Source organism: Prenolepis imparis, unplaced genomic scaffold (genome assembly GCF_030444845.1).
Source record: "Prenolepis imparis isolate NDT839.2.m4 unplaced genomic scaffold, iyPreImpa1.0 SCAF_47, whole genome shotgun sequence".
Classification (NCBI taxonomy): Eukaryota; Metazoa; Arthropoda; class Insecta; order Hymenoptera; family Formicidae; genus Prenolepis; species Prenolepis imparis.
In genome coordinates this window covers 136172-208260 of record NW_028141205.1, presented here as the reverse complement: position 1 = coordinate 208260, position 72089 = coordinate 136172, and the positions used below count along the sequence as shown (strand labels likewise).

At 27.1% G+C, this 72089-nt stretch overlaps 4 protein-coding genes and 1 pseudogene across 9 annotated transcripts; 4 read left to right on the top strand and 1 right to left on the bottom strand.

The window, feature by feature from the left end:
* Positions 1-1243: 1243 nt before the first annotated feature.
* On the bottom strand, positions 1244-2977 carry LOC145947141 (uncharacterized). Its single transcript, XM_083056920.1, has one exon. The coding sequence runs from the start codon at positions 2975-2977 to the stop codon at positions 1244-1246; it is 1734 nt and encodes a 577-aa protein (XP_082913046.1).
* An 11428-nt stretch (positions 2978-14405) lies between these two features.
* LOC145947134 (proto-oncogene tyrosine-protein kinase ROS-like) lies at positions 14406-22344 on the top strand. 4 transcript variants are annotated; one of them, XM_083056909.1, is made up of 8 exons: positions 14455-14539; positions 14666-15316; positions 15552-16978; positions 19531-19632; positions 19784-19977; positions 20240-20710; positions 20983-21103; positions 22139-22344. In XM_083056909.1, the coding sequence occupies exons 2-8, from the start codon at positions 14727-14729 to the stop codon at positions 22270-22272; spliced, it is 3039 nt and encodes a 1012-aa protein (XP_082913035.1). In that variant the 5' UTR covers positions 14455-14539; positions 14666-14726; the 3' UTR covers positions 22273-22344. The 4 variants fall into 4 exon arrangements, with proteins under 4 accessions (XP_082913034.1, XP_082913035.1, XP_082913037.1 ...); XM_083056911.1 differs by having other exon boundaries at positions 14456-14539; positions 20240-20474; positions 22139-22262; XM_083056908.1 differs by lacking the exon at positions 22139-22344 and having other exon boundaries at positions 14406-14539; positions 20983-21642.
* A 9186-nt stretch (positions 22345-31530) lies between these two features.
* LOC145947135 (uncharacterized) lies at positions 31531-39776 on the top strand. Its single transcript, XM_083056912.1, has 9 exons — positions 31531-32012; positions 33544-33694; positions 34066-34147; positions 34269-34925; positions 35161-36015; positions 36774-36859; positions 37562-37755; positions 38561-39031; positions 39349-39776. The coding sequence occupies exons 1-9, from the start codon at positions 31914-31916 to the stop codon at positions 39679-39681; spliced, it is 2928 nt and encodes a 975-aa protein (XP_082913038.1). The 5' UTR covers positions 31531-31913; the 3' UTR covers positions 39682-39776.
* A 4394-nt stretch (positions 39777-44170) lies between these two features.
* Positions 44171-51978, top strand: LOC145947144 (uncharacterized). 3 transcript variants are annotated; one of them, XM_083056923.1, is made up of 9 exons: positions 44171-44374; positions 44881-44979; positions 46224-46532; positions 46793-47058; positions 47199-47351; positions 47533-47779; positions 47861-47929; positions 48038-48127; positions 51774-51978. In XM_083056923.1, exons 2-9 carry the CDS (start codon positions 44911-44913, stop codon positions 51876-51878), a joined length of 1308 nt encoding a protein of 435 aa, XP_082913049.1. In that variant the 5' UTR covers positions 44171-44374; positions 44881-44910; the 3' UTR covers positions 51879-51978. The 3 variants fall into 3 exon arrangements, with proteins under 3 accessions (XP_082913049.1, XP_082913048.1, XP_082913050.1); XM_083056922.1 differs by having other exon boundaries at positions 44171-44979; positions 51774-51974; XM_083056924.1 differs by lacking the exon at positions 51774-51978 and adding an exon at positions 48388-48480 and having other exon boundaries at positions 44171-44979.
* Positions 51979-52931: 953 nt separating this feature from the next.
* LOC145947143 (uncharacterized) lies at positions 52932-56573 on the top strand (annotated as a pseudogene).
* The last annotated feature ends 15516 nt before the right edge of the window (positions 56574-72089 follow it).

Genomic DNA, 72089 nt, shown 5'->3' with positions numbered 1-72089 from the left:
TTTATTGACCAACACTGGCTAAAGCAATAATTCTTTTATTACGACGTTTCGACCCTAAATTGGGTCCTCTTCAGGCTACAAAAATTGATCACAATACAGAGTCGTTAATACATTTAGATAACACTTTTGATTTATAGTAGTAATATTGTAATTAGTAATACCTATTCTTTAATGTAACGTGGTAAACCCTATACGCACATGATGTTATGTTAAAATGTGAGTTAAAATTGACAGAATCATAGTCAGTATCAAACTGAGATATGGTGTTTATTTTTGACGTGTATAACTAACAGTAAGTCAGAGACATTGTTTTGAGAGCATTAAAAGTCAAATAATTAAAATAGAAATAAACACAATTACAATAATAAAGCTAAAGGACTCTATAAACCCATAATAGGATATGTATCGAAAGAATTATAAGTAATATTAAAATTGAATAATTAAAGGTAATTTGAATTAAAAATATAATTAAAAAATGCGTTGGATGGGACTAAAATAATTTGAGAATAGTGTCATAAATTGAATTTAAATTTTCCGTGTCCCTTTGCGAATTTATAGAATTCTTTTGCTTTTTAATAAAAATCATTTCGCTTATTTCTCTCTTTTTCAAGTTAGCTTCATTATGTAGGATCGATACATTAGACCAATCGAAATCATGATTAAGCGACGATCTATGTTTACTAATCACCGAATAATTACTTTCATGTTTTTTGATGTTAGAGTTATGTTCTTTTATGCGCGTTTCCAAATGACGTTTGGTCTGCCCAATATAACAGGAAGTGCAATTCTTACAAGAGATCCCATATACGACATTAGTTCTCTTATAGGGATGAAGTTGGTCTTTCCCTTTCTTAATTAATTTGTCTAGTCTGTTAGGAACAGTATATACGACTTCAAGGCCACACTTTCCCAATAATCGCTGTATATCTTCACTTAATCCCTTGACATATGGAAAAATGATTACATTAGATGTGTCAAAAGATTTTTTTCCCCCGGATGGATAATTATCATATGACTTAGATTGTAAAAACTTAAGTCTTCTATTAATGATTGAGTTAATTAAAGTAATTGGATAGCAATTATTGGAAAGAATCCGTTTGACCAACGAAATATTCTGTGAATGAAACTTCCTGTCCAAAAGAATAATAGCCCTATCAGTGAGGCTAAGAATAGTACTGATTTTGTATTTATGAGGATGGTTAGAATAAAAGTTAATATATCTTCCCGAAAATGTAGATTTCCGTTACCAATTAGTTGTTAATTTCTGATTTTGCCTTATAATGGATGTGTCCAGAAAATTAATACAATCATTTGATTCTATCTCGCAAGTAAATTGTAGTCTAGGATGATAGCCATTAAATTGCGATAAAATATTGTCTATCTGATTTCTCGGAACAATAGCGAAGATATCATCAACATATCTGCAATAAACCGACAGTGAAAAAGATAGTGCATTCCGGCAGTATGACTCCAAATCATCCATAACCAGGTCTGATAGAATCGGAGAAAGAGGGGACCCCATAGGCATTCCGAAAATTTGTTCGTAATAACCATTTTCAAAGGAAAAACTCGTGGAGTCAATAACAAATTCCAACGCGTACAAAAATTGATTCAGGTTAATGATCATATTTTGAGAGATATCTTTCCATCTATCTTTGATTGCCGAAACAACCAAGGATTTAGGAACATTTGTGTATAAAGACTTAACATCCAAGGATATCATGCATTCATTATCTTTAATATTAGCGCTCTTAATGCCTCTTCCAAACGACCAGCTATCCCTTACATGTGAAACAGGCCTCTTAACAGACCGAGATATAATGTCCCTCAAGTATACCGCTAGATTGTACGTAGGACTGCCAATAGAGGATACAATAAGTCGCAATGGAAAGTCTTTTTTATGCACCTTTGGTAGGCCATATATTCTAGGAAGATTCCCATTACTGCAAGCCAAACGCTTGAAGGTCATTTCATCAATTATATCGTTTTGTCGCCATGATCGCATTAAAGAGTTTAAGTTATTAGTCAATTTTTTTAAAGGATCTTTATCAAGCTTCTTATAAGTACTAGTGTCCGCAAGTAAAGATGTCATATTATTTATATAATCAATTCTGTTCAAAACGACCGTGATCTGACCCTTGTCGGCCTTTGTGACAAATAAGTCTTTGTTATTTTTAAGGAATCTATCACATTGTTGGTATTGAAAGCGAATTACGTTATCAATATATTTTGGATGTTTTTTGCTATGCAAAAATTTTTTAATAGAGTTTACAAATCCATTTTTTATAGTTTCCTTAGATTCATCAGATATCTTGTTATTATTCGTTTCAAAATTTTTTATATGTTCTATAGCTACGAAGGCACGATCTTTAGGATTCTGACAATTAAGATTAAGACTAAATTTTTCACCCAAGCACAGTATATTTTGAACAGAATTGGGAAGAGTTTTATCGCTCAGATTTATAAGCCATTTAGATTTGTCAATGTTTTCCAGAAAATTATCCTTAACTATATGTTTGTCTAAAATATTATTGAATTTATCGACAAGTCTGTTTTTCTGAGTATTCATTAGCTGAGATAAACCTTCATAGTTATAAGAGTAAAATTCATCAAGAAAAGAATCAGATAACAAGGATGACAATTCACATTCGATATTATATCGTTTATTTTTTAAAAATCTAATGTTAAGATGTAGATCTTTTATTTCAAAATTTAATAAAGTTTTCTTGTTCTTTTCCATCAGATTATGATTTAATCTAGAGACCCAGTTACTATGAAACGTGAGATTAAACCGTAAATTGCTGATATGCGCCGGAAGAACATCATAACTGCGACATTTTAGTAGGAATTTAAGTTGTTGTTCTGATTCCATGATCTTCCTGTTCGTGTTCATCCAATTTTTTAAACAGATAGTATGTTCCTTTCCATATTTTCTCGAGATTTCATCGAAAAAACTTCTTATTTCAATCAACACCATTATTAGGTCCAGGTGTGTAAATAACAAAATGTAAGATGTGATTGCCAGTCGAATTTTAAAAACAAGGTTAAGAGTATTTTATTGACCAACACTGGCTAAAGCAATAATTCTTTTATTACGACGTTTCGACCCTAAATTGGGTCCTCTTCAGGCTACAAAAATTGATCACAATACAGAGTCGTTAATACATTTAGATAACACTTTTGATTTATAGTAGTAATATTGTAATTAGTAATACCTATTCTTTAATGAGAACATAACTCTAACATCAAAAAACATGAAAGTAATTATTCGGTGATTAGTAAACATAGATCGTCGCTTAATCATGATTTCGATTGGTCTAATGTATCGATCCTACATAATGAAGCTAACTTGAAAAAGAGAGAAATAAGCGAAATGATTTTTATTAAAAAGCAAAAGAATTCTATAAATTCGCAAAGGGACACGGAAAATTTAAATTCAATTTATGACACTATTCTCAAATTATTTTAGTCCCATCCAACGCATTTTTTAATTATATTTTTAATTCAAATTACCTTTAATTATTCAATTTTAATATTACTTATAATTCTTTCGATACATATCCTATTATGGGTTTATAGAGTCCTTTAGCTTTATTATTGTAATTGTGTTTATTTCTATTTTAATTATTTGACTTTTAATGCTCTCAAAACAATGTCTCTGACTTACTGTTAGTTATACACGTCAAAAATAAACACCATATCTCAGTTTGATACTGACTATGATTCTGTCAATTTTAACTCACATTTTAACATAACATCATGTGCGTATAGGGTTTACCACGTTACATTAAAGAATAGGTATTACTAATTACAATATTACTACTATAAATCAAAAGTGTTATCTAAATGTATTAACGACTCTGTATTGTGATCAATTTTTGTAGCCTGAAGAGGACCCAATTTAGGGTCGAAACGTCGTAATAAAAGAATTATTGCTTTAGCCAGTGTTGGTCAATAAAATACTCTTAACCTTGTTTTTAAAATTCGACTGGCAATCACATCTTACATTTTGTTATTAATATTTGATTTATTATTAATATTTACTTAGTACAGTCAACGTAATAGTTAATATTAATATTAGCAATACTATTTTATATTAATGTTTACAATAATTAGTATTTTATTATTAATATCTTTATAATATTATATATTAATGGTGTTTATTTTTCTTGTAAAATAACGAAAATTTTAATAACGAACTTTAATGTAATTATAATTTCAACATGCCAAAATATATAATTTTACATATATGTTTATTTCGTATTTTCTAAAAAATTTTTCTACAACTCCTTAAATATATCTATGACATTGTGCAATAATATTAACTCCTTTTTCACATTACAATTTTTTAATCATGGAGAAAGATAAATAAAGTAAAATAAGAATGTATAAATGAATAAAATATGTATATGTATATTAATTACCATTAGTGATTTTCTTTTATTTTTTCTAAAGAGGAAGGTAAAATACAAGAAGATAATGAAAAATAAAATTCACACCTTGAAATTATTTTTTATTTATAATTAGGTATATTATTTACTATGCGCGTTTTAATAAGATAATTATAGAAAATAGGAAAAAATCAAGATAATATAAAATAAAAAAATAAATCAAATTGTGTGAGTTACTAATTTAACTACAAATTAAATTTCACACATTAAATTTCAAAATTAAAATTGTTTAAGGCTTTAAGAACTAAATGATACTGATTAAATTAAAAAAAAGCTATTATTTTTTTTTAAGAAATTAAATAATTATGTACAAGTGCACAATTTCTAAAAATTCATTGTATAAACATCTCTATTTATGTACATTAATAGAATTGTGAAAAAAATGTTTTATGTTGAAGAAAAAAAAAATCTTTTTTAAAAAAGTATTGTGTTTCAAAATATGAATACGATGTTTAAATAGATGTGTTTTTACTATAAAACTTTTGTACTGCGTAAAAAGGTAATTAAATTGTGTTTCTCATATGAAAGCCACATGGATTTTACTTTACTTGTAAAAAGTTGAATTTTGCATTACTGATTCCGTATCATTAAAACAAAATTTTTAATTCTTCTCACATTACAGTAGAATAAAAATTCAGTAAAAAGATAGAAAAAATGTAAAATAATGTACTTATTTCATACATTATCCAATAAGTTGAAATTCATTGTTAAATATAAATTTTTATTTTTATGTAATTGCTCGTCTACAAAGTTGCAGTTTCCCGAAATAAAATCCTGAATATGCCGCTGCTCCTAAGATAATTTATTTTGATGCAAAACTTCGTATTGCTAAATAATTAATTATAATTTCAGACAAAAATTATCTCACAAAAAAGTCGTTTTTAATTAAGTTGGTAATCATCGATATTTTCTTGTCAATATGAAAACGGATTTTTTAGATACTTAATTATACAAACAAAGATTTAAAAAAATTAGTATTTTAAAAATATGTTTCAATTTTAAAATAGAAATCGTTGAATTTGTAGAAAATCATTCATGCAATATTGCTCGATTGCTATAACTATGAAAGTAACACTAGCTGTTTATTTCGTTTTTTCTATTTGTATTTTGTCTCTATGTGATCTAATTATTAATTTTGTCTTATAAATTCCGTATTGCGACTTGTCTGATTTGAAATTTCTGTGAATTCCAGATTATTTTGACATACGGTATAATACGAGGGTGGTTTGAAAAGTCCGTGCAAAAATGAAAACTACTTAATTTTTCGGGATAAACTTTTTTTATTTTTCAACGTAGTCTCCTTTTAGGCTTATACACTTCGTCCAACGCTGCTCCAGTTTGTTGATCCCTTCCAAATAATAAGATTGGTCCAACTCTGCAAAATAGGCATTCGTTTCCGCAATCACCTCCTCGTTTGAATAAAATCTCTTTCCCCCCAGCCATTTCTTCATATTGGGGAACAAGTAGTAGTCCGAGGGAGCCAAATCTGGAGAATAGGGGGGATGCGGAACGAGTTGGAACCTTAATTCCATCAATTTTGCGGCTACAACTACAGATGAGTGAGCTGGTGCGTTGTCGTGATGGAAAAGGACTTTTTTGTGGGCCAATCGTGGACGTTTTTCTTGCAGCTCGGTTTTCAAACGGTCCAATAACGATGAATAATATGCACCTGTAATAGTTTTGCCCTTTTCCAAATAGTCGATGAGGATTATTCCTTGCGAATCCCAAAAGACAGTCGCCATAACTTTCCCGGCCGAAAGAACGGTCTTCGCCTTCTTTGGTGCAGACTCCCCGCTGGCAACCCATTGTTTGGACTGTTCCTTGGTCTCAGGCGTGTAGTGGTGTATCCATGTTTCGTCCACAGTGACGAAACGACGCTTAAAGTCCTGTGGATTCCGCCGAAACAGCTGCAAACCGTCCTTGGAACACCTCACACGATTTCGTTTTTGGTCAACTGTGAGCAATCGCGGCACCCATCTTGCGGATAGCTTTTTCATGCCCAAATGTTGATGCAAAATATTATGTACCCGTTCACTCGAGATGCCCACAGCACTAGCAATCTCGCGCACCTTCACTCTTCTATCATCCATCATCATATCATGGATTTTATCAATGATTTCTGGAGTAGTGACCTCAATAGGGCGTCCAGAACGTTCAGCGTCATTTGTGCTCATATGGCCACTCCGAAAATTTTGAAACTACTTATAAACTGTTCTAATCGAAGGTGCAGATTCACCATAATGTTTATCAAGCTTCTCCTTAGTCTTCTGAGGCGATTTGCCTTTCATAAAGTAATGTTTTATCAACACACGAAATTCTCTTTCATCCATTTTTTGGAAATCACTCGACTTTCTCGATTCAAACGAACGCCAAACACAGAGAAATAGACCGATCTGGCTGAAACTTGGTGTGTGTTCTTCCAAGAGATGCTACTAACTAAAAATAACCCCGATACGCACCAGTGGTGCCATCTCTCTGACTTTGCACGGACTTTTCAAACCACCCTCGTATACAAATAAGTTGTTAAAAGCGTTCAAATCAGCTGATTAAAGCGTTAATTTGCTAATTAAATTTTAAAATAATAATCTGTTATAAAAACTAAAATAAAAATGTTGTAAATAATATGTTATAATATTTTAAACTCGATTAATATTTCTTTGACAGTTATCAATTAATTTCTGTAAATTATTAATTTCAATTTAATTAGCAAATTAATGCTTGAATCAGCTGATTTCTGTCAAAAGATACACTCGGCCAAAAAAAACGGTACATTTAAAAAGTAGTAAAAAATTGTATTGTGATCTGTTACAAAAGGAAATATTTAAAAATGAAAGATAATAACTTGCGATTCGTAGATTAACTTTAAAGAATTTACCGAATATATATAAAGATTTAATTTTTTGGATATTCAAGTTTTAATTATTGTCGTATTAATTCAGTATACATATTAAAATCACGAGCGCTTTTTAATTATGTAAGGGCTAGTCAATGCTTTATTAGAAAATGATTATGTGTTACCTCAGGAAAGATTCAAATGACTATGAAAAACGATTCCAATTTATCTTATAATGGCATGGCATGCACGTATAATATATAACTAAAAGTATTAATATTAATGGACTGTCACGTACTTCTCTGAAATAATCCAAAATATATTGCAGTTCCGGTCAGCTTCCAGAAAGCCATTTCACTGTGTTCGGATCTAAACTTTATATTTAAGTAGAAGATTTCTTTATTAAAAAAATTAAATTGCGTAAATCAGTTGACGTTTATTTATCACAATAAAAAATAACAATATTTATTACAATAAAATATAAAATATGTTTGATTAATTTTACTAAAAGTATAGTAAAATTAATCAAACATATTTTAAAAATTTTTTTATACCATATTGTCTCACGATTACTAAATGTGTTTCTGGCGTAAATTCTAAAGTAAATAAATTCTAAAAGAAAATTCTCTCTGTGTTAGAAAAAGTAACTGTTGGAAATAACATTGATTGTGAGTATCATCGATCAGGCAGAGCGAAATGAATCATACAGAGCGCAGCAAATAAAGCACGATCAGTCTAATCTGCGAAGTCAGTTACGATTGTGATTGCCACGAAAAAAGACAACGTTCCGCATCATTTGATTCAAATACTGTCATATAAACGTCACACAACAATATGCACATATAGTGGATCCTAATAACATGCGTAGTATACAATATGCATAAAAGAAGTAATCATAATTTTTTATATTTTAGTGAAACAAAAAATATAGCAAATATCAACGTGGATAATATTTTATGCTTGAATAGCGGTGAAAGTGACAGAAAATTTATAATTCTATAATTTTCGGATTGCTTATATAAATTGTGTGATTATATTTTTATTGATTATCTATTCACGAAATATTAAAAGAAATTACAACAAAGATAAATTATTATCTTGGATACAATCAAGTGAATACGTGTCGCTTCGTATTTATTTTTGTTATTGGTTCCCATCGAATAATTATAAAAGTTACTATTTACCAGAATATTGTGATTAATCATAAAAAGATATATTAAAATGTATTGGAAGATAATAACGCTATTCGCAAACTAGATTTTAAAAAATTCATCGAGCACATAATAAAGTATCGAGTCGATTAGATCAAATCTGAATTATCCATAGAATAAGAAATAATCAATACTGGTGATTAAAAATTGAACGCCAACATTCACCGAAATTATTATGTTTAAGTTGAGATTATACGTTTTATTGAACAGTTTAATGCTGGTGAAAGCAGCTATCTCGATTTTGACAAAGAAACATACCGTTCCAGACAACCTTTTCACGCAGGTAAGAGATTTTTTTCGCTTCATTAAAAAACAATTAAATGTTATTACAAGTAATAGTGCAGTTTATTTGAATAACTAAAACGTGTAATATAATAATATTTCATACTGTATAATAAAATAAAACTATACAAAAAACTATAAAGTATGATGCAATGAGAAAGGATGTATAAAGCTTGAAAATTTTTTTTGTTTATAAATAGATGTATAATATAGTCAAAAATTAAACTAAATTAAGACAAAATATTAAAATTTGACTGTATTATGTTTGTGTTTCTATTGCTATTTTTAAGATTAATAATTATTAATATTAATAAGATTTTCTGTTAATTTTTAACTATTTTGATACATACTTACATACATACATATATTTATAACACTTGAATTGAATTTTATGTGATCAATTTCATCAATTTGCAAAAAGATCTTATTTATTTTATTAAATATTTATAATTATTTAATAATATAAGACTTTTGTAAATTAATTTTTATTTAATTAAATTAATTCAAAGAGTTCGCGTCATTTTGATGTGTCAAGGATGGTTGCATTTGTGTCATATACATATAAAGTAATGTCGACTATATTGGTATAATAAAATTCAAATTGTATCAATTAACTTTATATGGCCAATAGTTAAATGAACAACATACGTAACAGCAATCTAATCCAATCTAACTAATAAAAATTTATAAATGTATATATATAATATTCATAGTATATCCATTTATATAGCCATATGAATATAGATATCCATTTGAACAGTTATATGTAGAATATGCACATATTCTTATATATCGTGGTAATGTCAATCGAAGTTTATGGTATTTTGTTTTCCAGAATTCTTTTGCGTTAAAAGATATAACCATAATCAAAAAAAATTTCGACAAGATTTTAAGTACAAAAATTTATATAATTTCTATAATCACACACAAACACATATAAAAGAGAATATTTTAAACATTTTGATTCTTGAAATACAAACATTATTATTAAAATTTTAATAATAACGGACGGATTATTAAAAAGTAAACACGCTTATTTAAAAAAGTTAACTAACAATCGCAAAAAAACTAAATCATTAGCTATAATTATCAGCAAAATCACTTCAGGAATCGAAGCGAGTAACATTTTCATATATTATTTATTAAAAAAGAAACAATTATGAATTCTTATTAAATAATTCTTATTCTGCCTATTCTGCGTGAGTTTTTTTTTTAATATAAGAATCATGTTTGATATTTCGCAAGAAAATATGTTGAATAATAAGAATAAATATTTTAGAAATGAAATTACATAATATTTAACACATTATAAATGAGGAATGGAATTATAAATAAAAATATCTAGCTAATATTATTACAAAACAAAAAATTTTATGCTCCTTTTAGTTATTTCGACATATATGTTATTATTTATGGTAATCTTGTTCATATATATCTCTATATATACTATTTTATTTATCATTAAAAATACCGTGGAATTACTGACTTAGCTGCATTACTAATTTTTGTTATATGTTATATTTTATTAAGGATATTTCAGAGACCGAAAACAACAATCGTCTCATTTTACAAAATCTCCAGCCGGATCAGAATTTTTCTGATAGCGTAACTATAAAAAATAAAATCAAACAATCAATAATAGGCCAACTTGCGAGCCGAATAATCAAGATGTTAAACAGATTCTTTATTAAGGAATAAATTAAGTTATTAAAAAAACATGTAAACGTTTCGACAGTACAACTCTTTTTCAATACAAAAACTTAAGACATATTATTACCTTGAAAATGACAAATTAAAATTTGTTTATAAAGAGACTATATCTAACTGCTAGATTAATTAACAAATTACTATAAATGTTGAATATATCGCAATGTGACACATACATGGTTATATTAGGTAACAAATATTCAACTGAAACCGGACGCTGATAGATCTAATTTTATCGCTGGTAAACGCATAAAACCGACAATCAGGTTTTTCTCGATGTCACATTTTGAACAACGTCTAATTTTATGATCCGATATTCGTCAGTGTGTTAAACATGTGAAGAGTGTCAAGTCAAGAGAAACTCGCGATTATTATCCTCATTATAATTGTTCTTGTGTAACGTAACTGTTATAGAGCATGATAATAAGTCTAAGGGACAACGCCAACTAATATTTATTTAGTTATTACAAGGTTATTATATATATTTCTATGTTATGAAGACTCAGACAATTTAGATAAAACATCAAAATAAGAACTGTCAAGAAGTTCGGTGTCTTTTTTTAAATTAATACTGTTCTTTTGCTCTTTAATGTATAACATTTCTGAAATTAATCTTTTATGATAATTTCTTTCATGGTCTAGAATTTTGGTATTGCCCCAATCGAATGTATGTGTTAAATTTACAATGTGTTCCGAGACAACCGAATGTCTCGCAGAATCCAATTTTATGTTATTCTTATGTTCATTTAATCTTGTGTGTAATTGTCGTTTTGTCTGTCCTATGTAAGTTGCATCACAATTATTGCAACTTATTTTGTAAATAACGCCAGCATTATTCTGAATTTCATCCTTGTCTTTCTGCGTCTTAATGATTCCGTCCAATTTTTTTAAAATTCTGTATCCCACTTTTACATTGGATTTTTTAAGTTCGGAGGCTATTAGATCAGAAATTCTTTCCACGTACGGAATAGCAATAAATTTTTGGTCTCTATCATTACAGATGTTGTCACCCCTCGCTGTGTTGTTTTTTGCTATTGTATTAGATTCATTAGCAATGATATATTTAATTCTACGGTTGATTTCTGAGAATGTTAGATCGAGAGGATAGCCGTTGTTTATTAAAATATTTATGACTAATTCTAAATTCTTTTTGTGAAACATCGGATGAGATAATAACAGAGCTCGGTCTACTAAGTTATAAATAATGCCTGTCTTATGACATCTAGGATGGTTAGAATGAAACGAGAGAAGTCTCCCCGAAAACGTCTTTTTTTGAAACCAATCAATATGTATCACGTTATTAATTATTTTGATTGATAAATCTAAGAAACTTATGCATCGGTTATCCTCTCGCTCCAGCGTAAATTTTAATCTATTGTGATAACAATTGAATCTATCTAAAATGAGTGAGACATAATCTTCCGGAATACACAACAGAATATCATCAACGTAATGGTAATAAAACGGAACCCCGACATTCAGTGTGTTAAGTATTGATGTCTCCAAATCCTGCATGACGATATCAGCCAAGATGGGAGATAACGGAGATCCCATAGGCATACCATGGATTTGCTTATAAACTGTGTTATTAAATGTAAAAAACGTTGAGGATAAAATGAATTTGATAGTCAAGATAAACTCATTTTTGTTAATGTGTTTTTCTATGTGTTCCCATCTTCTGCTGATACCCTCAATTACAAGATCCATAGGTACATTTGTGAACAGCGACATTACATCTAAAGATATTATAGTCTCAGAATCATTTAAACAAAAATCTGACAATGCGTTGCACAATTCAAAACTATTATTTATATAACTCATAGCCTTGGGTAAACTGCCTATTAAAATATTATGCAAATGAGATGCCAAACGATAGAGTGCTGTATTAACAGAAGATACTATTAATCTGAAAGGAACGTTGTCTTTATGTATTTTTGGCAAACCGTATGCTTTAGGAAGGTGAGAGTCGCTCGAGTGCAAAAAATAATATTCTTGCTTCGTGATAATGTCGTTTTTCAACCATTTTTTACAAATATTGTTGAGTTCTCTCTCTAACCTCTTTGAAGGATTATTGCTGACCTTTGTATAATTATCTCTATCATTTAATAATTCTTCGACTTTTTTAATATACATGTCCCTGCTCATAGCTACTGTAGCATTCCCCTTATCAGCATTTGTAAACATAATGTTTGGATTTTGACAGAATCTTTTAGTTTTTTTATACATACCCAGCAATTTATCATGTAACGTGTTCTTCTTATTGTTGTTATTTAGAAAAACAGAGAACTGAGGAATAGCGATGTTGCGTATTCTGGTAAGATTGATAATGCTGTTGGAATTACTTTCTATATCTTTAATGAATTCATGGACTGCTATTTTTTTGTCCAAATTAATAGGTAGACTGAAATTACTGCCTAATTGTAATAAGTTCCTCACCTCGATTGGAATGTCTATGTCTGATAAATTGATGAACCATTTTTTGTTGGTTTGTTCTAGTGGGTTAAAATTTCTATTTCTGAAATTATTGGCACTTATGTGATTGTTAAAGTGTGTATAGCTATTATTTCGTGAGCCATCTCCATTATTAAGAGAACAGAAAAATTCAATAGGTTTAATGTTGTTAAAATATTCTTTTTCTTTTAATTGTACTAACCAAAAAAACTTTTTTTTGTGAATATCATGTGACCTGAGGACATATTTATTGAAAAGTGTATTGTGATGTTTGGAAATCTCATGCCAAATTTTAACCGGAATGTTCTGTTTAAGTATCAGTGAATATTTTGTTATGTTCTTGTTAAATGTTTCTATGGATCTGTATAGATCAAATATCTCTATGTTTAGGATATCTAGTCTGAACTTGTGCATCACATTGCTTAATTTTTTCACCGATCTATGATGATAAACGCTGAACATATTATTACAACAATTTGCTAAATGTTTGGGTGTAATATACAAACTCCTGCATTGTTTTAAGAAAATTAATTTAGATATAGCTCTTATCTTACCATAGTTCGCATCTAACCAGAATTTTAAATCTTGGAACGTTTGTTGTCCGTAATTAAGATGTACGAAATTAAAATTAAAACGATGATATTTGTAATGTAGATGATAGCGACGCATTATAAGGCCAGCGTGAAATAAAATTAATAATATCAAAATTAAGATAAGGCTCGTGTATAATTAAAATCAAACAATCAATAATAGGCCAACTTGCGAGCCGAATAATCAAGATGTTAAACAGATTCTTTATTAAGGAATAAATTAAGTTATTAAAAAAACATGTAAACGTTTCGACAGTACAACTGTCTTTTTCAATACAAAAACTTAAGACATATTATTACCTTGAAAATGACAAATTAAAATTTGTTTATAAAGAGACTATATCTAACTGCTAGATTAATTAACAAATTATTATAAATGTTGAATATATCGCAACGTGACATGTACATGGTTATATTAGGTAACAAATATTCAACTGAAACCGGACGCTGATAGATCTAATTTTATCGCTGGTAAACGCATAAAACCGACAATCAGGTTTTTCTCGATGTCACATTTTGAACAACGTCTAATTTTAAAATCGTTAAAAGATTAAAAATTTTGTCTTATCGTTTATAAGATATGGTTTATAAAACGTTTGAAATTAATTAGGTATTAATATCGTTGCTTATAATAATCTTATTTAAAAAGTGTTAAAGCATTAATAATTTTTTAGTCAGCATAAATTTATTTGGATTATATTGCAACGCAGGACTGTATAGCGCATTATGCTGAAAGTTTCCGATAAGTACCTCATGTAGAATCCTAGTCAAAACTTGCTCGTTATCTTCTTTGCGTTGTCGGTATACTGTTATAAAGTTATAATATATTTAAATAATATTATGCAGTGCAAATTTTCAATTTTGCTCTTATAACAAATAAGTTAATGTGTTTTTGAAAAATCTCTCCACTTATTACACCTCAAAATCTCTAGGAATAATTCCGAGCGAACCAAGAGCATTCGTAGAGTTCAATGGATTTCTCAACGAAAAAATCAACATTTCTGTGACATTCAGGTGATGAATCAAAGTTTTCAGTCTATATCCTTTTTTTCTCTAAAATTTAACATAGACACATACAATGAAAATATTAAAACTTTTAAAAAATTATTGAATATGAAAAGGCTAAAATTTGTCTTACAGATGGAACCAACCTGAATTTGCAAACAAAGCGATACAAGGATATACAGTGCAATGTTGGTTCATGGAGAACCTAAAAAAGATTCAAATCTTTGACGACAAAACTATTTTAACTACAATGGAATGCACAGAACATAATCTAAAACCTAATACAACGTACTATTATCGAGTACGAGCGCATACTAAAGCTGGTGCTGGTCCTTATACAGATTTAATGAACGTATCAACGACGCACGAAAATCCGATACCTCAATTATTGATTGCAGTGAATAATACTATTGCAATATGGGATCTGGATTCAAGAACCTACGTCAATCTCTTTACCCTTAATAGCTATGTTAATGTAATAGAAGTGGTTTATTCTGTAGCAGAACATAAAATTTATTGGATCCAGGAGACTAATAATGACCATGAGTATATACGAGATTTAATGATAGGGGATATGAATACAAATAATATTACAAAAATTACTAGTTTAAAAGAAAATTCCCACAATCTCTGCATCGATTGGAAAGGAAGAAATCTATATTGGATGGGAGATCGGGAGTCAATTTTAAAGCTGGACTTAACAATGTGGCAAAATGGCATAATCAAATATGATAAAATTTTGAGGAGAGAAAATTATTTTTATTTTACTGTACAACCGTCTGTGGGGTACGTTAACTTTTATTCACTTGAAAAAATAAACACTTTTGTGTCTTTCACTTAAGAATTTATATTATTTTCTAATTTTGCAATAATATACTATGATTTTGTAATGAAGATATAAAGAATCATAAAATCAATAATTATCATAAAATTGTAAGAACTTAAGCTTATTATTTTTTTAACTTCACGTTTAAAATTATGTTTTATAATACACATTTAGAATAATATATATATTTTCCAGATTTTTCTATTGGATAGAAGTGTTATCAGATATGCAGTTTGTAATAATGAAATCGGATCTTGACGGAAGAAATGTGCAATCTTTTTTAAGAACCGATATGACCTGTAGTCCATACAAAACACCATTTTTTAAAACTTTTTATCAAATTAAGCTTGACATCACAAATACAGAGGAGCCGCTAATATTCTGGAGAAAAAACCTTGAATTAATTGTGGAGAACATTAAAACAAATAAATGCAATTCGATTTCAACTGCTGAAATGGGCGCAAACTTTGTGTCACATTTTATTAATGATAAAACAAACATTTATTTAAGTGAACCTTATGCAAATACATCAGATTTTTATCTTTATATTTTAAAAAAGAAGTATGCACTTGTCGACAGTGAAAAAAACGCATCTAAACACGTGCAAATAATAAACAGCACGGATTACTTTAATCCTCTAATATCGTTTGGTAAATCATCCTCCTTACAACCATATCCTCGGACGGAATGCCTTACGCCTGATGAAAAGAATTATAATATTACAATAGTAAAAATAACAGCGCACAGTATTGTTTTGAACTTTACAAAACCAAATCGCAAGCACAAATGCAAAAACAACATACCTACTATTAAATATATCATCTACGTAAGCTGTTTGTATAATAACCTTAATAACAAGTTCGATGAATTCTATATGCAGACATACGAGCGGCATTATGAAATTCAGAATTTAACACCGTTTACAAAATACAAGCTGAAGCTAGCTGTGAGCAATTTTTACTCTGATCAATTATCGATGGACCTGCAATTCCGATCGGAAGTCATACTAAGAACTAACGAAAGCAAACTCAATGCACCAGAAAATGTGAACGTTCAGGTTCTGACGCCGACTATAGCGGCAGTTTATTGGATGCTACCCGCGAAACTGAATTGTGCGACAGTAACTTATAGAGTATATTGGGAAACAATTAACTCGGTGAACAGCACGCAACCGATAGAAAAGCCATCTATTAATAATAAAGTAGACAACAAATTTTTTACTATAATCCAATCGTTGCTGCCAGAACAGAAATACTTTGTATATGTACGTGTGTATCCAGCCAACTTCACCAATCTCTATAATGACAGTTTGACCAAAACTGTGTACACGTACTCGGAACCGAACAATATAACTTTGAGCGGAGTTAGCATAAACAATATGAATATTTCGTGGATTCCTAGCGTTAATTTGACGGTCCATTACGTACTGGAATACAAAAATGATGTGATGCAAAAGTGGCAAATCGCAGATAATTTTGAGAAGAATAATGATGAGACAGTAATGTATTATATAGAAAACTTGCTACTGGCAACTTTATACAAGTTTCGTTTGATACTGACATATCCTGAGTACGAGAACTTTACATGGCCATCTGATGAAAGATTTATTTTTCAAACACTTGGTAAGCAAATATGATAATATGTAGATAATTTAATATGATCTGTTTACACTGCAAAAAATGGGCGTGTTCGATGTGTGTTCAACGTGTGTAGAAATAAGACATAACACACTTTGCTCACGTGTACTGAACGGCTGCTGTGTTGATACTACACACTTTGAATAGAATATTCGTTTTACAATACACGTAAATGTGTAGTTTTAATATGGTTAGGTGTTATACACACTTCTCGATTACAACTCATTAACAACACGTTAATTCAAACACACTTAAAGCGTGTTGATATAATACAGAAAGTACTATGTTACACATATTGTACGGTACAACACACGTTGATAATAACGCACGAGCGAAACTAACACGGAAAAAAGAAACACATTTATAAGTGTGTAAAAAAAAATAATTGAAAAAATACAAAGAACTAAAGAAAATATATAATGACTAACTCTGTAATGGGTGACTAACCATGTAATAAAAATGTATAATATATAAGCTAACTAATATATAGACCTACCTATATAACATGCTACCTAACTAAAATATATATATGTAAACACAACTCTATACAAATATATGTATAACAAAATATTATAATTTATAAAATCATTAATAATTGATCAGATCAGTATTAAAAGTTTGTATTTTGTGTTTAAATTCGTATAAAAGAAATAAAAATTTAATATAAACATATAAATAAATTAATCCTACGGTTGCCAAAACCGTCATGGGTTTGCTGGCTACATATTATATTTGGGACACAGCGTATCCATTGGCGTACGTTAATGTAATTTTATTGACCATAAGGTACTTGGAACCGACATTAAAAATCACACGATTCACAAATTAATACGAAAAATGAATCAAAAAAATTAGAAATCCCGCTGTAAAACAATTTTAGGGGTGTTCGACGGCTGTAGAAGTAACGTGCAAAATGTTGCATCATGTACATCGTATACACATAATGCAACATTTTGCGCGTTACTTCTACAGCTGTCGAACATCCCTAATTTTGGCGGCAAATATCGTGATAAAAAATTCAGGATTTAGATTAATAGGTGTAAAATATATATTTATCACATATTTCATCATATTATTCACATAACATATAACATCCACAGTGTATATATACATATATATATATATATATATATATATATATATATATACATATATTATTTATCATAGGTCGCTTCATATATGTATATTAATCATTGGCACACGCTAATGTAATAAAATATGTATTAATATAAAGTGTGTATATATATATATATATATATATATATATATATAAGACCCCAGATACACTACAAAAAATGGCCGTGTTCGATGTGTGTTCAACGTGTGTAGAAATAACACATAACACACTTTTCTCACGTGTACTGAACGGCTGCTGTGTTGATACTACCCACTTTGAATAGAATAATACGTGTACAATACACGTAAATGTGTAGTTTTAATATGGTTAGGTGTTATACACACTTCTCGATTACAACTCGTTAACAACACGTTAATTCAAACACACTTAAAGCGTGTTGATATAATACAGAAAGTACTATGTTACACATATCGTACGGTACAACACACGTTGATAATAACGCACGAGCGAAACTAACACGGAAAAAAGAAACACATTTATAAGTGTGTAAAAAAATTAATTGAAAAAAAATACAAAGAACTAAAGAAAATATATAATGACTAACCCTGTAATGGGTGACTAACCATGTAATAAAAATGTATAATATATAAGCTAACTAATATATAGACCTATCTATATAACATGCTACCTAACTAAAATATATATATGTAAACACAACTCTATACAAATATATGTATAACAAAATATTATAATTTATAAAATCATTAATAATTGATCAGATCAGTATTAAAAGTTTGTATTTTGTGTTTAAATTCGTATAAAAGAAATAAAAATTTAATATAAACATATAAATAAATTAATCCTACGGAAAATCCATACGAAAAATTAATCAAAAAAATTATAAATCCCGCTGTAAAACAATTTTAGGGGTGTTCGACGGCCGTAGAAGTAACGTGCAAAATGTTGCATCATGTACATCGTATACACATAATGCAACGAATACGCGTAAAACGTGTAAAAACAACACGCATAGATGCATACATACAACACACGTGTGTTCTTATTTTACACACGATGAAACGTGTAAAAAGTGTCTACAGAATAACACGCTTAAAATGTGTAAAAGTAACACACTTGTTTTTGCAGTGTAACACCCCTACAATTTTGGCGGCAATTATCCATCACGAACACGCGTAAAACGTGTAAAAACAACACGCATAGATGCATACATACAACACACGTGTGTTCTTATTTTACACACGATGAAACGTGTAAAAAGTGTCTACAGAATAACACGCTAAAAATATGTAAAAGTAACACACTTGTTTTTGCAGTGTATTTGACATGCATATAAATGTATTACAGAATTTTAAGAATTAAATATTTTTAATGATAAAATTATAAGTAGAAATATTCAAATAAGACAAGAAAATTAAAACTATATTTTTATGTAACAAAGGTGATGATTGGATAATTCGAGCTACGCAATATAATCTAACATTGATGTTAAGCCTTGCTGCTATCGTTATTGTAACCTGCATCTGCTATCTTATTTATTGTTGTAAGTATTTGATACACATTTTTTTAATTACAAATTATGATTAATGTAGTAAGTAGAGAGATTTTCTAAAAAAAAGTTAACTTGTTAAAAGAGCAATATTTAAAATTTGCAATGCATAATATTATTTAAATATATTATAACTTTATAATAGTATACCGACAACGCAAAGAAGGTAACGAGCAGGTTTTGACTAGGATTCAACATGAGGTGCCTATCGGAAACGTTCAGCTCAATGCGCTATACAGTCCTGCGTTGCAATTTAATCCAAATAAATGTATGCTGACTAAAATCAAACGTGAGCAAATCACACTAACGAAAATCATTGGCAGCGGCGCATTCGGAATGGTAAAATTTTTGTAACGTCATATTTTAAGCCATTAATGTTTAGATATAGAAATGAGAAATACACATTTCTTTGTAAAAGTTATATAAATCAACTTTTTAAAAGAGATAGTAATACAATAATTTTTATTAAACATACATATGCATTTTATTCTATTTCGTTGAATTACTTGAAATAAAACGAAATATATATGTTTAATGTTATATGAATTTAAATTATCTTTTTTTTTTAATATAAGTTACATTAATTTTCAACATTTCGCAGGTGTTTAAAGGGAACGTCAAGGATTTAGAAAAACCGAAATCAGAGACATCCGTTGCCATAAAAATGTTGGGAAAGTGTGCTTCCATGGAAGAAAAAAAGAAATTCTTGCAAGAGGCTAGGCTTATGAATCACTTTAGACATGAAAATGTGTTAAGACTGTTAGCTGTCTGCTTAGACGAGGATTTTCCATTACTCGTGTTGGAATTAATGGAAAGTGATCTGCAACAATATTTGAGTGAGTGTCGAATATTACAACCTTCTGATTTACACGCTTTGCGTCTACACGACTTGCTCGCCATTTGCGAAGATGTTGCGCGAGGCTGTTGTTATTTGGAAGAGCTGCGCTTTGTGCATAGAGATCTCGCGTGCCGAAATTGCTTAGTGTCTGCGAGAGATCGCGAGAATCGTATCGTCAAAATCGGTGATTTCGGACTTGCCAGAGATATTTACAGGGATGACTATTACCGCAAGGTAGATATAATTAATTAAAAAAGATAAAACTACATATTTGAAAGTATTTTTCTATTGTTGCGTCTTTATAATATTATTGTATATCTTTAAGTCAAATTGAATTTAAGAAAAATTAAAACTATTTATATATTTTCATATATATTTCTCCAATATTCATTTATGTATATAATGTATAATGCAAAATATTAGTAAACGTTTTTTGCTTAAGAATACTTATTTAAAAAATTGATAATTAGAATAGAAGATTTAACTTTATTGAAATTATATTTTAGGAAGGAGAAGATCTGCTTCCTGTTCGTTGGATGGCACAGGAATCCTTAGTGGACGGAATATTTACTTCTTATAGCGATGTTTGGTCATTCGGAGTACTAATGTGGGAGATTACATCGTTAGGTGAGCAACCTTACTCTACCAGTACTAATCTCGAAGTGATGGATTATGTACGCACGGGAGGCAGATTGCAGATGCCTCTCAACTGTCCATCCTTCACTGCAAAAAATGGCCGTGTTCGATGTGTGTTCAACGTGTGTAGAAATAAGACATAACACACTTTGCTCACGTGTACTGAACGACTGCTGTGTTGATACTACACACTTTGAATAGAATAATACGTGTACAATACACGTAAATGTGTAGTTTTAATATGGTTAGGTGTTATACACACTTCTCGATTACAACTCGTTAACAACACGTTAATTCAAACACACTTAAAGCGTGTTGATATAATACAGAAAGTACTATGTTACACATATCGTACGGTACAACACACGTTGATAACAACGCACGAGCGAAACTAACACGGAAAAAAGAAACACATTTATAAGTGTGTAAAAAAAATTAATTGAAAAAAAATACAAAGAACTAAAGAAAATATATAATGACTAACTCTGTAATGGGTGACTAACCATGTAATAAAAATGTATAATATATAAGCTAACTAATATATAGACCTATCTATATAACATGCTACCTAACTAAAATATATATATGTAAACACAACTCTATACAAATATATGTATAACAAAATATTATAATTTATAAAATCATTAATAATTGATCAGATCAGTATTAAAAGTTTGTATTTTGTGTTTAAATTCGTATAAAAGAAATAAAAATTTAATATAAACATATAAATAAATTAATCCTACGGAAAATCCATACGAAAAATTAATCAAAAAAATTATAAATCCCGCTGTAAAACAATTTTAGGGGTGTTCGACGGCCGTAGAAGTAACGTGCAAAATGTTGCATCATGTACATCGTATACACATAATGCAACGAATACGCGTAAAACGTGTAAAAACAACACGCATAGATGCATACATACAACACACGTGTGTTCTTATTTTACACACGATGAAACGTGTAAAAAGTGTCTACAGAATAACACGCTTAAAATGTGTAAAAGTAACACACTTGTTTTTGCAGTGTTGTTATACCAACTATTGCAGCGTTGCTGGTGTGCATCAAATGACAGACCAAACTTTAAATTTTGTCTGAACAATATTATAGCTTTAAGAAGCCACACAGAAGACGCAATATTGAATCCGACGCATCAATGAATATTATATAGCCGGCAATTAATTAATTATTTGTATATGTGTACTTTAAGAAGAAACGATGAGTTTTACATCTATGAGATTTTTATAATTATACTGTCTGTATTATACGTTTATTTATATACATATATATATATATATATATATATATATCTGTATGTGAACTGGTCATTGTCATTTCATAATATATTTTTCAAAGATACGTAATAGACTATATATTTATTAGAAGTTCTATAACTGCTCGAATGCAAATGCCTGATCTGTCACAAAGGGAAATCTTAATACGTAAGAGAAAGATATAACTTGCGATTCGTAAATTAGCTTTAAAGAATTTACCGAAAGATAAATAAAATGTATATCATTTTAGAGATTAAAGTTTTATTTATTATCATATTAATTCAATATCATAGCACGAAAATGACAAAGCTTTTTAATTAGGTCAAGTATATGCTTTATTAGAAAGTGGTAGAGAATTCCGTACTCTGTAAATTCGCTAGTTGCATAGATGTTATCTCAGAGAAGAATCAAATGACATCTTGAAAAACGATTCCAACTTATCTCATTATGGCATTGCATGTTTATTTCAAACTTTAAACAAGTAAGACATTTTTTCTCTATTTTTTCTCTAAGTAAGAACTATTTCTCTTAGTAAATAAATCATGGGAGCTTGACTTTCTTCGATTGTTGAAGGAATTTTGTCTCATAATTCAGTTTTTATATTAGTTTTAAATTAATTAATTAATATCATCTGATAAGTAACTCTATCTTAACTTGTCTTTCTTTTGCACGAGTGCGTTTGTTATCACTAAAATTTCAATAATGATTATATTTTAACATATATATATGATATATATATTTTTATTATCATTTTCTTCATGATCATAAAAATTTTATAAATTCCTGTATTTAAAAACATCTTATTGCGTATTTTTCGCGTATATATTGCGAAAAAAAAAATAGCGCGCGCTTGTGTTGTTCTAGTCCCTTTATAAAAAAAGACATGTTAAGTCGATTCTCGAAAGTCTCGAAGTATTGTTGCTTCTTTTCCGCAATGCTGGCTGTCTCAATTCGCGTTGTGCGTTATATTCGTAGCATCGAGATTATCAGCTGATAACTGTCAAAGATATTAACAGAGTTTTAAATACTGTAACATTATTTAAAACATATTTTATTATTATTTTATTTAATTTTATTTTGAACAAACTGTTAAACTATTAATCCTCGCGATGACAACCTTTCGATGCTATGGATATAACGTACAACGCAAATCGAGGCAGTTAATCAACATCGCAAAAAAAGGCAACAATACTTGCGAGAATCGACTTAACATGCCATTTTTAGAACGGGACTAGAACGACACAAGCGCGATTCCTCAATTTTATGTTAAAGAGAATGATACAGAAATCAGCTGATCAAAAAATATTAATCGAGTTTAAAGTACTATAACATTATATTTAAAACATACTATTATTTAAATTTTTACAACATAATATTATTTTAAAATTTAATTAGCAAATTAAGTTTCATCAGCTGATGTATGTCAAAAATATTAATAAAGCGTTAATTTGCTAATTAAATTTTAAAATAATAATATGTTAAAAAGATTAAAATAATAATATATTGTAAATAATACGTTATAATACTTTATCTTCGATTAATATTTTTTGACAGAAAACAGCTGATAATTGTCAAAAATATTAAAGTTTAAAGTAGCTGATTTCTATCAAAAAATATAAATAAATCCTTTCGTCAATAAAATCATAATTAATTTCGACGTTGTGATTATCTCGATTATCAATGGATTCTTATAGAAATCCTATTTCTTTGTTCGCACTTTCTGTTTCAGATTTAAATACTGAATTTTTCAAAATATCTGCGCTTCTATTATATTCGCGCGTCTGTACCGCGCGAGACTGACCGCAAGACTCTTAGCAGCGGTATGGTTAAACACAACCCATACATCCGCCACGCTGCGCGTCTCGCGCGAGACTGACGCTGACGATCAGTCTCGCAATCGCAATGTCTCGAGATCGAGAATCAGTCTCGCGCGAGACGCGCAGCGTGACGGACGTATAGCTGCGCTTGGCGATACCGCTGCTCTGAGTTTTGCGGCTTGCGGTCAGTCTTGCGCGAGATATGCAGCGAGATGGATGTGTACAGACGCGCGAATTAAATGGGAGCGCAGATATTTTGATCGAAAGTTTCTTGTAGAAAATTCTATTTTTTTGTTCTCTGTTAATGATTTAAATAATAAATTTGTATGCATTGCATAATTAAGTCACATATTTTTATGCATGTATTGCAATCAATGCTTAAAAAAATATATTAATTAATTATTAAATAATTATGCTGTACAATAAAAATTTAGTATTTATATCATGAACAGATAGTGTTAACAAAGAAATAGAATTTTCTACAAGAATCATTTGATAATCGAGACTAATTACGATTTTATTGACGAAAAGATTTATTAATATTTTTTGATAGAAATAAACTACTTTAAACTTGGTTATTATTTTTGACAGTTATTTGCTGATTTCTGTCAAAAAATATTAATCGAGGATAAAGTATTATCAACATTACTACTTTAATTTTTATAACATTATTACTTTGTAATTTAATTATCTAATTAACGCTTTAGTAATATATTTTGACAGAAATCAGCTGATTAAAGTTAATTTGCTAATTAAATTTTAAAATAATATTATGTTTTAAAAATTTAAATAATAGTATATTTTAAATATAATGTTATAGTACTTTGAACTCGATTAATATTTTTTGACACTTATCAGTTGATTCTGTCAAAAAATTATTATTATTTTAATAATTATTCTTTTTAATATAAAATCGAAGAATGTCGCGCTTGTGTTGTTCTAGTTTATAAAAAATTATATGTATCTATAGTATAATATAATTGAGAATATATGCATTCGCGAGTGTATGTATGCTTGTTTATATATATGTTAATTTTTATTTGCGAATTCTAAAAATTGTTCGACTTCCTTTGGAAATACGCAGTGCTTTTTAACATTTTTCTAATAACGCAATATATGAATCTGAGCTTAAAAGCTCTCTTTTAAAAAGATCTTCATTACTGTCCCGTTTACTGGATTTCTTCGTGTGATGCTCACGATAATATCTGATATCTTTATTGTAAGCAGCCTCAAGAGCCTCCTTTGAAAGTTGGTCAACGAATAATATATAATAAAAATTTTATTTTAGTCCCTGAACTAAGTTGTCAACATTTTTGCATTTATTGAGCAGTTTATAAAAGTCAATAAAACTATAGTCCATTGCTAAATTGTTAAATATGAATTTTTTTTATGTAATTGCTCGTCTACACCGTTTCAGTTTCCCGAAACAAAATTCAGAATATGCCACTGCTCCTAAGATAATTCCTTGTGATACAAAACTTCGTATTGCAAAATATATGTATAATTTCAGACAAAAATTATCTCATAAAAAAGTAGTTTTTAAATCAAGGTGGTAATCATCGATATTTTCTTGTCAATATGAAAACGGATTTTTTAGATACTTAATTATACAAAGATTTAAAATAATTAGTATTTTAAAAATATAATGTTTCAATTTTAAAATAGAAATCGTTGAATTTGTAGAAAATCATTCATGCAATATTGCTCGATTGCTATCAAACTATGAAAGTAACACTAGCTGTTTATTTTGTTTTTTCTATTTGTATTTTGTCTCTATGTGATCTAATTATTAATTTTGTCTTATAAATTCCGTATTGCGACTTGTCTGATTTGAAATTTCTGTGAATTCCAGATTATTTTGACATACGGTATAATATACAAATAAGTTGTTAAAAGCGTTCAAATCAGCTGATTAAAGCGTTAATTTGCTAATTAAATTTTAAAATAATAATCTGTTATAAAAACTAAAATAAAAATGTTGTAAATAATATGTTATAATATTTTAAATTCGATTAATATTTCTTTGACAGTTATCAATTAATTTCTGTAAATTATTAATTTCAATTTAATTAGCAAATTAATGCTTGAATCAGCTGATTTCTGTCAAAAGATACACTCGGCCAAAAAAAACGGTACATTTAAAAAGTAGTAAAAAATTGTATTGTGATCTGTTACAAAAGGAAATATTTAAAAATGAAAGATAAAAACTTCCAATTCGTAGATTAACTTTAAAGAATTTACCGAATATATATAAAGATTTAATTTTTTGGATATTCAAGTTTTAATTATTGTCGTATTAATTCAGTATACATATTAAAATCACGAGCGCTTTTTAATTATGTAAGGGCTAGTCAATGCTTTATTAGAAAATGATTATGTGTTACCTCAGGAAAGATTCAAATGACTATGAAAAACGATTCCAATTTATCTTATAATGGCATGGCACGTATAATATAGGTATAACTAAAAGTATTAATATTAATGGACTGTCACGTACTTCTCTGGAAGAATCCAAAATATATTACAGTTCCGGTCAGCTTCCAGAAAGCCATTTCACGGTGTTCGGATCTAAACTTTATTCAAGTAGAAGATTTCTTTATTAAAAAAATTTAATGTTTTTACATATGTTTATTTACATGTATAACTGTAAAACTGTACAAAAAAGACGTTAAAAAATTTTATTTAAATAATTAAAACTGCATAAGCAAAAAACTTGATATAAAAAAACAGATGTATGTACCTATAAAGTTTATTAATATTACATTTAAAATTGCCACATTTATAAATAGATATTATGTAGTATAAAATTATGCTTTTATAATTATAAATGTAGTCGTATACATATATTAAACGTAAACATAATATATGTTATGAAATTTTTATATTTAAAAATAAGAATTTTTTATATTAACGAGTCCTTACTTCCTAGAAAATTGTTAAAGTAGCATCAATACTTTTAGTAAAACACATAATATTTTTAATGTTCCTGACAACAATTTTCTTCTCTTTTACGCGATTTTTACGAGATTCTCGACTATGAGTAATCAATACTGATCAATGTTCCATGCGATCTTCTCAATGATTTAGATAATACTCGAATCGATGTTCCTTCATGTCTCTCGATTACTTCTTTGTAACACGTCAACTTCGTGTGCGTGCGTGAATGTGTATAAATTACGAGTTTTTATATCTGAATATTACTTTGTGAAACTCTATTTCATGATTAATTATAATAATCTTTATGATCGAATTATAAAATAATTGATAAATCAATAATTACTGCATTTTCTTCGATCAAAATGTACGCAGTAAAATGTATGTAGTATATTCAATTGTATTAAAGATTGTTATACACACACAGGCGTAATGAAATTTTTTTCGCAATTTTCAAAATCTACAAGTAGAAAAACGATAGAATAAAAAAACAAATAATATATTATTTATAATTATAAATTATAATTATAAAATATTAAATTATAATTATAAAGTATTATAATTATAATTATAAAATATTAAATTATAATTATATAGTATTATAATAAACTTGCTTTCTTGAAGCGTAAAAATTCCTAAATTTATTTTGGATAATATAGATATTATTTTTATGCTTTCAATGTATAGTAAACTTACTTCTTATTAGCATATATTTGCATAAATTAATTTATCTTGCAATCCTATTTAGAGAATGAAGCTACTATAGATCGACGTGAATAGAATACCTACAAGCAAACTCAACTTGCCAATTATTTATTGCATTAATTATATTTCGGGACAATATTTGTCCGCATCTTTTAATTTAAACATTTGACCATTAACCCAGCGAGAAATGATTGGTTGAATCGATGTCAATTGCACGATCGATTCAATCACGATTTCTCTGGAAAGAGCATTTTATGATCATTTGCATGTATCAAAAAATCACTTAATGAATTACTGTTTCATTTAAAGAAAGGTCTATGATATGTGTAAGGCTGTATATAATTTTAAATACACCTTATGCACTTCTTTCACTTTTTTCACGAAGATTGTAAATATATATATTTGTTTTATTTTAAATATAAGGCAGTGCAATTGACAAATTAAAACTCTCTGTGAACAGTTTCCACGAATAATTATATTCTATATATATATAGTTTCATGGAAACTGTTCACAGAGAGAAATTTTTTCTTAGAATTTACTCTGAAAATCATGATAATCGTGAGACCATATGGTTTGAAAATAATTTTATGAAAATTTCTTTGATTAATATTTATCACAATAAAAAATAATAATATCCATTAAAATAAAATATAAAATATGTTTGATTAATTTTACTAAAAGGATAGTAAAATTAATCAAGCATATTTAAAAAATTTTTTCATACTATATTGTCTCACGATTACCATGATCTTCTGGGGTAAATTCTAAAAGAAAAATATCTCTGTGTTAGAAAAAGTAACTGTTGGAAATAACATTGATTGTGAGTATCATCGATCATGCAGAGCGTAATGAATCATACAGAGCGCAGCAAATAAAGCACGTCCAAGTTCTCGGACCGACTTCTAGCATCATCAGATTAAAGTTTTATTTATTATCATATTAATTCAGTATCATAGCACGAAAATGACAAACGCTTTTTAATTAGGCCAAGTCAATGCTTTATTAGAAAGTGGTAGAGAATTCCGTACTCCGTAAAACCGCTAGTTGCATAGATGCTATCTAAGAGAAGAATCAAATGACTTCTTGAAAAACGATTCCAACTTATCTCATTATGGCATTGCATGTTTATTTAAAACTTTAAACAGGTAAGACATTTTTTTCTCTATTTTTTCTTTAAGTAAGAACTATTTTTCTTAGTAAATAAATCATGAGAGCTTGACTTTCTTCGATTGTTGAAGGACTTTTGTCTCATAATTCAGTTTTTATATTAGTTTCAAATTAATTAATTTCTTCTGATAAGTAACTCTATCTTAACTTGACTTTCTTTTTCACGAGTGCGTTTGTTATCACTAAAATTTCAATAATGTTTATATTTTAATATATATATATGGTATATATGTATATATTTTTATTATCATTTTCTTCATGATCATAAAAATTTTATAAATTCCTGTATTTAAAAACATCTTATATAAATTTTCTGGAGAGCACAATGCTATAAACTTTTGATTTATGTCTGATAAAAATATGTACATACATATATAACACACATATATATATATATATATATATATATATATATATATATTAAGTGATAAATAGTGTATATAAATTCTCACATATAGCAAAAGTGACAGCTTATTGCGCATATTATTCGTAGATTGATTAATTGTCCCCAATTCGAAGTTCAATTGCACCAATCTTTCACTTCGATGTTTAGTAGCTGTTGAGCATGCGAATTTATTTAACTCAAATTTTCTGATTTTCTATATAAATTTCGTTAAATAAAAAATAATTTACCCTGCAAGTTTTAAATAAAAATTAGTAAATTTAAACATATCTAGAGAAATAAAAATGTTTTAGAAATTACAAACAATTTATGTAAATGTGTCACAAACTTATTAAGTAACAAGAAAGATGAAATCAACGAAATCATTAATTTTTTTAATTCTTTCTTTTAAATCTAACAATTATATTATAATAATACATATTGTTTAAAAATTTTAATATATTGTCTGAATTAAATTAAATTTTAAGTTTTAATTTGATTACATAACATTGATTTTTGAATGTGTGACGTAAAATTAATAAACTTTATATACATTTTTTTAAAAATTAAAACTCTTTAGTTTTACGTATTTTACAGTTTTAATTACACAAATAGTGTATTATCTGCAATATATAACATTCAATTTTCTTCATGAAAAAAATCTTTTATTTGTGTAAAGTATATAAATTAGAGTATACGAGAATACTTTTCTTCGTAACTTCTTGGACCGAAGCTCCAAAGATCCTCCAGAATCCCTAGATTTCCTGACGAAAACGTTATGGTCATTCTCGTTAGCGTTAACAGTTTTAGTAAAACACATAATGTTTGTAACGTTTCTAACATAACAATTTTCTCTTCTTGTAGATATTTTTATACTCGATCGGCTTTCATACGATTCTCGACTATGACCAATGTTCCATGTAATCTTCACAATGATTTAAATACCACTAATCGAATTGATGTTCCTCCATGTATCTCGATAAATTTTGAGATTTCTCTTACTTAATAAAACTCTTAGTTGATAAAACTATTTCAAGATCGATTATAATGATTTATATAATCAAGCTATAAAACTATATAGTATATTTTCTTCGATTAAACTCAATGTACAATGTAACGAGTGTAGTATATTCGATTGTATCAAAAACAATAATATAAGCGTAATTAAATTTCGCAATTTTCAAAACTTTCAAGTAGAAAAGCGATCAAATGAAAAAGAATATATATTATTATTTTACAACATATTTTACTTTCTTAATATTTTTAATATATTATTATTTCAAAATTTAACTAACAAATTACCGTTTCATTAATATTTTTTTGACAGAAATCAGCTATTTAAGACGTTTATACGGATTTAATGAACGTATCAACGACGCACGAAAATCCAATACCTTAATTATTGATTGTATTGCATAAAAGTATTCAAATGGGATCTGCATTTAAGAACCTACGTTAATCTCTTTAATCATTATTTTAATACGATGTTTGAATTCGCTTGTTCGATAACAGAACACAAAATTTATTGCAATAAAGTAAGTTTGTAGAAGTTTTTGATTATAATAAATTATTTTTATATGTTAAGATCTTTTTTTTATTTCAAACCGGACCCTACTATAAAAATGAGCCTCATATAGGATATATATATATATGTATATATATATATATATATATATATATATATATAGAATATAATTATTCGTGAAAACTGTTGGAATAAGTAACTGTTGGAAGAAACACTGATTGTGAGTATCATCGATCAAGCAGAGAGAAATGAATCATAAACAGAGGGCAGCAAATAAAGCATGATCAGATCGGTCTAGTCTGCGGAGTCAGTTATGATTGCGATTGCCACGAGAAAAGACAATGTTGCGCGTTATTTGATTCAAATAATATACTGTCATATAAACATCACACATCAATATGCACAAATAGTGGATTCTAAAAACATGCATAGTATACAGTATACAATATGCATAGAAAAAGTAATCATAATTTTTTATATTTTTAGTGAAACAAGAAATGACAAATATCTCAATGTGGATAATATTTTTATGCTTGAATAGCGGTGAAAGTGATAGAAAATCTAAAATTCTATAATTTTTGGATTGCTTATAAATTGTTCCATTATCTTTTTATTGATTATCTTTTTACGAAATATTAAAAGAAATTACAACAAAAATATATTATTATCTTCGATACAATCAAGTGAATACGTGTTGCTTCGTGCTGTTATTGGTTCCCATCGAAAAATTATAAAAATTACTATTTACTAAAAATTCCTTCATATGATCTAAGATATATATATTGTGATTGATTATAAAAAGATATATTAAAATGTAATATTGGAAGACAGTAACGCGGTTCGGAAACTAGATTCTAAAGAATTCATCGATTCATAATAAAGTATCGAGTCGATTAGATCAAATCTGAATCATCCATAGAATAAAAAGAAAATCAATACTGGTGACTAAAAATTGAGCGCCAACATTCACCGAAGGAAGTAATTATTATCTTTAAGATGAGATTATGTGTTTTATTGAAATGTTTAATGCTGGTGAAAGCAGCTATTGCGATTTTGACAAAGAATCATACCGTCCCGGACAATCTTTTTACGCAAGTAAGAAATTTTTTTTGCCCTATTAAAAAACAATTAAATGTTATTACAAGTAATTGTGCAGTTTATTTGAGTAACTCAAACTCATGTGTAATATAATATATTACTACAAAATGTATAATAAAATAAAACTATACATAAAACTAAAAAGTATAATGCAATGAGAAAGGATAAATAAAGCTTGAAAATTTTATTTTGTTTTTAAATGGATGTATAATATAGTTAAACTTAATTATGACGAAATATTAAAATTTGACTGTATTATGTTTGTGTTTCTATTCCTATTTTTAAGAATAATAATTATTAATATTAATGAGATGTTCTGTTAATTTTTCACTATTTTGATACATACATTCATACATACACACACACATAAACATATATATATATATATATATATATATATATATGACACTTGAATTGAGTTTCATGTGATTTTTCATCAATTTGTAATAAAAACTAATTTACCTTATTAAATAATTATAATTATTTAATGATATAATAAGACTTGTAAATTAATTCTTATTTAACTAAATTAATTCAAAGTGACAGCGTCATTTTGATGTATCAAGGATAGTTGCATTTGTCCTATATACATATAAAAAAATGTCGACTATATTGGTATAATAAAATTCAAATTGTATCAGTTAACTTTATAGGGCCAATAGTTAAATGGACAATATACGTAATAGCAATAACCAGCTACCCGTGTTTAAATTTATTGATGTATGTATATAATATTCATAGTATATCCATTTATATAGCCATATTTATATAGCCATATATATTCTTATATATCGTGGTAAAGTCAATCGAAAGTTTTTGGTATCAGGTTTTCCAGAATTTGTTTGGGTTAAAAGATAAAACCATAATCAAAAAGAATTTCGACAAGATTTTAAGTACAAAAATTAATATAATTTCTATAATCACACACATGCACATAAATGAAAATATTTTAAACATTTTTATTCTTGAAATACAAACGTTATTATATCGAAATTTTAATTAAAACATACGGATTATTACAAAATAAATTCACTTATTTTAAAAAGTTAACTAACAATCGCAAAAAAACTAAATCATGAACTTTAACTATCAGCAAAATCGCTTCAAGAATCGAAGAGAGTAACATTTTCATATAACATTTATTAAAAAAGAAACAATTATGAATTCTTATTAAATAATCCTTATTCTGCCTATTCTGCGTGAGTTTCTTTTTAATACAAGAATCATGTTTGATATTTCGCAAGAAAATATAATGAAAAATAATAAGAATAAATATTTTAGAAATAAAATTACATAATATTTAACGCATTATAAATGAGAAATGGAATTATAAAATATCAAGCTAAAATTATTACAAAACAACAAATTTTATGCTTATTTTATTTATTTTGACATACGATGTTATTTTTTATGGTAATCTTATTTATATATATTTTTATATATACTATTTTATTTATCATTAATGATACCGTGGAATTTCTGGCCTAGCTGTCTAACTTATTTTTTTTATATGTTATATTTTATTAAGGATATTCCAATGCCCGAAAACAACAATTATCTCATTTTACAAAATCTCCAGCCGGATCAGAATTATTCTGAAAGCGTGACTATAAGAAGTGAAGTCAATGAAGTAGATGAAGTTACATTTGCAAATATGTCCATGAACCCAGAATCTATTGGTAAGATGCAATGAATATATAAAACGTTAATAAAAAATTTACAAAAAATTTACAAGTTGTAAGCAAAATGTAAATTCAAGAGAGAGTAAAAATTATAAAAAAAAAAATATTAAACCATTTTCTAATAACAAGGATAATATAAAATGCATTCTGTCGAAAAGAGAGAAACAATGTAGACTCTGTATGTAAAATAAAGCAAAATTTAAATAACACTATCAATTTCATTATTTTTCTTGTTTGTTTTATATCATTAATTTTTTTTCTTCTTTCTTTATTTTCGTTGCACGTTAAATTATTATTTTTTTTTTTTAATTTACCGAGATAATCAACTTCAACATACATATAAATATGTACCATCTTAAAATCTCTAGGAAAAATTCCGAGCGAGCCAAGAACATTCGTAGAGTTCAATGGATTTCTAAATGAAAAAATCAACATTTCTGTGACATTCAGGTGAAGAATCTAAGTTTTTAGTCTATATCCTTTTTTTCTCTAAAATTTAACATAGAAATATAAAAATATTGATACTGTTAAAAATTTATTAAATATGAAAAGGCTAAATTTTATCTAACAGGTGGAATCAACCTACACTTGAAAATAAAGTGATACAAGGATATACAGTGCAATGTTGGTTCATCGAGAACCTAAAAAAGATTCAAATCTTTGACGACAAAACTATTTTAACTACAATGGAGTGCACAGAATATAATCTAAAACCTAATACAACGTACTATTATCGAGTACGAGCGCATACTAAAGCTGGTGCTGGTCCTTATACAGATTTAATGAACGTATCAACGACGCACGAAAATCCGATACCTCAATTATTGATTGCAGTGAATAATACTATTGCAATATGGGATCTGGATTCAAGAACATACGTCAATCTCTTTACCCTTAATAGCAATGTTAATGCAATAGAAGTGGTTTATTCTGTAGCAGAACATAAAATTTATTGGATCCAATTGGATGAGCATGATTATATACTACGAGAGTTAATGATAGGGGATATGAATAAAAATAATATTACGAAAATAACTAGTTTAAAAAAAAATACACACACTCTGTGCATCGATTGGATAGGAAGAAATCTATATTGGATGGAATATGACGTCTCAGGGAAATCCATTATAAAGCTGGACTTAACAATGTGGCAAAATGGCACAATCAAATATGATAAAATTTTGAGCAGAGAAAATTATTTTTATTTTACTGTACAACCGTCTGTGGGGTACGTTAACTTTTATTCACTTGAAAAAATAAACACTTTTGTGTCTTTCACTTAAGAATTTATATTATTTTCTAATTTTGCAATAATATAATATGATTTTGTAATAAAGATATAAAGAATCATAAAATCATTATTTATCATAAAATTGTAAGGACTTAAGCTTATTATTTTTTTAACTTCACGTTTAAAATTATGTTTTATAATACACATATATAATAATATATATATTTTCCAGATTTTTATATTGGATAGAAGGGTTAGATGCAGAGTCATATATACAGTATGTAATAATGAAATCGGATCTTGACGGAAGAAATGTGCAATCTTTTTTAAGAACCGATATGACCTGTAGTCCATACAAAACACCATTTTTTAAAACTTTTTATCAAATTAAGCTTGACATCACAAATACAGAGGAGCCGCTAATATTCTGGAGAAAAAACCTTGAATTAATTGTGGAGAACATTAAAACAAATAAATGCAATTCGATTTCAATTGCTGAAATGGGCGCAAACTTTGTGTCACATTTTATTAATGATAAAACAAACATTTATTTAAGTGGACCTTATGCAAATACATCAGATTTTTATCTTTATATTTTAAAAAAGAAGTATGCACTTGTCGACAGTGAAAAAAACGCATCTAAACACGTGCAAATAATAAACAGCACGGATTACTTTAATCCTCTAATATCGTTTGGTAAATCATCCTCCTTACAACCATATCCTCGGACGGAATGCCTTACGCCTGATGAAAAGAATTATAATATTACAATAGTAAAAATAACAGCGCACAGTATTGTTTTGAACTTTACAAAACCAAATCGCAAGCACAAATGCAAAAACAACATACCTACTATTAAATATATCATCTACGTAAGCTGTTTGTATAATAACCTTAATAACAAGTTCGATGAATTCTATATGCAGACATACGAGCGGCATTATGAAATTCAGAATTTAACACCGTTTACAAAATACAAGCTGAAGCTAGCTGTGAGCAATTTTTACTCTGATCAATTATCGATGGACCTGCAATTCCGATCGGAAGTCATACTAAGAACTAACGAAAGCAAACTCAATGCACCAGAAAATGTGAACGTTCAGGTTCTGACGCCGACTATAGCGGCAGTTTATTGGATGCTACCCACGAAACTGAATTGTGCGACAGTAACTTATAGAGTATATTGAGAAACAATTAACTCGGTGAACAGCACGCAACCGATAGAAAAGCCATCTATTAATAATAAAGTAGACAACAAATTTTTTACTATAATCCAATCGTTGCTGCCAGAACAGAAATACTTTGTATATTTACGTGTGTATCCAGCCAACTTCACCAATCTCTTTAATGACAGTTTGACCAAAACCGTGTACACGTACTCGGAACCGAACAATATAACTTTGTGCGGAGTTAACATAAACAATATGAATATTTCGTGGATGCCTAGCGTTAATTTGACGATCCATTACGTACTGGAATACAAAAATGATGTGATGCAAAAGTGGCAAATCGCAGATAATTTTGAGACGAATAATAAGACAGTAACGTATTATATAAAAAGCTTGCTACCGGCAACTTTATACAAGTTTCGTTTAATACTGACATATCCTGAATACGAGAACTTTACATGGCCATCTGATGAAAGATTTATTTTTGAAACACTTGGTAAGCAAATATGATAATATGTAGATATTTTAATATGATCTGTTTATTTTACATACATATAAATGAATTACATAATTTTAAGAATAAAATATTTTTAATGATAAAATTATAAGTAGAAATATTCAAATAAAACAAAAAAATTAATACTATATTTTTATGTAACAAAGGTGACGATTCGATAATTCGAGCTACGCAATATAATCTAACATTAATGTTAAGCCTTGCTGCTATCGTTATTGTAATCTGCATCTCCTACTTTATTTATTGTTGTAAGTATATTTGATACACATTTTTTAAATTACAAATTATGATTAATGTAATAAGTGGAGAGATTTTTCAAAAAACATTAACTTATTTAAAACAAGGTTAAGAATATTTATTGACCAACACTGGCTAAGACTAATTCTTATATTATAAGACTTTATTTTGAGAATAATCTCAATTCGAGATTTATTTCCCGAATCCCCCCTAAACCCCTTTCAGAATTATAGGCGAGAAAAATATAGATCCGAAAGTCGCTGAATCGGGAAACGAACCCGAGACCTTTCGCTTGCCGGGCGACTACTCTCACCAACTGAGCTATTCAGACCCTTCGATTCTATACTTTTCTCTGCCGTGATAAACAATTCCAATCAACAATCAGTTGGTGAGAGCAGTCGCCCGGCAAGCGAAAGGTCTCGGGTTCCCGATTCAGCGACTTTCGGATCTATATTTTTCTAACCTATAATTCTTTAAGGGGTTTAGGGGGGATTCGGGAAATAAATCTCGAATTGAGATTGTTCCCAAAATAAAGTCTTATAATATAAGAATTAGTCTTAGCCAGTGTTGGTCAATAAATATTCTTAACCTTGTTTTAAAAATTCGACTGGCAAATCACATCTTACATATTAACTTATTTGTTTAAAGAGCAAAATTTAAAATTTGCAATGCATAATATTATTTAAATATATTATAACTTTATATAACAGTATACCGACAACGCAAAGAAGATAACGAGCAAGTTTTGACTAGGATTCTACATGAGGTACTTATCGGAAACGTTCAGCATAATGCGTTATACAGTCCTGCGTTGCAATATAATCCAAATAAATTTATGCTGACTAAAATCAGACGTGAGCAAATCACACTAACGAAACTCCTTGGCAGCGGCGCATTCGGATTGGTAAATTTTTCGTAACGTCATATTTTAAGTCATTAATGTTTAGATATAGAAATGAGAAATACACATTTCTTAGTCAATCTTACACCGAAAAAATTGTTTTCTTGAAATGCATTAATAAGTCCTCTTAATAGATAAGAATATTTCCATTTTTTAAATTGAGAATATATTTTCAATTTCTTTTGCAACTTCAGCGCCGCAATAAATAAATATAATAAATTAATAATAAATTTAAAATAAAAATTAATAAAATACAATTATTTAAATTTATAATAAATTTATAAGTTTACAATTAATATTAAAAATAATAACATAATAAGCAAAAATGTGTATTTAACTATGTCAAACACATAAAACATATATTCAATTATATGTGTAACATTTAAATATACATGTAATAAGTAACAAATGTCCATTTGTAAGACTGTTTTTTGTTATATCGATTAATAATTTTAATAATACACGGATAAAAAGACATCTCATCAAGTATATATTCTTGCATGTAAAGAATATCTCTTTAGAGATTTTCTCTCCTAAATTAAGAGGATCTTTTTAGCTTATTTTATTGGAAGATATTATAAAGATAAGTGGCATATACTTAAGATGAGAATACAATTTTTTCGGATATATAAATCAACTTTTTAAAAGAAATAGTAATACACTAATTTTCATGAGACATACATATGCACTTTATTTTTTATCGTTGAATTATTGAAAATAAATTAAAATATATATGTATAATGTTATATAAAATTAAATTATCTTTTCTTATTTAATAAAAGTTACATTAATTTTCAATATTTCGCAGGTGTACCAAGGGAATGTCAAGGATTTAGAAGAACCGGGATCAGAGACATCCGTTGCCATAAAAATGTTAGAAAAGTGTGCTTCTGTCGAAGAAAAAAAGAAATTCTTGCAAGAAGCTAAGCTTATGAGTCACTTTAGACACGAACATGTGTTAAGATTACTAGCTGTCTGCTTAGACGAGGATTCTCCATTACTCGTGTTGGAATTAATGGAAACTGATCTGCTAAAATATTTCAGAGAGTGTCGAATATTACAACCTTCTGATTTACACGCTTTGCGTCTACAAGACTTGCTCGCTATGTGCGAAGATGTTGCGCGAGGCTGTTGCTATTTAGAAGAGCTGCGCTTTGTGCATAGAGATCTCGCGTGCCGAAATTGTTTAGTGTCTGCGAGAGATCGTGAGAATCGTATTGTCAAAATCGGTGATTTCGGACTTGCTAGAGATATTTACAGAAATGACTATTACCGCAAGGTAGATATAATTAATAAAAAAAGATGAAACTTTTTGAAAGTGTTTTTCTATTGTAATAGCTTTTTATAATATTATATATATCTTTAATAAAATATATATATATATATATATATATATATATATAGAATTTAAGAAAAATGAAGACTATGCATATATTTTTGTATATATTTCTCCAATATATATGTATATAATGTATAATGCAAAATATTAGTAAACAAAATGTATAATGCAAAATATTAGTTTCTTGCTTAAAAATACTTATTGCAAAAATGGATAATTAGAATAAGATATTTATCTTTGTTAAAATTTTATTTTAGGAAGGTGAAGGTCTGCTTCCTGTTCGCTGGATGGCACCGGAATCCCTAGCGAACGGAATATTTACTTCTCAGAGCGATGTTTGGTCATTCGGAGTACTAATGTGGGAGATTACATCATTGGGTGAGCAACCTTACTCTACAACAAAATCTAATCTCGAAGTGATAAGTTACGTACGCGAGGGAGGCAAGTTGCAGATGCCTCTCGATTGTCCATCCTCATTATATCAGTTGATGCAGCGTTGCTGGGGTGTAGCAAATGCCAGACCAAATTTTAAACTTTGTCTGAACAATATTATAGATCTAAGAAGTGACGCAGAATTGCATCCAATATAAATATTATCTAGTTGGCACAATTAATTAATTATTTGAACATGTGTATATTAAAGCTAAACAAATTTTTGCACATCTATTTGAGATATTTGAAAATATGTCTGTATTATACGTCTGTATACATATTTGCATAAAAAAAATTTTAAACTTTAACATATATTTTGTTTACTAACACTGAAAAATAAGAAAAAAACAAGTAGTTATACCAGTGTTCAAATAGATAACTACTTTTGATTTTAGTTATAAATGGCATTTAGAGATAGGTGAAATTACTATAAAATGTGTAATGTACTAAATTCTATACAAATCACATTTTTTAAAAATTTGTTTTTATATATCTGATCAAAATTCTTCATGCATATCAAAAATATTTTGTATGTCAAACAGGAAATAAAGAAGGACGCGAGAATGGGTTAATAAAGGTTAATAAAAATTTACATATATCTGTTTCTCTTAGCAAATAAGTCATGGAAAGCCTGACTCTTTTGTTGGATTAGCTTAGTCTAATAATTCGTCTAATAATTATAATTTATATTCTAATAATTTGGTTTACGTATTAGTTTCAGATTACTCAGTTAATTTCTTTAAGTAAAAGTGGCTCTATCTTTATTCAACTTCTTTTTCCATGAATGCGTTTATTATCACTGACACTTTTAACAATGTTTATATTTCAACATTAAACGTTTTTATTATCATTTTCTTTATAATCATAAAAATTTTATTTTTCCGGTATTTAAAAACATCTTATAAATATATTTTAATGTAAACAAATGTTCTGGAGAGCACAATGCTATGAACTTTTGAGAATGATATATCTTTCGATTTATGTCTGATGAAAATATGTACATACATATATGACATATATATGTATATGTATATGAATTAAATATATATCTATATATATAATTTTTTTATAGTCAAATCAGTATAGAAGTGGTATTAAATATGCTTATTAATAATGCGTATACTGGTAAACAATTATTTGGCGAGGTAAATTTTATACCTTTTTTATTATGAAATTTTCGTTATAATTACTTATTTTTTATCACAATGTATTACATATCATATATTGTAAATGATGTACGTATTTTTCTGTTTCTTTCGGAGATATGTTGTATATCAATATAATTTATGCTAATTATTTAATAAACTCGTTTTTCGTGATAATTAATTACAAAATTTTGATTGATAAAACAATAAAAATTAAAATAATATTAATTTTAGATACGTGAATTTGCGGGAAAAAATATAAGACCCCCATATTTAAAATATAGTATTCACTACAAGTTAATAACACGTTCTCATGAAATGGACGATCAGATGCAATTTTTTCACCGTTTGTTCGAATCAGAAAATCGAGAAGCTCAATACGTATATAATATAAATACAGTAAAACACTCATTTTTATTAAATGTCCAATATTATATCATAAATATTTAAAATAATTTTTTACATATTTTAATGTTTTATATATTTATTATTTATTTATAAATTACCTGTTTCTTAAGTGAGCACTTGATTTCAATTATTTTCTTGATTATTTCTAATTATATTGTATTATATTGTAAATGTGTTTAAATGTATTTAATGTTAAATTAGTTTTTATATATTATTCAGTTTTATTGTTTATATAAACATTAATAATATTTACGTAATGCTTATTATACACATATATGTATATGTATGTGTATATGATATTATGTATATTAATTATATTTATAATACTCTATTAAATATTAATATAAAGATATGTTAAATAATATAATATAAATATAAGATATGAAATTAAATAATATAAATATAAGATAGAAAATTTAATATACATATAGGATATAAACATTAATATTTGATTTATTATTAATATTTACTTAGTACATTCAACGTAATAGTTAATATTAATATTAGCAATACTATTTTATATTAATGTTTACAAAATTAGTATTTTATTATTAATATCTTTATAATATTATATATTAATGGTGTTTATTTTTCTTGTAAAATAACGAAAATTTTAATAACGAACTTTAATGTAATTATAATTTCAACATGCCAAAATATATAATTTTACATATATGTTTATTTCGTATTTTCTAAAAAAATTTTCTACAACTTCTTAAATATATGTATGACATTGTGCAGTAATATTAACTCCTTTTTCACATTACAATTTTTTAATCATGGAGAAAGATAAATAAAGTAAAATAAGAATGTATAAATGAATAAAATATGTATATGTATATTAATTACCATTAGTGATTTTCTTTTATTTTTTCTAAAGAGGAAGGTAAATTACAAGAAGATAAAGAAAAATAAAATTCACACCTTGAAATTATTTTTTATTTATAATTAGGTATATTATTTACTATGCGCGTTTTAATAAGATAATTATAGAAAATAGGAAAAAATCAAGATAATATAAAATAAAAAAATAAATCAAATTGTGTGAGTTACTAATTTAACTACAAACACACATTAAATTTCAAAATTAAAATTGTTTAGGGCTTTAAGAACTAAATGATACTGATTAAATTAAAAAAAAGCTATAATTTTTTTTTAAGAAATTAAATAATTATGTACAAGTGCACAATTTCTAAAAATTCATTGTATAAACATCTCTATTTATGTACATTAATAGAATTGTGAAAAAAATGTTTTATGTTGAAGAAAAAAAAAATCTTTTTTAAAAAAGTATTGTGTTTCAAAATATGAATACGATGTTTAAATAGATGTGTTTTTACTATAAAACTTTTGTACTGCGTAAAAAGGTAATTAAATTCTGTTTCTCATATGAAAGCCACATGGATTTTACTTTACTTGTAAAAAGTTGAATTTTGCATTACTGATTCCGTATCATTAAAACAAAATTTTTAATTCTTCTCACATTACAGTAGAATAAAAATTCAGAAAAAGATAGAAAAAATGTAAAATAATGTACTTATTTCATACATTATCCAATAAGTTGAAATTCATTGTTAAATATAAATTTTTATTTTTATGTAATTGCTCGTCTACAAAGTTCCAGTTTCCCGAAATAAAATCCTGAATATGCCTCTGCTCCTAAGATAATTTATTTTGATGCAAAACTTCGTATTGCTAAATAATTAATTATAATTTCAGACAAAAATTATCTCACAAAAAAGTCGTTTTTAATTTGGTAATCATCGATATTTTCTTGTCAATATGAAAACGGATTTTTTAGATACTTAATTATACAAACAAAGATTTAAAAAAATTAGTATTTTAAAAATATAATGTTTCAATTTTAAAATAGAAATCGTTGAATTTGTAGAAAATCATTCATGCTATATTGCTCGATTGCTATAACTATGAAAGTAACACTAGCTGTTTATTTTGTTTTTTCTATTTGTATTTTGTCTCTATGTGATCTAATTATTAATTTTGTCTTATAAATTCCGTATTGCGACTTGTCTGATTTGAAATTTCTGTGAATTCCAGATTATTTTGACATACGGTATAATATTCAAATAAGTTGTTGGAAGCGTTCAAATCAGCTGATTAAAGCGTTAATTTGCTAATTAAATTTTAAAATAACAATCTGTTATAAAAAAACTAAAATAGAAATGTTGTAAATAATATGTTATAATATTTTAAACTCGATTAATATTTCTTTGACAGTTATCAATTGATTTCTGTAAATTATTAATTTCAATTTAATTAGCAAATTAATGCTTGAATCAGCTGATTTCTGTCAAAAGATACACTCGGCCAAAAAAAACGGTACATTTAAAAAGTAGTAAAAAATTGTATTGTGATCTGTTACAAAAGGAAATATTTAAAAATGAAAGATAATAACTTGCAATTCGTAGATTAACTTTAAAGAATTTACCGAATATATATAAAGATTTAATTTTTTGGATATTCAAGTTTTAATTATTGTCATATTAATTCAGTATACATATTAAAATCACGAGCGCTTTTTAATTATGTAAGGGCTAGTCAATGCTTTATTAGAAAATGATTATGTGTTACCTCAGGAAAGATTCAAATGACTATGAAAAACGATTCCAATTTATCTTATAATGGCATGGCATGCACGTATAATATATAACTAAAAGTATTAATATTAATGGACTGTCACGTACTTCTCTGAAAGAATCCAAAATATATTGCAGTTCCGGTCAGCTTCCAGAAAGCCATTTCACTGTGTTCGGATCTAAACTTTATATTTAAGTAGAAGATTTCTTTATTAAAAAAATTAAATTGCGTAAATCAGTTGACGTTTATTTATCACAATAAAAAATAACAATATTTATTACAATAAAATATAATTTATGTTTGATTAATTTTACTAAAAGTATAGTAAAATTAATCAAACATATTTTTTAAATTTTTTTATACCATATTGTCTCACGATTACTAAATGTTTTTCTGGGGTAAATTCTAAAGTAGATAAATTCTAAAAGAAACTTCTTTCTGTGTCTTAGAAAAAGTAACTGTTGGAAATAACATTGATTGTGAGTATCATCGATCAGGCAGAGCGAAATGAATCATACAGAGCGCAGCAAATAAAGCACGATCAGTCTAATCTGCGAAGTCAGTTACGATTGTGATTGCCACGAAAAAAGACAACGTTCCGCATCATTTGATTCAAATACTGTCATATAAACGTCACACAACAATATGCACATATAGTGGATCCTAATAACATGCGTAGTATACAATATGCATAAAAGAAGTAATCATAATTTTTTATATTTTAGTGAAACAAAAAATATAGCAAATATCAACGTGGATAATATTTTATGCTTGAATAGCGGTGAAAGTGACAGAAAATTTATAATTTTATAATTTTCGGATTACTTATATAAATTGTATGATTATATTTTTATTGATTATCTATTCACGAAATATTAAAAGAAATTACAACAAAGATAAATAATTATCTTGGATACAATCAAGTGAATACGTGTCGCTTCGTATTTATTTTTGTTATTGGTTCCCATCGAATAATTATAAAAGTTACTATTTACTAGAATATTGTGATTAATCATAAAAAGATATATCAAAATGTATTGGAAGACAATAACGCGATTCGCAAACTAGATTTTAAAAAATTCATCGAGCACATAATAAAGTATCGAGTCGATTAGATCAAATCTGAATCATCCATAGAATAAGAAATAATCAATACTGGTGATTAAAAATTGAACGCCAACATTCACCGAAATTATTATGTTTAAGTTGAGATTATACGTTTTATTGAAAAGTTTAATGCTGGTGAAAGCAGCTATCGCGATTTTGACAAAGAATCATACCGTTCCAGACAACCTTTTCACGCAGGTAAGAGATTTTTTTCGCTTCATTAAAAAACAATTAAATGTTATTACAAGTAATAGTGCAGTTTATTTGAATAACTAAAACGTGTAATATAATAATATTACATACTGTATAATAAAATAAAACTATACAAAAAACTATAAAGTATGATGCAATGAGAAAGGATGTATAAAGCTTGAAAATTTTATTTTGTTTATAAATAGATGTATAATATAGTCAAAAATTAAACTAAATTAAGACAAAATATTAAAATTTGACTGTATTATGTTTGTGTTTCTATTGCTATTTTTAAGATTAATAATTATTAATATTAATAAGATTTCCTGTTAATTTTTAACTATTTTGATACATACTTACATACATACATATATATATAACACTTGAATTGAGTTTTATGTGATTTTTCATCAATTTGCAAAAAGATCTTATTTACTTTATTAAATATTTAAAATTATTTAATAATATAATAAGACTTTTGTAAATCAATTTTTATTTAACTAAATTAATTCAATGAGTTCGCGTCATTTTGATGTATCAAGGATGGTTGCATTTGTGTCATATACATATAAAGGAATGTTGACTATATTGGTATAATAAAATTCAAATTGTATCAATTAACTTTATACGGCCAATAGTTAAATGAACAACATACGTAACATCAATCTATTCCAATCTAACTAGTAAAAATTTATAGATGTATATATATGTATATGTATTAGGTCGGTGCATAAGTTCTTGCCGATGCCTATATGCATGCGTTAATATAATTTTATGAGAAAAAATGGTTTTGTGGTTTATTAATTGCTCTTTATATTATTAAACTGCATGCATATATTAATATATAAAGAAAGCGTCATTATTACTTAAATAATTCGATATTTGCTAATCTTCTTTTACACACATTATATTATAATAAAACAAACAAAAATCACATTGTAGCAAAATCACATAGAGTAATTTTGACAATCAGTATTGACTATCAATGTTTGCTTCGTATAAGAAAATATGCAAAAAATAAATTAAAAACATTATTACAAAGTTTTGCAACATATGTAAAATTTAAAGATAAATTAATTCCTTAGTTCATAAAAGAAAATCGATAGTTTTAATACTCGTAAGTACTGCAGAAAACATATATTACAATTACGAAGATCCATTATTATTGTTACGATTCATTATTATTGTTACGATTCATTATAATCGCGATGCGTCCAACAAATGAGTATAAAATAGACAGTCAATGTTAGTTTGCAGTATTCGATGATATCATGGTAACCACTATACAACAAGTCTTGCGTCCTTTTTTTGTTACGTGCTTTATTTTGGGATTGAATTCCTGTCCTATAGAAGAACCAACATCAAGGATACCATGGATTACATGCTTAAGTATCTTATATTCTCTGAGCGTTTGGTTCTCTTATGCTTATCTTTATTATTTCACGATGTCTCTTTTTAAATGGGAGACATTACGTCCATGCAAGATTGATTGGATCTCTATCCTGTTTAATATTTTTACCACAATTGTATCCGCGATTATGAATTTTTATTATGAAAAGGTACAAAAACACATTATTAGTATACATATTTATTATGTAAAATTATTAAATTACATATATATTTATATCAATATTAATTAAAAACTTGATAACTTTCAAATCTTTAATACAGTAATTCACTAGAAATTTCTTTCAAAGCATTACTTTCCAAGCAATAATTTTTTTAAATAGTTGTATATAATTATGTTTTGCATGATAAAAACATGATATATTTATGGATACATTTTAAAATATCGCTTAAATAATCCAAATTGTTTTAGAAACTTAGGATATGTGTGAAAAGGCTTGCTGCTGTAGATGATACTTTAGAACAGTTGGGCACTCCAAAGGAATATCAAAAGATGCATATATATTCGAAACGAGTACTAATTGGATGGATTGTGTCCAGTTTTAGTTTAAATTTTTACGAGACGCTGGGTCTGTTCAAAACAGAACAAGTTGCTTGGGCATTATTTATACCTTGTATATTAAATCATTGTTTTCATATTATTGTACTAACCGACTTATTATTTATCTTTTTCTTATGGTTAGTATTTATGGTTAGTATTTATATGTATTCATGTGCGATCTACAAATTAGATTATAATTATTAAAAGATTTTTATCTAAATGCATATCGCAAATTTTTTCATATAGTCAAAAACTAATAAAACATTATATTTCACAGGTATATTAGTACTAGATTTGACAAAGTAAACGAGCATATGCGATATCTATTGGTGAAGCATGTGCCGAAATATACATGGAGAAAGCCTGTGGTCGCTCTTCATCGATATGTCATCTACCCCAATGATTACAAGCGTATATTGTGGATTTTAATGTAAATCAAAGCACGCTATATTTTGGTATATTATCGATCTAATGTTAATTTTATAATAAAATATAAATTCTAAGTAAATTAAAATAATCAATAATAAACAGGAAAAATTAATTTTTTATAAGTTTTTATAATACATAAAAACAATTTTTACGCTTATTTGTATAATGAAATTTCTTGATAGGCATCTTCATTTAGAATTATGTCGCATTGCTCGCGAGTTGAACTTAATATTCGGAACGCAAATGACTTTTGAAATAGCGTCTAATTTTGCAAGCATAACAATTATGTGTTTTGCTGTAAATATATTGCTAATACACTATCGGGAGGCAATGTCATTTAATGACTGGTTTATTATAAGCTGCTGGACTTTGGTATTTATAGTGAAAATTTGGATATTAAATTATATTTGCGAATGTGTCAGGATTAAGGTAAAACTATGCAAATCTCGATAAAATAGATATTACATTAATATTCAGATGTATATTCCAATATTGAACTCGAAATTTTAGGCTAAAAAGATTGATAAATTATTCCATCAACTAACAAATATTATTCAATATGCTGACGTTTATCAGGAGGTAAGCAATGTTTTAGCAAGAAAAAATTAATTAAATAAAAAACAGCAAAAAAATAAATAAAATAAATAAGAGAGAGATAAAACTAGAATAACAGTTATTTATCTACAGATTTATCAGTTTATTTTGCAAACAATACAACATCCGGTAAAGTTTACTGGAATGGGTCTCTTCTACTTTGGCAATGGCTTCCTTCGAAAGGTTTACTTTTTTACAGATTTTCTTTCACTACTTAATTTTTATATCATGTATTAAAACATATAATTAAATCATAAATTATAATTCTACAAATTGATATAATGTTGTTTTTACAACATTCTATTAGTATTAGTATCTTTTCATCACAAAATGCTTTCTTTTGTTTTTTTAAATTTCTAATTTATATAGGTGTACATTTAAATAAATTGTTATTTTTGCAAGCAGAATGCAGCAGAACTTAATTAAAATACATTTTCTTTCAGCTTTGTACGACGGTTTTAATGTATGTGATTATTATGATACAAATGAAAATACCTCTTCTTTAAGTATGGAACAATTTGCTTTTACAGAAGACGATATCAAAATTAGTTTATTGTCAAGTTTTTTTCACAAAAATATGTGAAGATAATAAAATATTTTTATATCTTGAAATGACAATAAGTGAAAGTTTTCATTCTTGTGCTTTGCATTAATAATATTGTGCGATAAATAAATTTAAAAAAGTATTATTAATTTATATTACAATTATTTTATACTTTACATTTTATATTATATAACATGAAAATCTATCCCATTCCATAAACTCTAAAAACTAATTATATATTTTTGATATTCCTTGTTCTCTTTTTTCTTTCTCTCTCTCTCTCTCTCTCTCTCTCTCTCTCTCTCTCTCTCTCTCTCTCTCTCTCTCTCTCTCTCTCTCTCTCTCTCTCTCTTTTAAAAAAATAAAAAATAACTTAGCAGCATATCATTTCCATTGCTCAAAGTGAATCGATCATTTTAATATATGTAAGTGCTAAGGAATACATACATATATATACTATATATATATATACTATATATATATATATATATATGTCATATATCGCAAAAATCCATTATCACATTGCAAATTGCGATACATCCAATAAATAAGTTTGGACATACAGTCAGTGTTACATTAATCACGCAAGTGATGGCATGGTGACTCTCCAACAGATCTTACATTGTTTACGTGCTTTATTATGGGTTTTATTATAGGCTTTATTATGGTTTAAGCGTCTATCATATAAAACAATCAAATTCAAGAATTCAGTGGATTGTTTACTTAAGTATTTTATATTTATTAATAGTCTGGTTTATTTATTTAGGCTTATATCTTCTAGAAGATAATAGGTAATATCTTCGTTTAGAATTATATCGCATGACTCGTGAGTTGAATTCGATGTTTGGAATGGAAATAACTTTCAAAATGGCATCCTATTTTATGAGCATATCAACAATGTATTACGGCTTATTTGTGATGCAAGAGATATGAATAGCGAGAGAAAATGTTGCAAGAATTGTTATTTATGACCGTTTACGTTTATCTTATAAAATAGCTATGTAGATAATAATAGTATGTACATTATAATTTTGCGCGGAAAAAGTCTCATTAAATTTAGATTATCCATCTGTTTATTTTACCGGTCGATATTCTTCGGTCGAATAATAGTTTCAACATATTTCGCAGTATAATTCTTGTAAAGTTTCCTGCAGGATACGCAGAAAGAAAGTAAAAACATTTTTCAAATTTTGGCGGATATCATCACAAAGTATCTCGCATAATAAAATATAATTTAAGTTTATGATTTTCGAAAATCATGACGGAGACGATTCAAGCAGCGCTGTCACCACTATTGATTGTTGGATCATTCTACGGCTTGAGCTTTTTCGAATATCCTCTTGGACAACCCAGACTATACCTTACTTGTCTGTATTTTTTAATCACATGGAGCTTGTATGTGTACCTCTTCTATTACTTATTGTTAGTCTACACTAGTAGACTACACATATCCTGGACTACTGTAGTAATAATCTTTTGCGCGACTGTGTCAATGTTCAGCTTGTTTCGTTATAAGGTAACAATTATGAATTATATTACTCAAATTATTACGCTTAAATCTTATCATATTAGAGTACTTTTTATTGAAAGTAATAATTTCAATCTTTTAACAAACAGACAAATATCAAATTTATGTTCAAGTAATGTTTTTAATAAATCAGTTTCAATAGTTGTATTATTATCATGGATAAAATAATTAGAAAAAAATATTATCTGTATTTATATTGATTTCTATATTTTAAATTGATCAAATTATATTATTCTTTAAGAAATTGAAAATGTATTTATGTAAACTTTCTGTCCTGGATGATACACTGGAAATGCTCGGAACGTCAAAGGAATACCGACGCCTATATAAATGGACAATTAGAATGACAATAAGATGGATTTTATTAACTCTTTTTATGAATTCATGCGATAGTTTATCGATAAACTATCAGTATATCAGCATCAATCATATTTGTATACCATTTATAACGAATCATATGTTCCACGTAAATGCCCTCAATGGTTTAATTTGGGGAGCTATCTTGAGGTTAGTATATATGTATATGTATATTATAGCTTTGTAAAGTTTCTTTATAAACAATATATATATAATAAAAATATTTAAAAAATTTTTAAAAGCCTAAATATATTTAATTTTGTCATATCTTTTAGATTTCTTTTAACTCTTTGAGATTTCTCTTTCATATAATCTAAAATAAGATTTTGTTAATTTGCATTGTTAGTTTAAAAAGTACAATATTTATAAAATTATTAGTCTGTTAAAAGAATACAATAAAATTATTAGTCTATATAAATATTATATATATATATAAGATAATAAACAATTAACGAAGAAAGAAAAAAAGAGAGAAAAGGAACAAAATTCTATATACGTAAATATTATATGTCTGGATTTTAGTTGAAAATTGTAGATAACAAATCTTTTAATTTAATTTTTCATTAAATTCAGGTACATAAGCTCCAGATTTCATCAAATCAACGAGCACATTCATGATCTACTTAAAGATAACGCATTGTGCACTAGAAGACAGAATAAATTAATTTTAGGTATTCTGCAAAGTACAGAAGAACAAAAAAAATGTAGACAATACATGTGGATTGCAAAATTTGGAATGTAAAAATTGCAAAATACACAATATAACTTTACATTTTAATTTAACATTTTAATTAAAATTTTAAATTAAAACTATGATATCTTATAATTAAGGAATCAATTATATTTTTACATTGAAAATATCTTTAGTTCAAACACATTTGTTGTTTAATTTGATTATAACAATTTATGATTTAATTACTGGCACGTTCACTTGGAATTATGCTTTATATCACGCGAATTAAACGAAGTATTCAGTATACAAATGACATTGCGGATGGCATCTTATTTCACATTTTTTGTGGAATTGTGTTGCGAGATTTACATGACATATAAAGTCAATAATGTAGATACTTTTCAAAATTTTCTAGATAGATTAGTTACCTATCTGGGCCGTTGTATATACTGCAAAACTTCTTGCATTAAATCATATCTGTCAAATAATTTGCGATAAGGTATAACAGAACAAAGTAAAATTATGAATCACTAAAGTAATTATTAATCATTAAAACAATAAATTTAATTATTAATAGCAATAATGGATTTTAAAAATTTGATAGTAATGAAAATTAGCCATTAACATTGATATTGACATTAGCAATTTTCATTAAATTATTTGATCTTATTTTTTTATCTAAAATTTTCAGTTTACAGGCTACAATTTTGTATGAATATAATTTCAGGCGAACGAGACAGTAGCAATTCTTTATAAATTGTCCAACGATAATTCGGATAAAGACTTTCGGGAGCAGGTAAATTATTGCCACATAATATCATCTAGCATCTAGTATATATATGATATGTTTATATCTTATATAGTATATCGGACTATTTATCTAAAAATTCTCAGATTCTACAATTTATACTACAAATAAAACAAAGGGAAGTAAAATTTTATGGTATGGGACTTTTCTATTTCGGTTACGATTTCATACGTAAGGTATGTTTTACATATTATAAAAATATAAATTAATACGACAAATTTAATGAAAGACAAAATATTGCGTTTATTATTTCTTAGATGACAAAAATAGTTAAGTAATGTTAAAAAATGTATTTTAACTTTTGTATGTTTAAAAAAACGCAATATATATTTTTTATCATTATATTGCATATCTTAGATCTTCTATTCAATTTATGCGATTGGAAAAAAACTCGTTTCTGTTATATAAAAGAAAAACATACTTTTCAGTTCTACACGGCAGCCGTGTTGGTGATTATAATACAAATGCATATAACTTCCTATAACTTATTATCATATGATGATTATGTAATCGATAAAAGTTAATTAATAAAAAAGTTATGCAACATATATAAGAATAAACTGTAAAAACCTTCTGTGTTCTTGTATACATTGTATCTATATGCACACTTTTTTCAAGAAAATATAAGTTTTATATATAAGAAATAAAATAAAAATTTATTTATCAATTTTAAAAAATAATCTTAGTTTCTATTTTACGAGAAGCATTTTTCTCGAATTATGAAAAGAAATATAGTGACTTTATAACAAAGAAATTATACAAGACGAAAAATTTTCTCTTACAATTGCAATAAAGAAAAGTATTATTATATTTTGATTGCATTTATCTTTATATAATATAAAGATAACTTTTTTTAATTTGATGTGATAATATATTTTGCAAAAAATAAATATGGTACAGAACATGTCATTATATCATATTATACATATATATCATAATATTACACAGATTAAATATTTATTCTCTCAAATATTGTAAAATAAATTAAATTGCTTTGATATACATCTTCGCGCTTCATCTATTCAATTTAAAAGACTAATTTATATCTCATTCGAGATATTGAATTTATGTGCAGCATAAAAACATAATGTTACGAGAATAGTTGCTTGGTCATTTCTGCTCTGTAGAAAATTAATATAGGTATGTACAGATAACAAGTCCGGAAGGAAAAGGCGATCTAATCTAAACTATCTGTTTATTCTGTCGTTCGATATTGTCTGGTCTAATAGAAATTTCAACGTATCCTGCAATGTAATTCGCGCAAGGTTTCCGCGAAGGGTTTATGAAAAAAAGTGAAAGTGTTATTTTCAAAATTTTTGTAGAAATGTAGCAAAGTGTTTCTATTTTGCTTAGCAAAACATAATTTAAATTTATCATGAATAATTCAAGTAACATGCCGAAGACGATCCAGATAGCGCTGTCACCATTATTGATCATCTCTTCGTTTTATGGTTTGAACTTTTTCGAATATCCCCTTGGACAACCCAGACCATACCTGTCTTGCCTACTCGTATTGATCATATGGAGCCTTTATGCATATCTTTCTTATTACCTAATTTACATTAGTTATACTTCATTCTTGTATATAACTTGGTTGGGTGTAATAACAAATCTCATCGTAATTGTGATGATATTTGTCTCCTTGTTTCATTGTAAGGTATGTATAATTTAGAATTATATAAATTATATATAAATTATACACACAAATTTAGAATTATATTGTTTCAAAAAAATTAATCTCGAATTTTTTATGGCTATAAAATTTTAATACTTAAAAAACATTTGAATAGATAAGTTTCTCGATGCTCTCTCTTGTATTATTATTCATTTATATTAAGTATTAATATGGGTCAAAAATTAATAATATTAATTACAATAATATTACATCGATAATTTCTTCCCAAATACATATTCTAATAACGCATCAACAATTTCTCTCTAATATCGTGTAACTAGTTGATACTATTTTTTTAAGAAATTGAAAATGTGTTTGCGACAACTTTCCATTGTGGATGACACATTGGAAATATTTGGAATATCAAAAGAATATCGACAGCTGCATAATTGGGTAATTGGAATAATAATCGGATGGATTTTACTAGCTCTTTTCATAGATGTATCTGACAGTGTATGGTTGAATTACGAATATTTCAGCATTATTCGTATTTGTGTACCATTTATAGGAAATCATTTAATGCACGCTAATACCTTCAACGCTTTGATGTGTGGAATTATGCTAGGGTATGTATACTGTAAAGCTATAAAATATATGCTATAAAATAAACAATTTCTCACTCACCGATACACGTACAATAGCGGAGTGGTACACAGCACACATTGATCTGTAAACAAAATATTCAAATTATGTAGATACATATATGTGTGTCGAATATCTCATAAACAATGCAGTTTAGAAAAAATATTTTTATTTCGCATACCTCACAGTTGCTCCGCTGTCGCCCGATGCCTCCCTGGGCCTCCTCCTCCTCTCTTTGACCGTCATTGCTCCTTCGTAGCACTCACGACACTCGCGAAAATACGAATAATTACGATTATCCGACACTTTACACGGCACTCCCGACACGACGCGTGACTGTGTATCGCAATGCTACCTGTAACAAATAAAATACATACATATATTAGAATATTAAAATAATATTATTATTTTGCATTATAACATACACAATATAAATATAAATATGTAAACTTAGAATATTTATTAGTAAATTTTCGCTTTATTAATATTATTAACAGAAATCAGCTGATTAAAGCGTTAATTTGTTAATTACTTTTTAAAATAATAATATGTTATAAAAATTAAAACAATATAATATATGTTTTAAATAATATGTTATAACTTTAAACTCGATTAATATTTTTGACAGTTATCAGCTGATTTCTGTCAAAAAATATTAATCAAGAATGAAATATTATAACATATTATTTACAATATATTACTATTTTAATTTTTTAACATATTATTATTTTAAAATTTAATTAGCAAATTAACGCTTCAAGCAGCTAATTTCTGTGAAAAAATATTAAACGAGTTGAAACAAACTTTATATTACTTTTTTTTAATATAATTTTTTTAAACATAAAACCGAAGAATGGTTGTGTTGTTCTAGTTAATAAAAAAGTATATCAATAATAAATAAAACAGAAACAAAATTTTATATAATTTAATTTAGATCATTTTCAATGCTTGTAACCAAAATATATATTGTAATATCTTGATTTTAGTCTAGAATTATAATTAAACATCGGATTCTCTTCCAGTTCTTGTTTTTCATTAAATTCAGATACACAGGTTCCAGATTTCAACGAATTAATAAATACATTCGTGATCTGTTTGAAAAAGACGCAAAGCATAGCAATAAAAGGAGTGACTTAATCCTACTTGATCAGCGAAGAACAGAAGCCAAGGAATGCAAGCAGAATATGTGGATTATAATGTAAAACTTTTTAAATTCGCTCGACAGTATTTTTTTAATAATTCAATTCTATACAAAACCTGATTTTTTTTTAATTAAAGCTTTAATTGTGCCTTATGACCATAGTTATTTTTTGCTTTTCTCTTTTTTTTTATATATTCATAACTTGCTTTACTTATGGCATTTTTTATGATTTGATTATATAGGCACATTCATCTACAATCTACAGCTATGCCTCATATCACGTGAACTAAACAAAGTGTTTAATGTACAAATGACACTACAAACTGCGTGTCATTTCTTCACTTGCGTGGACTTGTCTCGCCAAATTTATAAATCATATATAGACAGAAGCACAGCTATTGAAATTGGACAAGCTATAGATAATTCTTTCATTTTTATTTTTGGTATTATACATAACATGAGATTTCTCGCATTGAATTATATCTGTCAGATGCTTTGTGATAAGGTAACGGAAAATTAAATAATTATCAATTAACTTTAATTAATATAATTATCAGATAACAATTATAAGCGGTGCAAACAATAAAAAACATTAACAAATATAATTCGCGTTGCAGTTTTCATCCAAATTGCTTAGTCTTATTTATTTTCTGTAAATTGTTTGATGATAATTGCGATTGTTAATTTTGTATTAATATAATTTCAGGCGAACAAGGCAATAGCGATTCTTTATAAATTATCCAATGATAATTCTGACAAAGATTTAGGCGAGCAGATAAATTATTTTACTACATAATTTTATATAGTATCTGATTATGAAAACTATGTCACACATATGATATATTTTATATTTATCTGATTATTTGTTTAAACTCAGATTTTGCAATTTATACTACAAATAAAGCAAAGGGAGCTAAAATTGTCTGGTATGGGACTTTTCTACTTTGGTTATGACTTTATTCGTAAGGTATGTCATTTTTGCAAACTTTAAATTAACGTAAGATAAAACAAAAAAATATTATATTCGATACTTTTCAAACGAGACAAGTGTGTAAATAAGAACGTAGTATTTGGATTTGTTGCTTAATTGCTACTTTTTTAGTTTGTATATATGTTTTTCATTCTTATTTTATTTCTTATTTAAAACTCTCTTTTTAAATAAGAATTTAATTTATACGGTTCAACAATTATTTTTGTCGTGTAAAATAAAAGGATATTTTTTTAGTTTTACGTGTCAGTGGCGACCGTCTTAGTGATTATAATACAGATGCATCTACCAAATTTGAATCACTATACTCCACCTATCAATTCCACAAGTTAAGTAATACAGATTATAAAAATAAATATGAATAAATTATGATGTATTCTTCATATCTGCTACATTTTGTAGCAGAAAAACAGAAATATGTTTCAGTCTATGCAGATATAATAAAACATAATATATTTATTTATTCGCTTCTAAATCTTTTAAATTAATTGTAAGTATTATGTAAGTATTTACACATTTTCCAATTACTTACTTTTTTTTTAAAGAATTTTTTTGAATATAAAAAACAATTAAAAATAATTATGTATATGTTTAAAAAAATAGTTTTAATATAAGTAAATGTTGTAAGAGAAATATATATTATTGTGATAAAGATTTATTCGAATCGACGAAATCGTAACGCGTTCAATAAATGAGTTTGAACAGACAGTCAGTAGTTCAAGCGTACAATAATGATGACCATTTAACAGATCTTGCATTTTCTTCTTATTACGTTCTTGTTACCTTTATTTAAATATAGCATTATTACAATCATTGCGGAAATGAAAATGTGTACGCAAAATATTTTGTTTTAAAGATTTGAAATATGCATAATACAAATTTGCAGCTGATGATACTTTGCAGGATAATACTTTGAAAAGATGAATATACCAAAGATATATCGAAAAATGTATACGCATGTAATCAAAACGAATAATCGCATACAGTCTCAGTGTAAATGTTTATGATACAATATGGTTGAAAATAAAAGAAACTTACATATTATGTAGTAACAATTCATATACTAAATTATGGTGCATTAATATATTCGTGAATTTAATATTTAGCTTCTTCTTATGTATTATTTTAAAATACAACTTTTCCAAATGAAAAAATTATATATTTATAAAAATTTCTAAATGTAAATCAAAGATTTTACTATATATTCTACATCTGTGACTTTTTTAATAATGCAGATAAATTGGTACAAAATTTGATAAAATTTAATTAATTGATTTAACATGAGCATATATGCGATGCCTACTGTAGTATCAGATAAGCACAAACTGAAGTATTATATATACGTGGAAGAAACCGCTAATTACCGTTCATTGATATACTTTAGTGGCAATTACAAGCGAACATTATGGATTACAGTGTAAATCAATACACATATTTGAAGAAATCACTAATGCTAATTTTGTAATAAAACTTGATAAAATTCTGTTTCTAAAAAAAGTCAATAATTAATTATAATAATTATTATTTGTCATTTCTTCCAATATGTAAGAATAATTATAAATGTGTTTTAATAACATAAAATATTATCGAAAAGTATCTTCATTTAGAATTGTGTCGCATTTCTCGCGAATTAAATCTGTTGTTTGGAACACAAATAAATCAAATGGCATCTCATCTTCTACATACCTAGCATCACTATGTTATTTTTTATACGTAATGCTAACAATAAGATAACGCGTAAAACATATCATTGATTTGAAACAACTTATGATTTTTTTTAGTAAGATTCTATAATATAAATTATATCTGTGGAAATGTCAAAGTCCAAGATAAAATCAGAAAGTAAAACTGTTTCTCTATCAAAATACATATTTAATTGATATTCGAGTATATGTTTAATCGAATTTTAAGTTAATAAAATATAAATGCATTCAATGTTGATTTTTACAACATTGTATCATATAAGAAAACACATTTATATAAGAAAAATAAATTAACAGCATCATTTTAATGTTTCGCTACACGCAAGGTTTAATGATGAATCAATTCTTTTCACATTTCTTCTCAATAGATCGTTCATTTTAATATTATATAAATGAGTGCTCTAAGAAATGTATTCTAAAATTATCTATAAGGAGATCCACTGTCATTTTCGTTGATGCAATCATGATATGCCCTGCAAGTGAGAACAGAGAGTCAGTGTGTGTTTATGACGATAGGGATAATTATGACCGGCCAATAAGCCTTGCATCCTCTTTTTGTCACATCCTTCATTAGGGTTTCTACCCTAGGCAACAACAAAAGCCAACGATTCGATGGAGCACATATTTATCCTATATTCTTTGATAATTTGATTTATCTGTGCTTATATTTTTTATTATACGACAGTTTTTATATGGGATTTTTATATCTCTTTTTTATTATAGGCATTTCATTTGACTCATATCATACAACTGAACAAAGTATTCAGTATACAGATGATGTTACAAATGGCGTCTCAAATCATATTTTCGATAGATATATGTGTTTATATAAGTTTTCTGACATGAAACTTTCTGTTATGATTTCATTTGTAAGGTATATAATATATAATCCACATTTTTTGTCAAAGTATAAATTAACATAAAGGATAAAATTAAAAATATTTTACTTACGAACTTTTCTTTACAGATTAATACTAATATAAATACTAATATAATTTTTTATTAGTTAATTGCGTTCTGTTTTTTTATCATTATACAAAATTTTCTGTTTATATTTTAATATATTTAATAAGACTGGTTTTGTGTTTCATGTAAAATAAGAGCACATGTTCTATGCGTCAGTTGCAAGTCTTTTAGTCATTATAATACAAATGGGTGAGCTTAATTAGTATTATAACATTTCACCTAGCAGTGCTGAGGATTAAGCAAACACAAAGGTAAAGTATAAAGGTAAGTTAACATTATCTGTCACATTTATATTCTTTTAAGAAAAAAAAAAAATATATATATATATTCTATTCTGCATATAATAAAATATAAAATAGAGATTCTTACGCGTTTAAATTACGATGAGGTATATATATATATATATATATATATATATATATATATATATTATTATATTATAATATACAATATATAAAAATTATTTAAAAATAATAAAATATATATGAAAATTATTTTAATATATTATATCTTCATTATTTTTCAAGAACTCTATAAAAAGTTAGATAACACCTTTAATTTTGCTTTCCACTCTCCTCGCAAAAAGAGCAGTTCATACTTTACTCAATTCATTTAATTCACTTAAAATTTGTTTGCTACAGAGATGCAATATCATAAGAATTTATGCTTTGTAAAATTAAATGCGTATAGATAACAATACCTCAAGGAAATGGCTATCTAATCTAGATTGTCCAATAATTTATTGCGTCGTTCGATATACTCGTTAGTTAAATGGCAATTACTCTCGCAGTATAAAACCCACAAAGTTTCCGAGAAGATCTACGAAAAAAGTGTGTAAGAATAAGAGCTTTTGGATTTTCGCAAAAATTGTCAAAACGTATTCATATCTCGCATAGCAAAATGTAATTCAAATTTGTGACAGGTGATTCGAAAACTATGACGAAAACAATACAGGCAGCTCTGTCACCACTATTGATTGTCGGCTCATTCTGCGGCTTGAGCGTCTTCGAATATCCTCTTGGACAACCCAGGCCATATTTTACTTATTCATATTTCTTGATCACGTGGAGTCTTTACGCGTATCTTTTTTACTATCTAGTTTCCACTAGTTACACCGCGTACCTATTCATATCTTGGTTCAATATAATAATAATAATCACCGCAATTGTGTCGATGCTTGTCAGTCTCTTTTATTTTAAGGTAAAAATTCATTATTTCATATTTGTCAAATCTTAAATCTTGTATATTTAAATATATTTTAATTAAAAGAACTAATTTTCACATTTAAAGAAAATTAAAATTTTTAAGAATTTTCTTATACTTGTATTATATTATTCATTTGCAAATAGAATATTTAGAAATATTATTACATATTTGTGTGTGTATGTGTGCATTTATTACATATTTATATTATATTGATATATTTTTAAATGAGCTTAGTTTATATTTTAAAGACTAATAATATTAATAATTCCTTTTGGGAAAAATATATTTATAACACATTATCAATAGCTTTCTGATATATTATGTAATCAGTCGATGTTTTGTCAAAGGAATTAAAAATATGTTTACGAAAACTTTCCATCGTGGATGATACATTGGAAATGCTCGGAACGCCGAAAGAATATCGACGGCTATACAATTGGGTAATTGGAATAATAATTGGATGGATTGCATTGATTTTTCTCATAAATGCGTCTGACAGTTTGTGGTTGAACTACGAATATTTCAGTTTCACTCGTATCTGTGTTCCATTTGTGGCAAATCATTTAATTCATGTCAATACTCTCAATATTTTGATTTGGATAACTATCCTGAGGTCAGTATATGCGTGCTTCACAAAGTTATTTTACAGACAATGTGTAACAAAAATATTTTTGAAATATATCTACAATATAAAAAATTGAGATCTAGATTTTTTTTAGACAATTTGATATGTAAATAAAAGATTTTTTAATACTATATGTGACGTTTAAGTTTAAATTTAATCTTTTAATAATATTCATTTAAAAAATATGTGATTTTTTTTAAAGAATAATAACATTATGTTTTGTGTATATAAGTAAACATAAAAGATATTAAAATATATATTAAAATATCTCATATATTAAAATATTAAATATATGAGATATATTTAGAGAGATATATAGAAAAAAATATAGTTTTATATCAAATTTAATATTTTTAATTTAGATTATTTACACGATTTATTAATACAATAAAAAACAAATATATATACATACATATACACACATATCAAATATTCTAATTTTTTAGATTTAAGATCATAGCTAGATATCGAATTTTTTCCAGCTTTAGTTCTTCATTAACTTCAGATACATTGGATCCAGATTTCAACGGATCAACGAGCATATTCATGATATGTTAGAAGATGAGCGTACAAAAGGGCGGAATAAATTAACTTTACAATTAATTGACGAGCAAAGAATAGAAATCAAGAAATATAAGCAGTATGTGTTGATGTTAAGATAATTTGTCAAATAATTATTATATACATTAAATATTAATTAAAATGAATATTTTAATTAATATTTTAATTTTCTAATCATTCCTGTACATACATATCCGTGATTCATTTTAATTAGAGCAATCTTTTATGATTCGATTTCAGACACGTCCATCTACAATTATGCCTCATATCACGCGAGCTGAACAAAATATTCAGCATATCGATGACGCTACAAATGGGATGTTACTTTGTATTATTCGTGGATGTGTGTCGTCATATTCACAGATCATATATTGATAGGAATACAGATATTGCAATTGGACAAACTCTTGATAACTTATTTACCTGTATATGGATTATCGTACATAACGCGAAATTTCTTGCATTAAATCTGATATGTCAAACTATCTGCAATAAGGTAACAAAATGAAATAATTGTCAACTATAATTAACATAATAAAGACTAAACGATATAAATTTTGCAAAAGTAAAAAATATAATAGCCAATAAAGCTGCTGTTAAACATTTTTCATCCAAATTACTTGATCATACTGTGTAAATTTTTCGGGATTGTAAATTTCCATTTTGTATCAATATAATTTTAGGCAAATGAAACAATAGCAATTCTTTACAAACTATTCTCTAAAAATCCCGAAGAAGACTTACAAGAGCAGGTAAATTATTCCCGCAAAATTTCATGTTTCAAATCTTCCATTTAAGTGTTTCGTATATATTTGTATATGTCTCACATTTATTCAATTATTTATTTAAATTTAGATTCTACAATTTATACTACAAATAAAATAGAGAGAGCTAAAATTTTCTGGTATGGGGCTTTTCAACTTTGGTTATAACTTCATTAATAAGGTATACTCTGAGTTATATTATATAAAATATAAATGTTTTTTTTAGATATAACAAATAATATTGCATATATTAGTGCATATTTTTAATGCAAGCTTGTTTTTCTTTAGACTTTTCCAAATTCCCGGATAATGGACTTGTTCATAGTTCAAATTCAACATGAATCTCGTCATCAAGACATTAAATTTCTTTACGATATTTATAATATATTTATTCCTGGTATATTTAAAGTTAAATCGTTTACTCCTTATCGTATTTCAGGTATGTATATATATATATCTAAATTATAATTTGATTACTTTAAAATATATACATATATATATTTATATAAAAAATTTGTAAATAATATAAATAAACAATAGTTAAATTGCTAATCATAAATATATAAGAAAAAATTTTAAAATTTAAATTTTACATTTAATTTTTCTTATTTTAATTTTGCTGCAATGAAAACAAGCTTTTTTAATTTAAAATTAGTTCTTCTTTAACTACTATAAGCTGCTCATGAATTTATAGGAACACCATGTGTTAAAATTATTTAAAATATACATAATTATACATATTTATGTGTAATTATACAGTTTATATTATTATAATAGGATTCATTATGTGGCGTAATCTAGAACTTATAGTTCCCCATAATGCATTTTGGACGAGTATCAACACTTATGTAAACACAAGGTAAGTGACAAACATATATTGTAATATAATAATTATATATCATAAAAAAATATACTGGAAAATATATTTAAAAAAAAAAAATGTATCCATATAAACTTTTCTAAACAAAAGATAAAAAGATATACCTTAAGTGCATGAAAATCTTATGAGTATCCAAACTTGCGTATTTAACAAACAAAATTTTTCAAAATAAAAAATTGGTAAAAGCTGATAAAAAATTAAATCTATCAACAAAATAGTTAACAAAAACAGACGAGATCAATAATGAGAATACATATACACAAGTAGACAGATAAAGTACACAATAATATTGTTTAAAATGTACAAAATGTTTATTCAAATATATAGTTATAAATTATTAATACGCATTATATAATTTAAAGTAATGTTTATAATTCGTTGCAAATTCAGTTTATGTATTCTTTCTTTTCTTAATTATGACTGGGTTCATTATATTCGGTGTGTTTTGTTCGGTTATCTGTTTTTTCTCGAAGAGACATATTTTCTGAATATTCAAAGGGATTCAAAAGATTAAGGAAATCTCAAAAACGATTGGAGTTATATTCAAAAGATTGGAGTGATTCAGCGCAATTGGAGTTATTTTCAAAAGATTGGAGTGATTCAGCGCTGAATTTCAATATCTCAAACATACAGAGTTCAAAAGATACATTCTCTCACAGTCGACATTCAGATTAAAGGATCATATCAAAATTCTTCAATAATCAAGTATTTATAAATTCAATACTTCATTATAATAAGAGTTGGTAGAATTATTTCGTTCTCCGATCAGAGAGTATTTTCATTCTTAGGCTTTGGTATGTTTTCTAGCCTAAAGAATCGATCTGATGAACATTCCAGAAAAATTTCTTCTTTCTTAATAAAACAATCTTCATTCAAAAACCATAGTAAAATATTCTTCTCTAAGGTTCTGGTTATTCTTTTCTAACCTTAGAGAATGGTTTTTTCCAGAAATAACTCAATATCTATTTTAAAATAATATTTTACTCTTTTATTATAAAATTTATAGTTATTAAATGTTTCAAAAAATTAATAATTTATATTCATTAAAATCTTTTCAGTTCTATTTTTAGTAATTTAATTACTTTTTTTCTTCTTTTGATTATATTAACATTATATAAAATAAATATTTAAAATTTTAATTATGTTGTTTTTAAAATAAAGTCAAAATTATTTTCTATTCGTTATTCCGATTTCATTTAGGTTTAAATTTATACAATTTTTGGTCCTTCGAGCCGGATATATAAAGAGCGACAAAAATGAGAATCAGTCACATTCAAAACAAGATTGAGCAACAGCTCGCACTCATGGATTTAATTGCAAATGCTGTCGATAATTTTACTAAAGTTGGAGAATCAAACATTTCACCTCAAAGAGTACAAGCTCGTTTAACGTCCCTTAAAGAAAATTGGGAAAAATTCTCACTAGTTCATGAAGCAATTGGAATATCTATAACTCAGCTAAGTCCCAATGATCGATTAACCATACATAATCATTTATATTTTTCGGATAATCTTTTTTCAATGACACATGAATGTTACCTCGAGGCAGTGGAAAAAATTAATTCTTTTCTTGATACTGAAAACGAAATTACTAAGAAGACATCAACAATGGAATCTAATTCGTCTAATTCTCAAAATTCAACTTCAAATATTCCAACATTTTTTCATCATGCACGATTGCCTCGAATTGATATTCCAAAATTCAACGGTTCACCTGCAGATTGGCTATCATTTAAAGATTTATTCAGCTCTCTTGTAATAACAAATCCAACAATAACTTCAGTTGAGAAACTGCAATATTTAAAAACAAGTCTCATCGGATCTGCAGCACATCTTTTAAAAAATACTTCGCTCACAGCAGATAACTTTAAAAAAGCGTGGGATTCTTTAATATCATTTTATGAAAACAAACGGCTATTAATTAATGCAGCGTTACATTCTTTAATTACTTTGAAACGCATGACGAAAGAATCTGCTAGCGAAATGGAACAATTATATACGAATATCATGCAAATTTATCGAACGTTAGAAACACTGCAACGACCTATTTCAACGTGGGATGATTTTTTAATATTTATTTAATATTATTACGGTTCAGCGATTAGATTTAGAATCTGTCAAAGCATGGGAACACCATTTAGGATCATCTAAAGAACCTCCATCATGGAATCAATTCAGTGAATTTTTAGTCACTAGAATGCTTTCTCTTCAAGCTTTTGAAAAATCGCGAATTGGAAAATCTTCTCAAACTCAACAATTAGTAAAATCACATTATCAAGGAAAAATTAAGGATAATAATTTAAATAATACGAATTCATGTACAATATGTTCATCCAATCATTATATATCAAACTGTCCGCAATATACTTCAAAAACTGTTCAACAACGTTTGGCAATTATATCTAAAAACAAGTTGTGTTACAATTGTTTAGGATTACATCGTGTATCCACATGTCGAGTATTGAAACGTTGTCACAAATGTGGGCGTAAGCATCATACGTCTATTCATCAAGCTAACCTACTATCAAATACAAAATCAGATTCTGAAACTGCTAAATTAAAAGATTCTACTATAACATCTTCGAAATTAACTGAAACCCATGTACTACATTCAACATGACATGAAATTACTTCTTCATATGTCCTTTTAGCAACAGCTCAAGTCATTGTTGTAAAACAAAATGAAGAAAACGTTAAAGTTCGAGCTCTAATAGATCAGGGTTCTGAAATTTCGTTGATTTCTGAACGACTAGCACAACAACTAAAATTATCTCGGAAACATTCTTCTATTCCTTTAATTGGAATAGGAGGTAAAAAATTTAATAGAACTAGAGGTACAGTTTCTTTTAAATTAAAATCATGTCATAACGATAATTTTGAAGATTCAATAATTTACATTTTTGCACATATTTTACCAAAACTTACTTCATCAATTCCATCTGTGAAAGTAAATACACCAAATTGGTTACATTTAAACGGACTAAAATTAGCAGATCCTGATTTCCGAGTACCTGGATTTATTGATATAATATTAGGATCTGATGTTTACAATCAAATTATCGAAGAAGGTCTTATTAAAGGAAACGAAGATTCTCCAATTGCTCAATTAACTAAATTTGGATGGATAATTTCCGGTCCATTCAATTCAAATTCATCGTCAAGTAACCTTCAAAGTTATCATGTTTCTCTGGATAGAGAACTTCATGATTTACTTCAACAATTTTGGAAATTAGAAGAAACTCCATTATTAAAAGGTTCTTCTTTATCTTCTAAGGATCAAGAATGTGAAGATCATTTTAAATCTACCTATACACGTGATGCTCAAGGTCGCTACATAGTTAAATTACCATTCAAAGAATCCATTGAAAAACTAGGAAATTCTCAAACAAAGGCAATTCGTACGATTACAAGTTTATTCAAGAAATTTGCATCAAATTTTCGCTATGCACATTCTTATTCAGAATTTTTAAAAGAATATGAAAAACTTCAACATATGAAATCTGTACCAAATTCTTATCCAGAACCTCAACATGTTTATTATTTGCCACATCACGGAGTTTTTCGAGAAAGTAGTCTGACAACAAAATTAAGAGTAGTATTCAACGGATCAAGTCATACAACTTCAGGATTTTCATTAAACGATTTACTTCATACTGGAGCAAAATTACAAATAGATTTATTTAATGTTCTTATTTGGTTTAGGCAATTTTGTTATGTATTTACTTCAGATGTAGAAAAAATGTACAGACAAATTAAAGTACATCCAGAAGACTGGGATTTTCAACGTATTTTATGGATTGATGAATTTAATAATATTGTTACTTATCAATTGACCACAGTAACATATGGTCTAGTTTGTGCTCCTTTTTTAGCACTTCGTGCGATGTTACAGCTTGTCATTGACGAAGGTCAAAAATTTCCTCTTGCTATTCCTATTTTAACAAAAGGACGATATGTAGACGACATTTTTGGAGGAGCTGATACAATTCAGCAAGCTCAAGAAAAAGTTCAACAAGTAAATAATCTATGCATGGCGGGCGGTTTCCCACTCAAGAAATGGATAAGTAATAATCCTGTTATTCTTCAATCAATTCCTTTAGAAGACCAAATCACTTTAACATCTATTCAGATTGAAGATGATATAATGATTCATGCTCTTGGTTTGAGTTGGAAACCATCAACAGATATTTTTCACTTCACCATTAATTTATCTTTAATGAAGAAAATTACAAAAAGAACACTTTTATCAACCATAGTTAAAATGTTCGATCCTCTTGGATTAATCTCTCCTGTTATTATTAAAGCAAAAATTCTCGTTCAAGAACTTTGGTCTATAAAGCTCGATTGGGATGATCCTTTACCTGAATTTATATCTATCAAATGGACAAAATTTATTGAAGAACTTCATAAAATGCCAACTTTATCATTTCCTCGATGGTTAGGTTTTAAATCAAAAGATATTATTGAAATTCACGGATTTTGTGACGCATCGCAACAAGCTATTGCAGGTGTCGTCTATATACGAATAAAAACAACAAAAGAAGATATACATGTTAATTTGATATGTTCAAAAACTAAAGTAGCTCCACTTAAAAGACTAACTATTCCTCGCCTTGAATTATCAGGAGCTGTATTATTAACAAAATTAGTTTCTCATGTTTTGAGTATTTTAGAATTAAAAAATATTCCCATATACCTTTGGACAGATTCTTCTATTACATATACTTGGATAAACAATCATCCTTCTGGTTGGAAAGATTTTGTTCATAACAGAGTTTGTTTAATACAAGAAACATTACCTCAAGCAATTTGGAGATTTGTACCAGGTAAAGAAAATCCAGCTGATGTAGCTACAAGAGGTTTAACACCTAATCAACTTTCTGACATTTCAACGTGGTGGAATGGACCTTGCTGGCTTTTGAAAAATTCTTCAACTTGGCCATGGCCAAAAGAACCTCAAACAGTATCTGTAAAAGATAATCTGGAAGAACGAACAGTTCAAGTTTCTACCATTATTACCGACAAATCTTTGGAACCTTGGGATCTGTTATATAAATATTCAAATTTAACTCGACTCTTTTCAATTACAGCAATATGTAAACAAGTTATCAAACAATTTAAGAAAATTCCAGATTCTTCATTAAATATTCCAATTTCTACACAAGAATTAGAAATTTCAAAATTTTTTTGGATTAAATCAGTTCAACATTATCATTTTTATCAAGATTTTAAAATTCTTTCCAAAGGACAATGTTTATCTAAATCAAATCCGCTTACACGTTTTACACCTTTTATTGATTCTAATGGACTTTTACGAGTTGGAGGTCATTTACAAGCTTCTTTTTTACCATCAAGTACTAAACATCCTTTGATTATTCCTAAAGATTCTCCATTAACAACACTAATAATTTCTGACGCTCATTTACGGTCAATGCACGGAGGAACACAAATCACATTGGCTTACATACGAAACGAATATTGGATCCTTGGAGGACGAGTACCCGTACGATCTTTCATTTTAAAATGTGTACGATGCGCAAGATATCGGCAGAAACGAGCACAACAAATTATGGGGCAACTTCCAGTTGAAAGAATAACTCCTTCTCGTCCTTTTTTAAATTCTGGAGTTGATTACGCTGGACCATTCATTATTAAAACTTGGAAAGGAAAGAACGCTCGAACTTATAAAGCTTATATAACTCTATTTGTTTGTCTTTCTACTTCAGCCATTCACATACAACTTGTAACCGATTACTCTACCGAAACATTTATAGCTGCTTATAAACGGTTTACAGCTAGAAGAGGAATTTGTGCAATATTAATGAGCGATTGCGGACTAAATTTCAAAGGAGCTGATTCTGAATTAAAAAACCTTTTTTTATCATCTTCAAAAGAGTTAAGAAAATTTTACGCAACGATTTTATCTAAAGATGGAACTCAATGGAAATTTAATCCACCAGCCTCTCCTCATTTTGGAGGAAAATGGGAAGCTGCAGTTAAATCTGTAAAATATCATCTTAAACGCATTGTTGGAGACAAACTTCTCACTTATGAAGAAACACTTTTAACTCAAATTGAAGCAGTTTTAAATTCTCGACCTTTATGCCCTCTTACAGAAGATCCAGAAGATTTAAATGCTCTTACTCCTGGACATTTTTTTAATTGGAAGTGCACCTGCTGTTATTCCAGAGCCATCATTTGAAACAATTAAATGTTCACATCTTTCTAGATGGCAATTAATTCGTCAAATGTTGGATAGTTTTTGGTCACGATGGTCAAAAGAATGTTTACAACGTTATTATGCTATTTACAAGTGGAATCAAGCTACTCCTTCTCTTAAAAAAGATTCTCTTGTTCTTGTTATTGATGAACGATATCCTCCTACAAAATGGCCTTTAGGCAGAATCATTCAAATTCATCCAAGAAAAGATGGGTATACAAGAGTTGTTACAGTACGCACGCAGACATCTATTCAGAAGCGACCCATTGTAAAACTTTGTCCTTTACCAATTTCAACAGATACTTTATAATTCATTTCATTCGTTAACGATGGTTAACGAAGGCGGGCGGAAATGTTTAAAATGTACAAAATGTTTATTCAAATATATAGTTATGAATTATTAATACGCATTATATAATTTAAAGTAATGTTTATAATTCGTTGCAAATTCAGTTTATGTATTCTTTCTTTTCTTAATTATGACTGGGTTCATTATATTCGGTGTGTTTTGTTCGGTTATCTGTTTTTTCTCGAAGAGACATATTTTCTGAATATTCAAAGGGATTCAAAAGATTAAGGAAATCTCAAAAACGATTGGAGTTATATTCAAAAGATTGGAGTGATTCAGCGCAATTGGAGTTATTTTCAAAAGATTGGAGTGATTCAGCGCTGAATTTCAATATCTCAAACATACAGAGTTCAAAAGATACATTCTCTCACAGTCGACATTCAGATTAAAGGATCATATCAAAATTCTTCAATAATCAAGTATTTATAAATTCAATACTTCTTTATAATAAGAGTTTTCTGGTAGAATTATTTCGTTCTCAGATCAGAGAGTATTTTCATTCTTAGGCTTTGGTATGTTTTCTAGCCTAAAGAATCGATCTGATGAACATTCCAGAAAAATTTCTTCTTTCTTAATAAAACAATCATCATTCAAAAACCATAGTAAAATATTCTTCTCTAAGGTTCTGGTTATTCTTTTCTAACCTTAGAGAATGGTTTTTTTTCCAGAAATAACTCAATATTTATTATAAAATAATATTTTACTCTTTTATTATAAAATTTATAGTTATTAAATGTTTCAAAATATTAATAATTTATATTCATTAAAATCTTTTCAGTTCTATTTTTAGTAATTTAATTACTTTTTTTCTTCTTTTGATTATATTAACATTATATAAAATAAATATTTAAAATTTTAATTATGTTGTTTTTAAAATAAAGTCAAAATTATTTTCTATTCGTTATTGCGATTTCATTTAGGTTTAAATTTATACAATAGGAAAATTCTAATAGAATAGACTTCCATTTACTTTCGAAAATCGAAATTCTGAAAATATATGTAAAAATTCTGAAGTTACAACTTTATACCGGCAAAGTTAACATTAAAAAAAAAAATTAAATAATACTACTAATGATTAGAACTCTTTAACGAATGAAAGAATACGATTTGTACTGTATAAAAATTAATAATATATACTTTGATTACGAAAATCATGATGTGTTATATTTTATTTCGTTTTAATTATTAAAATATTGTATAATATTCACAATACTATATATTTACGATACTAATTGTAAGTAGCCAGTTTTACGATCAACATATTGCTTCTCAACATATTCTTAAGCTTTTAAATAATTTTAGAAAATATTACAAACATCCGTTTTTATTTTAATAATAATAAATTTAATTTATTGTAATTCAGTAACTATCCATTATTTAGTTTTAAAGTTATTACACCTTTTGTTCAGCAAGTCACAGGTTACGACATATGAAAAAAACCAACCAATTTTATCGAAATCCAATTTCTATAAGGATTGGATAGTAAACCTGTAATAGAATGAACAAACCTCTGTTTCAAAATGACATAAAGTAAATGTGAAAATTCTATAAATAAATACGTATTATATTTGGATTGCAGAAACAGTCAGTTGAGATCTTGTCTATATGCTCTAAGGTTGAGATATGTGTAAATTAAAAAAATATATAAATTAAATTTTGCTAAATTTTATTAATAATTTCTTGAATCTGACAATGAGTTCACAGTTACATACAAATTTGAAGAATAGAGATTTCGATTTTTATACGGTATAAATGAAAAAGTAAAATAATGATTTGTATTAAAATCTCAGTCATTATTCATGTTACATAATTTTTACAAAGCGTATATTTCTTACAAATATAAAAAAAAGATTTATATGATATTGCAAAAAATTATAAACAATATTTGTATAATATTGACTTATATGTTCAATGCTTTATTTATGATAAATTATTATCCCTCATAAATATAAACATCATTTTTAGAACAATTTAATGCATTAATTTATTGCAAATTAATAAACTAAACATTTTGTCGAACTTAATTTTTTTAATAACGAGCTCGTCTTGTCATATAATTTGTATATTAAAAAGATCAATCGAAAGAAAGCACATATTTTTTTCATATATGTTTCAGTTATCTATGTATAACTATGGAATGCTTCGTACACGTGATGTTAATGATTTATTTATTGTTGTCAAATGTTTGGTTGTCACATAATCGAACTAATTAAACATATCACATTTCATCAAATCAAAGAAACATTCTTATATAACTAAATTAAAACAGAAAATCATATAGTATATACTAAACGGTCATTTCTTTCGATTGACGTTATTGAAGAATAAAATTATCGTCAAAATCACAAAAAAATTTTTATATCTATATAAAAATATATACATATTATAACTTTAAATAGTAAGAAGTTTATATAAAAAGTTTATATGTAGTATTCAGTTTGCGACTTAATTCTAAAACTTATTATATACATATGTGGTGTCTCAAAATCTTCGCGATATATAATATAATTTTTAGATTGTTTAGAAATTAAATTCTTATATTATAAGATGTCAAAGTCACAGTAATTTTTAAAGAA

Bases quoted from the DNA above. Each gene is read 5' to 3' on its own strand.
- LOC145947141 (XM_083056920.1), bottom strand. From the start codon at position 2,977: ATGGTGTTGATTGAAATAAGAAGTTTTTTCGATGAAATCTCGAGAAAA.
- LOC145947134 (XM_083056908.1), top strand. From the start codon at position 14,727: ATGGAGAACCTAAAAAAGATTCAAATCTTTGACGACAAAACTATTTTA. The intron at 19,978-20,239 runs GTAAAATTTTTG...AACATTTCGCAG, and splicing joins GCAGCGGCGCATTCGGAATG to GTGTTTAAAGGGAACGTCAA. The intron at 20,711-20,982 runs GTAGATATAATT...ATTATATTTTAG, and splicing joins GGGATGACTATTACCGCAAG to GAAGGAGAAGATCTGCTTCC.
- LOC145947135 (XM_083056912.1), top strand. From the start codon at position 31,914: ATGAGATTATGTGTTTTATTGAAATGTTTAATGCTGGTGAAAGCAGCT. The intron at 34,148-34,268 runs GTGAAGAATCTA...TTTATCTAACAG, and splicing joins AACATTTCTGTGACATTCAG to GTGGAATCAACCTACACTTG. The intron at 39,032-39,348 runs GTAGATATAATT...ATTTTATTTTAG, and splicing joins GAAATGACTATTACCGCAAG to GAAGGTGAAGGTCTGCTTCC.
- LOC145947144 (XM_083056922.1), top strand. From the start codon at position 44,872: ATGTTTAAGTTGAGATTATACGTTTTATTGAAAAGTTTAATGCTGGTG. The intron at 46,533-46,792 runs GTACAAAAACAC...AAATTGTTTTAG, and splicing joins TGAATTTTTATTATGAAAAG to AAACTTAGGATATGTGTGAA. The intron at 47,930-48,037 runs GTAAGCAATGTT...ATTTATCTACAG, and splicing joins ATGCTGACGTTTATCAGGAG to ATTTATCAGTTTATTTTGCA.